The 72,089-nt window shown below is 44.7% G+C and overlaps 1 protein-coding gene across 7 annotated transcripts; it reads left to right on the forward strand.

Moving 5' to 3' along the window:
- The first annotated feature begins 8,786 nt into the window (after nucleotides 1–8,786).
- Nucleotides 8,787–54,044, forward strand: CBFA2T2 (CBFA2/RUNX1 partner transcriptional co-repressor 2). 7 transcript variants are annotated; one of them, XM_077251941.1, is made up of 11 exons: nucleotides 8,787–9,008; nucleotides 38,130–38,273; nucleotides 45,287–45,528; nucleotides 46,146–46,235; nucleotides 46,327–46,508; nucleotides 46,585–46,847; nucleotides 46,951–47,048; nucleotides 48,158–48,350; nucleotides 48,579–48,647; nucleotides 48,804–48,994; nucleotides 53,199–54,044. In XM_077251941.1, the coding sequence occupies exons 1-11, from the start codon at nucleotides 8,981–8,983 to the stop codon at nucleotides 53,472–53,474; spliced, it is 1,776 nt and encodes a 591-aa protein (XP_077108056.1). In that variant the 5' UTR covers nucleotides 8,787–8,980; the 3' UTR covers nucleotides 53,475–54,044. The 7 variants fall into 7 exon arrangements, with proteins under 7 accessions (XP_077108056.1, XP_077108060.1, XP_077108061.1 ...); XM_077251940.1 differs by having other exon boundaries at nucleotides 8,856–9,008; nucleotides 48,762–48,994; XM_077251944.1 differs by lacking the exon at nucleotides 8,787–9,008 and adding an exon at nucleotides 31,667–31,847.
- Nucleotides 54,045–72,089: the final 18,045 nt, after the last annotated feature.

The raw sequence follows: 72,089 nt of genomic DNA on the forward strand, positions 1-72,089 counted from the left end.
AAGAACCAGAGATGGATCAGAAGAAAAGGGAGAGGTGGTGTCACAGAGGCAAACAGATAAGAAGAGTCACAGGACGAGCAAAGTATGTAGGGAAAAAGTACTGACTGGTATGAAGGAGACACACGGTAGATGGGGAACGTCAGAAACACAGGGCTGGCAAGGATGGCTGGAACACGGGACTGGCAAGACGGCAGGAACACGGGACTGGCGAGACGGCAGGAACACAGGACTGGCACGGAGGCAGGAACACTGGACTGGTACGGAGGCAGGAACACAGGGCTGGCACGGAGACAGGAACACAGGACTGGCACGGAGGCAGGAACACTGGAGTGGTACGGAGGCAGGAACACGGCTGGCACGGAGACAGGAACACAGGACTGGCACGGAGGCAGGAACACTGGAGTGGTACGGAGGCAGGAACACAGGGCTGGCATGGAGGCAGGAACACAGGGCTGGCACGGAGACAGGAACACAGGACTGGCACGGAGGCAGGAACACTGGAGTGGTAAGGAAGGCAACAATGAGACAAGGACCAAAACAGACTAAACGCTGGTGGAGCCAAGGAAACTAAAGGGATGCCGGCTAGGAGCCGACAAACACGATAGACGCAAAGGCGTCTAACCAGAGCAACTGCAGGAGTGAAATACCCGATGGGCGCCGCCATATTGGGGGCGGAGCCAACGGGTCACAAACTCCCAGAAGCCCCGGCGGTACGAGAAGCCCGTCTGCGCATGCGCGGACCAGCAAAGGGACGAGCACCCCGGAAAGCAGAGACAGAGGAGCGAGGAGGAGCGTCGGGAGCGCGCCGGCCGGAAAGGTAAGTATAGGATGGCGTAACAGTACCCCCTCTCTTACCCCCCCTCTCTTTAGAGCTGGAAAGGAATCTCTTCAAAACCAAAGGAGCATTGATATTCTCAAGAGGCTCCCAAGACCTTTCCTCGGGTCCAAACCCTTTCCAATCAATTAGAAAAAATGTTTTGCCCTTGACGGTTTTCTTGGCGAGAATATTCTTAACCTCAAAAAAAGCATCAGAGGAAATAGGTTGGTGAGAACATGAAGGAACAGAATGAAAATGATTGAAAATTGCGGGTTTGAGGAGAGATACATGAAAAACATTAGGAATGCCTAGGGAGGCGGGTAATTTCAACTTGTATGCTACGTCATTAACTCGGCAAGAAACCTCAAAGGGACCAATGTAACGCGGACCCAGCTTCTGAGAGGGAATTTTAAGTCTGATATAGCGAGAGGAAAGCCAGACCTTATCGCCAGGTTGATAAGGAGGAACATCCAAACGCCTTTTGTCGGCAAACCTTTGCATTCTGCTACTAGCCTTTACTAGCGCCTCCTTAGTCTCCTGCCAAATCTTGGAAAACTCCTGGGACAAGGAGTCCGCCGCCGGTACGCCTGAGGTGGGGAGAACAGGAAGAGGGATGCCGGGATGTTGCCCAAAAACAATAAAAAAGAGAGACTTGGATGTAGATTCGCTAGTGTGGCTATTGTAGGCGAATTCCGCCCAGGGAAGAAGAGACACCCAGTCATCATGGTGCGCATTAGTAAAATGACGAAGATAAGATATAAGGATTTGATTTACACGCTCCACTTGACCATTGGACTGGGGATGGTACGCGGAAGAAAAATCTAGCGAAACCTTCAAAAGACCACAAAGAGCTCTCCAAAAACGGGAAGTAAACTGAACTCCTCGGTCAGACACGATATGCTGAGGGAATCCGTGGAGCCAAAAAACTTGAAGTAAAAAAATCTTTGCTATGTCAGGAGCAGATGGTAGACCAGGCAGAGGAATGAAGTGAGCCATTTTGGAAAATCTGTCTACCACCACCAAAATTGCTGTGCAACTAGAAGATTTAGGTAAGTCAGTGACAAAGTCCATGGCTATATGACTCCAAGGAGTAGATGGAACAGGAAGTGGAAGCAGAGATCCGGAAGGAAGCTGTCGAGGAACCTTGTTCCGAGCACACGAAGAACAGGAAGCAACGAAATCCAATACATCTTGGCGAAGAGAGGGCCACCAATAATGACGAGAAATCAAAGAAAGAGTCTTCTTACCTCCAACATGTCCAGCGATCCGGGAGGAATGACCCCAACGCAAGATCTTCAGCCTGTCAAGATTAGATACGAAGGTCTTACCCGGAGGAGGAGTGATCAAATCTAGAGGAGCCAAAGAAACAATCCTGGATGGATCAAGAACATGTGTAGGTCTCTCCTCTTCATCCAAGGGTTGAAAAGATCGTGATAAGGCGTCAGCCTTGATGTTTTTGTTTCCAGGTCAGAAGTGTAATTCGAAGTCAAAACGTCCGAAGAACAGGGACCATCTGGCCTGTCGAGGATTCAGCCTTTGGCCTGACTGAAGGTAGGCAAGATTCTTGTGATCCATAAAAATGACGAAGGGATGAACAGCCCCTTCGAGAAGATACCGCCACTCCTCCAAGGCCAATTTGATGGCTAACAATTCTTTGTCACCGATGGAATAATTGCGTTCTGGAGAAGAAAAAGCCTTCGAGAAAAAGCCACAGGAAACTAAGCGTCCAGAGTTAGATCTCTGTAAAAGCACAGCTCCGGCTCCAATAGAAGATGCATCCACTTCAAGAATAAAAGGCCTATTGGTATCAGGACGATGAAGCACCGAGGCAGAAGCAAATTCTTGTTTCAGAGTTTGAAAGGCTATTTCTGCCTCTGGAGGCCAAAGATTAGGATCGACCCCCTTGCGGACTAGAGCAGAGATTGGTTTAGACAAAGAGGAGAAGTGAGGGATAAATTGTCTGCAGTAATTGGCAAAGCCAAGAAATCACTGGATAGCTTTTACTCCCGAAGGACGGGGCCAATTCAAGACGGCAGACACCTTCTCAGGATCCATCCTTAGACCATCCTCAGAAACAATATATCCCAGGAAAGGCACAGACGACTGCTCAAAGACACATTTTTCAAACTTTGCGAAGAGATGATTCTCCCTTAGACTAAGTAAGACTCGGTGAACGTCTCGTCGATGGGTGGAAAGATCAGGAGAGAAGACGAGGATGTCTTCCAAGTAGACTACAACACTGGTATAGAGACAGTCACAAAAGATGTCATTGACGAACTCTTGGAACACCGCAGGAGCATTACAAAGTCCAAAAGGCATTACCAGATACTCGTAGTGACCGTCCCGGGTATTGAATGCGGTCTTCCACTCGTCACCCGCACGGATACGAACCAAGTTGTAAGCTCCCCGAAGATCAAGCTTGGTGAAAATTCGTGCTCCTCTCAGTCGGTCGAAGAGTTCAGAGATAAGTGGTAAAGGGTATTTGTTCTTCACGGTGATGTTGTTTAACCCTCTGTAATCAATACATGGGCGAAGGGAACCATCCTTCTTCTTCACGAAAAAGAAACCTGCCCCAGCTGGAGAAGATTTCCGAATAAAGCCTCTAGCAAGATTCTCTTGAACATAGTCCGACATAGCTTGTGTTTCTGCAGGCGAGAGCGGATAGATTCTTCCCCTAGGAGGCGTGGTACCAGGAACGAGATCAATGGGACAGTCGTAAGGTCGGTGCCGCAGAAGAGACTCAGTCTCCTTCTTGTCAAAAACATCAGAAAAAGAAGAATAAGCAGAGGGCAACCCGGAGGGAATGGGAGAAGGACAAGGAACACCAACAGGACGCACCGGCAGCAGACAACGAGACCGACAGGAATCTCCCCAACGAAGAATATTGCCCCCACACCAGTCCAAGAAAGGTTCGTGGAGACGAAACCACGGAAGACCGAGAAGAACAGGGTGAGAGATGTTGGCCAGAACAAAAAACAAAATTCTTTCTCTATGAAGAGCCCCCACCTGAAGCTCCACCAAGTGCGTGACTTGAGTAATAGTCTCCTGCAGGGGTCCCCCATCTACAGAAGCGAGAAGAAGAGGATTCTCTAAAGGTCTAATGGGAACTGAGAATTTAATTACCTCCTCTAATCTAATAAAATTTCCTGCTGCACCCGAGTCCAAATAAGCCTCAAGAGAGAAACGTTTGTCGTGAATGTGCAATAAAACGGGCAACGTGATGGGTTGAGAGGTTTCACATGTACTTAGGGAGGCCTCTCTTACCTGACCTAGGCAGAGGAGTTTTCCGGACGGTCAGGGCAAGCTCGAAGAAGATGTGAGGGACTTCCACAGTAAAAACAGAGACCCTGGGTACGCCTCTCCTTGCGACGTTGTTCGGAGAGTTTAACACGATCCACTTGCATCGGTTCGGGGGCAGAAACTGAAGCAGCGACCCTGGGACGAGGACTGGGAGGTCTGCGGGAAGTCATGGAAGAACGCAGAAATTTTCTCTCCCGAGCTCGCTCCTGAAAGCGAAGATCTATTCGCGTAGCTAAAGAAATTAAATCCTCCAAAATAGTAGGAGTATCCCGGCCAGCTAATTCATCCTTGATACGACTGGAAAGCCCCCGCCAGAAAGCCCCAACCAACGCCTCATTATTCCAACCTAAATCGGTAGATAAAGTTCGGAACTGAATAGCATATTGCCCAACAGTTAGAGACCCCTGCTGTAAATTAAACAGGGCTTCTGTGGTGGAAGCCAAACGACCTGGTTCGTCGAACACTCGACGAAACGTCTCCAAAAAAGATGTTAATTGGTTAACCACCGCGCTAGAGAGGGTTAACCCATGCTAGCGCATCTCCCTCCAAATGAGAAATAATAAAGGCTATCTTGGCCCGTTCAGAAGGGTATTGCTGGGGAAGGAGCTCAAAATGAAGACAAGACTGATTTAGAAATCCCCGGCAAAATTTGGGATCACCATTAAAACGAGGAGGTTTAGCCAATTGGGGAGGGGGATGAGGAGCAGGAGCAGGCGCAGGAACAGGCGCCGCAGTCTGTAAAGAAAGGAGTCGGGAATCGACAGATGCCATATAACTCAAAATATGGGACTGAGTGTCCCGCTGCTGTACCAGCTCTTGTTGTAAACTGGCTAACTGGGAGGCATTCCCCGAGGTCTGAAGAGCAGAAAGTCGGGAGTCCATGGATTTCATGAAGGACATCATCCGACTTTGATTCTCCCGAAGGAAAACTAGTTCCTTCTGAGCGGCCGCAGCTCCAGCGGGATCCATGGCCTTTGCGTACTATTACGACCCGAGTAGTGGACCCTCTGGGTCACGGCTACAGAGCCCCCGAAGGCGAGCGGACCAGATGGAGCCACCCCCTATACAGGGAGTGTTTGGGGCAGGCCCACGGAGGATGAAGCCGCGACTGCCGGAGCCAAAGGGACGACTGATATAAGAACCAGAGATGGATCAGAAGAAAAGGGAGAGGTGGTGTCACAGAGGCAAACAGATAAGAAGAGTCACAGGACGAGCAAAGTATGTAGGGAAAAAGTACTGACCGGTATGAAGGAGACACACGGTAGATGGGGAACGTCAGAAACACAGGGCTGGCAAGAACAGCTGGAACACGGGACTGGCAAGACGGCAGGAACACGGGACTGGCGAGACGGCAGGAACACAGGACTGGCACGGAGGCAGGAACACTGGACTGGTACGGAGGCAGGAACACAGGGCTGGCACGGAGACAGGAACACAGGACTGGCACGGAGGCAGGAACACTGGAGTGGTACGGAGGCAGGAACACAGGGCTGGCACGGAGACAGGAACACAGGACTGGCACGGAGGCAGGAACACTGGAGTGGTACGGAGGCAGGAACACAGGGCTGGCACGGAGGCAGGAACACAGGGCTGGCACAGAGACAGGAACACAGGACTGGCACGGAGGCAGGAACACTGGAGTGGTAAGGAAGGCAACAATGAGACAAGGACCAAAACAGAGTAAACGCTGGTGGAGCCAAGGAAACTAAAGGGATAGCCGACAAACACGATAGACGCAAAGGCGTCTAACCAGAACAACTGCAGGAGTGAAATACCCGATGGGCGCCGCCATATTGGGGGCGGAGCCAATGGGTCACGAACTCCCAGAAGCCCCGGCGGTATGAGAAGCCCGTCTGCGCATGCGCGGACCGGCAAAGGGACGAGCACCCCGGAAAGCAGAGACAGAGGAGCGAGGAGGAGCGTCCTGAGCGCGCCGGCCGGAAAGGTAAGTATAGGATGGCATAACAATATGTCACTGCTACAGGGCAGTGGAAAGAGATTGGTTAAGCGCCACAATTTCTTGGGCGGCTGTCTGCTGGTGTCTGTAGCCGGGGGGCGGCCAATATCCATAGCCCCTTGCTCGGCTATGAATATCAGCCCGCAGCTGACTGCATAGCCTTTTCTGGCAATTAATTTATTAATTTTAATAGCCAGTAAAGGTGCCTCAAAAGTAGTTTTCAACCACATATGGGGTATCGGTGTACTCAGGAGAAATTGCACAACAATTTGTATTAACCCTCCCGAAAATTGAAAACTTGGGGTCAAAACAATATCTTAGTGGAAAAAAATTGTAATTTTCCATTGATTCAGCCCAATGTCATACAATTTTGTTAATCGCCTGAGGGTTAAAAATACTCACTACACCCCTAGATTAATTGCTTGAGAGGTATAGATTGCAAAATGGTTGTCCCTTGTGGGGATTTCTGCTGTTTTGGCATGCCGGGGGCTCTTCAAATGTGACATGGTATCCACAAGCTATTCCATTAAAAATTGTGTTCCAGAAGTCATTTGGTGCTCCTTTCCTACCGAGCCCTGACGTGTGCCCAAGCAGAAGATTTCCACCACATCTGGGGTATCGGCGTACTCAGGAGAAAGTAAACATATTTAGCTGTCCATTTTCTCCTGTTAACCTTGTGAAAATGTGGGAATTTTTTATTTTTATTCACGGCTTGTTATAAAATTCTGTGTAGCATCCGCAGGTTCAATGTGCTCACCACACCTTCTAGATAAATTCATTGAGGGGTGAAGTTTCTAAAATGGAGTCTCTTGTGGGGGATATCCACTATTTACGCAGGGTGCGGATTACATGTGTTTTCGATAAGTTTCTGCCACTGAAATGCACTAAAATTTCATGTTTCTGCAAAGTTTATCCTGCCAAGAGATGCAGAAAATGTGCAAAGATTTCCACGCATAGTGGACACGGGATTTAAAAAAATCCCCTCCACTATGCTGGAACATCTGGACGCTGCGTGTTTGACGCTGCAGCGTCAAACACGCAGCGTTTACTGACCGTGGACACATACCCTAAGACGCTGCATTTCTTACACCACTAAAATACGCATGTGTAAGATAGCAGGAACGTGGGATGCAGTGACGAGCAGGAGGCAGAACAAGAGTTAACGGGTTTATTACAGTGATTACTCCACGAAGGCAGAGACAAGATTAAGGGGGGAATAAACTTGGGCTTGATGTCAGGGTAGGAACAAAGGGTTAGGAAACTGGTAAACTTATCAGTCTGATGGTTTCCGGGCGGTGGAAGCTTGGAATCCCACGGTGGCGCCGTAGGTGACATGTGAAGTCTCTGGCCTGTCCCTGGAGGAAGGTGAAGCACTGTCTCCCGATGGAAATGGCGTATCGTGGCCGTCTCAGACGAGGTAACGAGTTGCCGGGGCAAAGTACACTAAGGCTACTTTCACACTTGCGTCAGTACAGGTCCATCGCTATGCGTCGGGCCGATGTACTGATGCACAGTGTGAAATTTGTGCACGACGTGGGCAGCGGACGCAGTTTTTCAACGCATCCGCTGCCCATTCTGAAGTCCGGGGAGGAGTTTCGGCCGTGCATGCGCGGTAGAAAATGGCGGACGCGACGGACAAAAAAACGTTACATTGAACTTTTTTTTAGGATGACGGTCCGTCAAAACACGACGGCTCCGTCGCACTAATACAAGTCTATGGGCAAATAACACATTCTGCGAGCACATTTGCAGGATCCGTTTTTTGCCCAAAACGACGGATTGTGACAGATTGCAAAAAACGCAAGTTTGAAAGTAGCTAAGTGTCTGCCTCCGCTGGAAGATATCGCTGAACAGCGCTGATGCCGGGGGTGTAGGTACCAGGTCCTCGACTGTCCACCTGGTCAGTTCCGGCCACACACTCACGGCCGGTAGCGGAGCGGGTGAGAGCTCCAGTAGTAAGGATGGACGGACACACCACCTCAAGTCTCCCATGGTCAGTGTGCACAGGGTCTGAGGTACAGCAGCGCGGGCCTGAATTGTTGTGCAGTTCTGCAGAGAGGGAGTCAACCTTCTCTTGCTGCGTGCTCTGTCTTCCCGCCAAGTGTCCCGCTTTGCAGCGCACCGCCCCTTTTATACCCAACAAGCCCCCCTGCAGTCAAGTGCAAAGGTCTGTCCGGGTTGGAAAGCTTTTCCCCCTGCAACAATGGTGACAGCCCCGATAGTTCCAGAATCAGGATAAGAGAAGCATCCCTGGCCGGGTCCATCTTCCTACACGTTTAAAAGCTCACCAAAAACTCATAGCGAGAACTTAGTTTGTATATTTCTTGATATCTCATTCATGAAGCAGTTGCTATAATACGCAGATTTCTCACACAAAACTGCGGGAGACAATTTGATGCATATTCACTATGTGGAACATACCCATACAGCATTAAGTATGCCACATAATAAAAAAATGCTCTAAAAAAGAAAATCATGACTGTAAAGAAATGAGATCTTCATATGTGTGAAATAATTCTGTAAAGTGAGAATTTCCAGGATGCTATCCTATAGACACAGTATGAATATAGCTTTATATCAGTGCAGATGGATGTGTGATCTGCTTACTATGTGATGACCTTCTTTCATTTTTCCTTGTTTTATCCCATAATGCCGAAATAGAACAGCTCAGCTATGTGGACATGTAATGCTATGTACTATAGGAGGGAGGTGTTTCCTGTAGGAGTGTGAGGTCCACCCTAGAAACTGGGAAGGAGGACTGTTTCCCTGCCCCCTTTTCCTTGTCCTCCTCCCAGCCCCCTATCCTCCAGGCTCCTCCAGCAGAGGCCCTGTAACCTCTTGTGTGGTAAGGAGCAATTGCAGGAGGGCACAGACAGTAGATTGTCTTCCTATAGAGGATATATAAGATGGTGGGAATCCCAGGATCATTCCAGTGTAAGTATCTTATTCTTTATTCTTTCATTCTCACTTGTTGGTTGGAGTTACTGTGTCCTCTAAGCCGTGTGCTTTGGGAATTATAGTGTAAAAATTATCCCAGATGATGGTGAGAGCACTTATTCAGGGTGAACTCCTTATTATTATCTTCTTTCCTTCTATCAAGAAAAGCTAACAGTGATAATTCATAAACCTGTACGTCATTGCTCTTCGATGCCTTCAGGAGATCAGTTCTGATTGTAGATGGGTTATCATCACCGTTATAGTTGCATGATGTCCTAGTTTATAGCATGTCCTTGGTGATGTCATCATAATGCTATGTGTGATGTGGGTTGTTTAGATGAGCCAGGTCTTGGCTGGTAAGTGGTGAAAGTGCTAATGCCCACATTGCATATACGTGTGTGATGTTGTGGTGCTGTACCAGTGGTGGAGGATGAGGGATAATCTTGGATTCTTGATTGTGTCATGATCGAATTGTTAAGACTACAATGCGAGACACTTAAAAAGTCTGGTCCGGCATGGTCTATGGCCATTTGTGAGGATCCCACCACATCAATGTAACATAATTGGACCAGCAATCCTATAGCGGTTCTACATCTAGGACAACATGTTGTCTGATGTTATCTGTTGCTGAATGGACAGATGTTCTTGCAGGACGATGATCCGATGGCACGTGGTGGCTGCGTATATCGTGTGTATATATTGGATGTTAGTACTAGTTCGTTCTCAGTTCTATAAATATTATGTCTCTTCTTGGTGTTCTGTTTATCTCACCATAAAATGTACGCAGCATATACAGTCTAGCAGGAGGTCTGTCTTCTATATACAGTAGCGCAGGTCGATCCTTTTTTGGCTGTTGTCTATGGGCCAGAATATGCCATCCATACTTCATAGTATTTACATTCCATTGGCGACAGTTCCCAAAATGGTAGGTAGGACTCCTTCAAACTCAAATCCAAGTTATTATAGTTATGTTATAGACTTTACTTTCCGTTTATGGGGATCATATATGCAGTTTTTGATGCTGGTACTAAATCCAATAAGGCTTTGCTGGGCTGAATAATCCATTGCAGATAGCACTATTTTCCCAATAAATTGACAAACACCATCACTGAGATCTGTGGTGTGCCGTTGGGAATCAGTTTTCGTGCTCCTGTGATAAAAAAAAAAATTATTGCACAGATGTAAACCTTGCCTCAAGCCATGTTCTCATGTGGTGTAAATGCTGTGCTTTTTTTTTCGTGGGGAAAATCTAAGTTAACAGTTCAAGCAAATTGGATGGGATTTCATGTAAAGTCATCCCCACCGTGCGTTTAAGGATGCTATATGCTTCTATAAAGGAACTGAATAAATTAATGTAAAGAAATGCAATTGCATTTTTAAATGCAGAATCCCAATGTTTCTCCATTCAAAAAGTGCCCAAAAAGTGTCAAGCTTGCACCAACAGGAAAGAAATGATAAAAATGCAGTTAAAAAACCCAAAAGTTTTCCCTTGTGGGAACTTGGGCTAAGCCTAGGGTATATTCCCATAGGATATATCAGCAGAACAAGCCTTAGGCAGTATAAGCAAACTTTGTAAGGGAGCTGTTCTAGAATTGCAGATCTTGCAGACAGCTGCTACAGGTTGGAGTTTAGATACGGTAACTGTTGGCCAAGAGGTTGGTTGGCTGATATCTTAACTGACTTCCCCTTTTCTCTATGGGAGCTCTCGGGGGAGAGTCGGGAGGCCCCCACACAAATTAGGCTGTCGGGCAATACCACTGATGTTTCTTAGTCTTTAGTCCATATATGAACATTGATTTGTATGTTCACATTTCATCCACACTTAGGCCTATTTGTAGTGGGTGTGTATATATAATAAATATATACAAACTGTTCTGCAGCAGCCATCTTTGTGGCCCACAATAATTGGACCAGTTATTTTCTTGTAAGTGGGTTTTGCAAGATTTTACTCTTTATTTTGCACTTTTTTGGACTCCATATTGAATGACCTACTTGTTTTTTGCTGCTGCAGCTCGACCTTGGCTGCACGATAGGAACTGATGTATTTGCCTCTTGTGCATTCAAAAATGCAATTGTATCAGCAAAGATATTGAGACATAGGCTACATGCAACAATGAAATCACAGTGTTGCGTTGCAACATTGCATGGAATGACTTCCTGTGGTGTCGTATTGCAACCTGCTGCAACAGTCGTAATTTTTTCCAAATGTGTTGGATTTTCTGTCCCTTGTTGCAAGTCACATGTGACTCATTTGCCAAAGACTTCAATCCAAATCACATGTGGCTTGAGTCCAATTTGGCTGTTTTATTAACAGCAAAATTGGAGCTCTAAAGTAGTCGCGTGGCACACAGGTTGCAAAGATGTTTTTGGTTGTGTGACACAGGTCGCCATGTAGTCCCTACCCTTTTGAGGTCCTTCACTGGAAATAACCTATCACCTATCCTCAGTGGCGTAACTTGAAACTCAGGAGCCCAATGCAAAAGTTCCAACAGGACCCCCAATAATTGCAAGTCTTTATTAGTATGAACCAAAGGGACTTTTTCGACCCCTTAGGCTTCGGGGCCTGGGTGCGATGGCAACTCCTGCATCTATTAATTACTCCCCTGCCTATGTTAAGAACAAGAAATGTCATCACTAAGCTTCATGATGTTGATGTGGTTAGTTATTTAGATTCACAGAATGCCCATATAACAAGACCAATGTCAGGCCACAAAGTAATGCCATAATATGGTGGCTTTGGGCCTGCAACTTCAATGATATATTCAAGCATGTCAGGCTTTCATTTATGTATTATGGCATTTTGGAATGGCTTCCTAAGGATGAATCCCATGTACCGATTTATATAAATAGATAAATCTTGTATAGAGTTTCAATCATTAATTGCAACCATATGTTTCCATGTCTCCAGTGTACACAGTGAAGTAGATAAGATTGAACTCCATTGTGCATGTGGCTTATTAATAGACGTTAGAAGTCATTATATTGGTCAGTCACATTTTCTATTTAGTTTGTAGCCTAAATTTTATTTTTTAGGATTAGAAACGAAGCCAAAACCAAGTAGTACTAATATGTTTTGTGACTGAAAGCAAAATTCATCTTAGAGAAATAAACTTGACAAAAAGCCAAGGGAATGAGAAGTTGAATTCTGGTTGCTCTGTGGACATTATCAGGGTCCAGGCCTGGCTTGTGTTATGGTGTGTGAGGTTTCACAGAGCCAGCCCGTCTCTGAGAGCAGCTGCTATAGATTAACGTCCAGAGACTCCATTGATTACACAGACACAGCTCGCCTGCATATAAATAGAATTTTGCTTGAAGTAACTTTTTTTTCTTAAAGGGAAATCAAACTGTTTAGTGTGTGAGCGTCCGTACATGTGGTTGTAGTTATACACATATGTAAGGCACATGTGTGCAGGTACAGGAGATTCATGCTAGCAATACATCTCTGGAGCCAGACAGTCTAGCTGCCAGATTCTACCTCGGGCTCCAGGCTTTCTAGAGAATGATTTGTATAAATATCTCGTTAATTAGTTCCTTCACTTTTTACCTGTACACATTCGTTTTGTCTCTCAGGACTGTGATTACTCTGGGCCTACTTTACACCGTATGATATTGCTATTAGGCTTCCCACAAATGACAACTGTTTGTATACAGAGGTGTATGGCAATATGGAGCTCACACTATTGGTGTCACCATGTGGTCCCTTCATCTTGCTACATATTCCTATTCTCTATGCAAACAACTCTAATCACAGCAAATTAAAAATGGTGATTCTGGTTTTAGAAATCTGCTGTCCATCACCTGCAGTTTGTTTTAAAAAAACAAACTGTAATTTCCTCACCCTCCCAGGGTCCTGCGATGGGTCTCTACCGCTGCCCCTGTGTCTGTTATAGTCTGCATTGCTGACTTCACGTCAATAGTATGAGGTCACTTTATTGGCTGCAGCACTGTCAACTTGTCGCCAGCACTGCAGACAATAACAGACACTGGGAGCAGTGGTGGAGAATTAGCGCCGGACGCGGGGAGGGTGGGTAAAACCAGCTTTTTCTTTTTCTGTTTTTTTTTTTTTTTTTAAATCTGCCGTCAAGACAGGGGTTTCATGAAACTTAAAAACACCCTTTTAAAAGCTTGCAATGACATTCTTTTTGGGAGCCAATACATATTAGACTGTTCATTAATCAGCTGGATCAGTGAATTGAACGATCATTGATTCTGACAGACCGACAAACATTTGTAATTGTTCAAAACACTAGTTGAGCGTGTTGGATTTTTTCAGCCGAAGATCAGCATTGATTGCATTATTGGCCAAAAAAAATTCAATATTAGCATATGTAGTCTGTGATCTGTTTGGGGCTATGATCATCTGTTTGAACAGTTTTCACTAAATTTGTATGGGGTTCCTTTAGGTCACAATATATACATGAGAGAAAAGTTATTGGGTTCAGCCGATTACATGATGAAACAGATGATTGTCAGAGAAGTTAAGGATCCGGTATGTACGATTTCGGACTGGCAATCTTTTTTTTTCCTGAGATAAGCTGCCACCACACGTCTAGCAGCTTCTTTCATAGAGAACACAGGAGTGCTCGAACGAGTGAGCATTCCTGTGTATCGGTGAGACAGCAGAGATAGCTGCCAACTGAGCAATTGGTCAACAGACATCTAATGTGTGTGGGATGCTTTAGAATGTATTTACGCAATCAGTAGTGCTGAGTCCAACAAATAGACCATGGGCAACACCATTTTGGGATATATTGACAAGTGGCAAATGTTTTGCAGTAATTTCGTCAACTAAATACTGGTTTCATTCAAGTGGAAGGGCTTGTTCTTGTAGCAAGCTCCTGGATTTCTGCAAGCCTCATTCAGATGACTAGAAATTTCTGTAGGAAATCTGCAATGCCTGAATTCACTCTTACACCCCACACACACTAGACTGTCAGTCGAATCCACCAATAGCAAGGGGTTTGGCCTACAGTCGAATGTGTATCAGTACCCTAGACGATTGTTGGGGGAGTTAAGGATCCTGCATGTCAAGAGACTACTGACCCTTTTGTTCTCGAAGGGAAGAGTCACGACGGCTATATAACTTGGACGAAGAACGCAACACAATGCTTGGACTGACCTAAGGCTCTCCTGACCCTAGCGTGACGGCATGTATTTCAATGCAGTTGTCAAGCTCGTGTCACCATCGTGTGTGAGTATCGCGTTGCGTTCCTTGTCCGAGGCAGCACTCATATAAAACAGGAGTGCTCGGCTGAGTGAGCACTCCTGTGTATGGGATAGATGGCGAAGATAGATGCCAGCAAAAACATTGTTTGTCTGACAGCCGACTAAGTCTACGTTCACATTTGCGGTCTGCGCCGCAGCGTCGCCGCATGCGTCATGCGCCCCTATATTTAGCATGGGGGCGCATGGACATGCGTTGCACTTGCGTTTTGCGACGCATGCGTCACTGCGGCGCACGCGTCCGGGCGCAGAGGACGCAGCAAGTTGCATTTTTGCTGCGTCCAAAATCAACCAAAAAAAGGACGCATGCGTCGCAAAACGCAGCGTTGTGCATGCGTTTTGCTGCGTTTTTGTTTGCGTTGTGCGTTGTGTCGCCGACGCTGCGGCGCACAACGCAAATGTGAACGTAGCCTAAGGCTACTTTCACACTAGCGTCGTACGACGAATTGCGTTGTTGCGACGTACCGACGCAAGCAGTGAAAGCGCCTCACAACGGGGGCAGCGGATGCTGTTTTTCAACGCATCCACTGCCCCATTGTGATGTGCGGGGAGGCGGGGGCCGGAAAAGACAATCTCGACGCACCAAAAAACGTTACATGCAACGTTTTTTGGTGGCGACGGACCGACGCAACCGTCGCACGACGGTTGCAACGTGTGGCAATGAGTCGCTAATGCAAGTCTATGGAGAAAAAACGCATCCTGCAAGCACTTTTGCAGGATGCGTTTTTTCTACAAAACGACGCATAGCGACGTTCAGTGCACGACGCTAGTGTGAAAGTAGCCTAATGAGTATACTGTGTTCTTATTCTGTACAGTATATTATTTTTTTCCATTGAAGTCTAAAGGGAAACTGCAAGTGAACGCAGCGTGCACTCAAAGCCATGTGGTTTTCAGACCCTTTGCATGAATGGGATTTAGTTCACTTAAAGGTAACATCTCGGTGCAATATTAATGTTCGTGGGTATATATTCGCGGGCAGGGTCCTCTCTCCTCCTGTACCAGTTCTGACTTGTATTGTTTAAGATTATTGTACTTGTTTTTATTATGTATACCCCTCCTTACATGTAAAGCGCCATGGAATAAATGGCGCTATAACAATAAATAATAATAATAATAATAATAATAATATAGTAAAGGTATTGGCTGCATGCTTACTCGGCCAACTGTTATCTTGACTGAGATCCCCATGTGTGCTATGTGCATTGTGCCTAATAAGTTAGTTTAATGAGGAATAAGCCAATCGCACAACTGATCCCATTTTTGGTATCCAACAGCAGGCGACGCATACAGTTTAACTGGCACCAAGATCACCAGAATATCATCAGTTACTGCAGAAATTGTTAGGATATACCAAATTTGGTGAACATTCCCCACATAAATGATCCAAACGTGTTTTTGTATGCAGTTTTCTAAAAGTCAGAAACCGTAATCAAATGTGTAATCATATATTATCAGCTGGTTATAGACATAATATATCTGTGAACAGGTGTAGACCATTTTGGTGGGCGCTGTGGGCATGTCTAGCTTCGCCATTAGATATTTGGTAAGCAGATCTAGCCTAAAACGATGTGTTCTCCCGAGTTGGACTGTTTTTGAAGTTTTTTTTTTAGGCTCCCTTCACACGTCTGTATAAAACTGGTACTGGAAAAGAACAGTACCCGTGTCTTTAGTGTTTTGGATCAGTGTGTCATCCGTGTTTTTCTGGTATGGATAAAGAAAGACTGAAATTAAAAAGCTTCTCCTATGCTTTGCAACGTTAAACACGGGATGGCACACGGATGGCTGTACATGTTCTTCACGGACCCGTAAATTGGTATTGGCCCTTGTCATCCGTGCTGCCGGAAATAAACTGAGGTGTCTCCGTGTTGTTCACACAGACACACGGTCTGTGTAAAAACATGGAAATGTAAAGATCACCAGATTATAATAGGTACATGTGGTATCAGTGGAAAAAAACGGATTCTGGTTATGTCTGGAAAGCGCTGTGGAATTAATGGCGCTATATAAGTGAGTAAAATAAATATAATGCCACACGTACATGTGAAGGGGGCCTTAAGCAGTACTGGGGAGTAGGTTCATAGGTGTTTCTTTTTTTACATGGATTTTCCTTTCCTAAAAAGCCACATCTCTAAACTGCTTATAAAACAAAGATATGCATATTTTTTTGCTGCGGGTGTTGACACTGAGTTTTCGACTATAATATTGGATAGATCAGTATGGTGTGGTTTTTTTTTACGTGGTTATGCTGTAAAAACACAATTTTCGCTCCAAAAATTGATATATGCTTTTTTTTGTACACGTATTTAGTCAGTATTTTACCTCTGTATTTATAATCCAAAACCAGGAGGAGAACAGAGGAAAAGTAAAAGAGAAACACGTCACCACTTCTGCATTTATTACCCACTCCTGGTTTTGGCTTACAAATACTGCAGTAAAAACTGAACGTGTGAATGTGGCCTAATACACATGAAAAATCATCATAGGCATGTTTTCTCATTCAAATAAATAAATCTTGTGACCAGATTTTTTTTGGTCAATTTTAGTACAGAATCCATGCCTAAAACAAAGTAGAAAAAAATTTGTGAGAGTGAACATACCCTTGAAGTGTTTTTTGCAGCCTTTTGACTTGATCTGTCAAGTTTGGAGCTGATTCCAAGAGGAATTTGCCTCAGGCTATGTGCACACGTAGGAAAAGAATTTTCTGCACAAAATCCGCAGCTCCTGACAGAATCCGCAGCCGCAGATCTGCTGCGGATTTTGTGCGGTTGTTATGCGGAATTGTTGCGGATTCTGTGCGGATTTTCTGCGTTTTTTGCCACTGCGGATTTTTAAGGCTACTTTCACACTAGCGTCGTGCACTGCGTCGCTATGCGTCGTTTTGTAGAAAAAACGCATCCTGCAAAAGTGCCTGCAGGATGCGTTTTTTCTCCATAGCCTTGCATTAGCGACGCAGTGCGACACGTCGCAACCGTCATGCGACGGTTGCGTCGTGTTGCGTCAGTCCTGTCGCCACCAAAAAACTTTGCATGTAACGTTTTTTGGTGCGTCGAGACCGTCTTTTCCGACTGCGCATGCGCGGCCGGAACTCCGCCCCCGCCTCCCCGCACATCACAATGGGGCAGCGGATGCATTGAAAAACAGCATCCGCTGCCCCCGTTGTGCGGCGCTTTCACTGCTTGCGTCGGTACGTCGCAATGACGCAATTCGTCGTGCGTCGTACGACGCTAGTGTGAAAGTAGCCTAACATGGAGGGGTGCAGAAACGCTGCAGATCCGCACAAAAGAAGTGACATGCACTTCTTTGAAATCCGCAGCAATTCCACACTGATTTTTCTGCACCATCTGCACAGCTTTTTATTTTTATCCCATTGAATAACATTGTACTGTACATCACAGTGCGGATCTGCAGCTTTTCTGCGTGGAAAAATCCTCTGCGGATCCGCAGCAAATCCGCATCGTGTGCACGTAGCCTCAAAGTTGTGACATGTCAATTTTTTTTTTTTTTGCTACCAGCCATTTTTCAAAACTTTTTCAGGAAAAAAAATACTGAAAAACATTCATCAAACAGCAAAGTGGAATTCACCTAAAAATGAATAGTAACAGTTATTCTAAGTAGTTTTTTAAGTGGATCCATTCCATAAACTGTTTGTGAACCCAGCCAAAACAGAAGGATAACATCCATATGGATGAGCACTGTTCCCAGTCATGGCTATTATGGATGAGAGCGCTATTCCTGGGCTTATGCATCTTTCTCTATGTACACATGAGCCTTTTCATGATCTGGATGTTTGTGTAGTCATTAATATATGTACTAGGTGGAGACCATACATGTCGCCTGTGGGTGTGGGAGCAGCCAGGTGTGTAGGGCCACCTGGCAGGTGTGTGACTTGTCTGGCACCTGGGACTAACTTCAGCACTTCCCACCAGGTGTCCAGGTCTCCGAGTTTACCTCAGGCCTGGACTGTGGGGGATGTGTATTAAGTATTTAACTTCTTGTATGCTATCACACAAAATGATCTGGACCATAGGACTATCATGTGCATCTCCAGCAGAATCTTAACCCTGCCTGCTCCCATGTTTTTTTTTCCCTTGGAAATGGAACTTTGAGGCAGATGCAGATTTTCCTGAATAGTCCCAACCCTGTATTTATATGTTAACAGCCCACTCAGCTGGGTGACAAAACATTTCCTTCATGCAATGAGCAGCCTTTGTGCAGCTAATGACCCCTCCCAGAGGCCTTTGCAGAAAGCTACCTATTAGCTGACTTACTGATGTGGTGGCGACACACAAAGAAATCTCCCTATGTCCTCAGCTCACTTCCAAGCAATTCTGCTCATTCTAATCTCTGGCTTATTTACCACACAATTTCTACTCCGATGGGTAAAAATAGGAAAATACAGATTTCTATTTCCTAAAATTGCTTAACCTGCAGGAAGCATGGGATTTTCACAGGAGGAAGCCATCTTTGTCTTTCACCAAGTTAATCAAGCTAGACCAATATGCATGTACTTCACAATGTACGTTCAGCAGAGTAGATGCTGCGGGGCAAGTGCCAGGGAATCATCAGTGTCAGTATTCTGTCAGTTATTAGTAGATGCCCCTGCAGATATAAGGAGTGATTCCTATAAATGGGTGTGTAAATGCATAAAATACAGTTATTTGTGGAGAAATGGTCTCCCAATGTGAAAGAGGGGCAACAATTTCACCCAAGGTTGACCATAGAATTTCTGTAGCAGTTTTGCATGCGAATTGTGTGGAAAGCACTGGCTCCATTCACACACTGCAGTCCTGCTGCAGCTCTTTCTGCTGTTTGACCTGCCAAACCAAGCTGCTAATTGTAATGGTTGTGTAGTTTTGCTAAGGGTCTAAGGCCACATGCACACATTGAGTATTTGGTGAGTTTTTTTTTACAAGTGATGAACAAACGTGCTGGGATAAGGTGTTACCAGAGTATGCTCGTGTGCTAAATTGAGTGTCTTTGTGGCACTTGAAAATTGTTTGATTTCCCGCCGCTGCATGTGTCACAGTTGTTCGACAGCCGCAACACAGGCAGTGATTGCCTAATAGCCGCGGGGATTCGAACATATTTTTCAAGCACGCTGAAGACACTCAGCACACGAGCGTGCTCAGATAACATGTTCTCTCATCACTATTTTTTACCTCAGCATTTGTAAGCCAAAACCAGGAATAGGACAGTCACAGGAAAAGTATAATAGAAACACGTCACCACTTCTGCATTTACAAATACTGAGTTACAAACCTCACCAAACGCTCAACGTGTTCACGTGGCCTCATCACAGCGGCTTCCCTGCAACAGTGATTGTGCAAAAAGACCGCAGCAGCACAGGACTGTTGCCGGTAAGCCACAGTATGGCTGCTTTATGTGAACACAACCTAATGAGTGACATGTCCCTTTATTGAAGTGATTTCAGAAATATCTGCAGCATTGTGAGCGGTAACAATTTTCCCACAAAAACCAATAGGAAACGGTTTATGGACTGTTGGCATTCAGGGTTCAAGTACAGACTGCTGTGACCTAACCGGCCATAGGTCTCCTGACCCGAACTCAAAAACGTGTTATGATACTTGCACCGTGAATGGCGGACATCTTAAACCGCCTAAGGCCTCATTCAGGCGTGATTTTTCTCGAACACAGAACACCGGTCCAAGTTCCGTCAGTGTTTGGTCAATCTTTACCATCAGAGTTTCATCATTGATTTTCAATATATGAAAACATAAATGACAAAGCTTCTCTTATATGTTATAAGTAAGGAACTGTTCATCTCCTCTTCAATCCTCCCCATCCATCTCACCTCCTCCTCAGAACTGTTCCTTAACATACAATCCTCTGTCTCAAAGCACAGGCAGCCCCCTCACGCCCTCTCCTGCTCCCACCTGCTAACACTTTCTCTGCTACTTCTCACTGCTGGTGATATCTCTCCAAATCCTGGTCCTCCTCACCATATTCCCACAGTCATTTCTACCTCCCACCCACGCTCCTTCACAAACTTCCGTAACCTCTCTAACCTTATACCCATTCGCTCAGCCATCGCTTCCCCAGTCCCACTAACAGGAGCTCTGTGGAATGCTCGCTCTGTCTGTAACAAGCTTCCCTACATCCATGATCTTTTTGTTACTACCAAACTTTCCTTCCTCGCCATCACCGAAACCTGGCTCACCCCTTCTGACACAGCCTCCCCTGCTGCACTCTCTTACGGTGGCTTCCACCTTTCTCACACACCCCACCCCAGCAGCAAGCATAGTAAATATAGAAAAACTGACTGAACAGCCATCTAGTCTGAACTGGTGCATAACCAAAAAGTCTTACATAGCAAATAGATAATGGCTGCACTCAAGTTTATTGTGCTAAAGCAAGGAAATGTGCAATACATGAAATGTGAACAGCATAATGGCTTGTGAAATTTATGAAAAAACACATGAGATTTTTAGCACAAAATTTGGCCAAATGTTGTGAGCCCATTCACCAAATGTCAAGGTAATCTCAGATCGAATGGGTAACTAACCTGTAGCAAGCATGGCGGAGGAGTTGGTTTTCTCCTGTCAGATAACTGCTCCTTCACCCCAATCCCACTGCCACCCTCTGTTACCCTCCCTTCCTTTGAGGTGCACTCTGTGCGCATCTACTCCCCCTCCAACCTCCAACTGGCTGTCATTTACCACCCCCCAGGGCCAGCCACCATCTTCTTTGACCACTTCACCACCTGGCTACTTCATTTCCTTTCTGCAGACATCCCCACTATCATCATGGGCGATTTCAACATCCCCTTTGACACTTCCCTCTCAGCTGCCACTAAACTTCTATCTCTCACTTCCTCCTTCGGCCTCACTCAATGGTCTTCTGCAGCCACTCACAAAGATGGTCACACACTGGACCTCATCTTCACCCGCCTCTGCTCCCTATCTAACCTCTCTAACTCACCTCTTTCTCTCTCTGACCACAACCTTCTCACATTCTCATCTCTCTCCACTCCATGTCTACAATCCCCACCCCACAAACTTTCACACCCCTGCAGAAATCTTAAACATCTTGACCTACATTCATTCTCTGAATCCCTCCTCCCTCTCACAGACATAAGTTCCATACACAATGCGGATGACGCTGCCACTCTATATAACACCACAATAGCTGTAGCTTTGGAATCTGCTGCCCCACTTACACATACCAAAGCTCGCAAAATCAACAGACAGCCCTGGCACACCAGCCTGACCAAAGAACTGAGGCGAGCTTCCAGGGCTGCTGAGCGCAGATGGAAAAGATCCCACTCCAACGACCACTTCATCGCATTCAAACAGTCCCTCACTACTTTCAAGACCACACTCGCCGCAGCAAAACAAACCTACTTCTCATCTCTCATATCATCCCTGTCTCACAACCCTAAACAGTTATTCAACACCTTCAATTCTCTCCTCCGTCCCCCAGCACCTCTTCCCTCCCCACTTATCTCCGCTGAAGACTTTGCCTCAATCTTCAAGCAGAAGATTGATAACATCAGAGACAGTTTTGGTCAACAAGCCCCAGAGCCCTTCCTCCCAACTTCCCTACCCTCCACCTCCAAAACCAACTTCTCCACCATTACAGAAGATCAACTCGCCACTCTACTCTCAAGATCGCATCTCACCACCTGTGCACTTGACCCGCTCCCATCCCACCTCATCCCAAACCTCACCACAATCTTCATCCCAACCCTAACCCATCTATTCAACCTATCACTAACAACTGGTGTTTTCCCCTCAAGCTTTAAACATGCCTCCATCACACCTATCCTCAAAAAGCCCTCTCTTGACCCATCCTCTGTATCTAGCTATCGCCCTATATCACTTCTCCCCTATGCCTCCAAACTACTGGAACAACACGTCTACCTTGAACTGTCCTCCCATCTCTCTTCTTGCTCCCTCTTTGACCGCTTACAATCTGGCTTCCGGTTACACCATTCCACTGAAACTGCCCTAACTAAGGTCACCAATGACCTCTTAACCGCCAAGAGCAAGCGACACTACTCCGTTCTCCTCCTCCTCAACCTGTCGGCTGCCTTTGACACAGTGGACCATTCCCTATTATTACAGACGCTCTCATCCCTTGGCATCACAGACTTGGCCCTATCCTGGATCTCATCATACCTAACAGACCGGACATTCAGCGTCTCCCACTCACACACCACCTCCTCACCTCGCCCCCTATCTGTCGGAGTCCCACAAGGTTCAGTCCTTGGGCCCCTGCTCTTCTCCATTTACACCTTTGGCCTGGGACAGCTCATAGAATCTCATGGCTTTCAGTATCACCTCTATGCTGATGACACACAGATCTACATCTCTGGACCAGATATCACCTCCTTACTAACCAGAATCCCTCAATGTCTGTCCACTATTTCATCCTTCTTCTCCGCTAGATTTCTCAAACTTAACATGGACAAAACAGAATTCATCATCTTTCCCCCATCTCACGCGACCCCCCCAACGAACCTATCCATTACAGTAAATGGCTGCCCACTCTCCCCAGTCCCACAAGCTCGCTGCCTCGGGGTAATCCTTGACGCTGATCTCTCCTTCAAACCACATATCCAAGCCCTTTCCACTTCCTGCCGACTTCAACTCAAAAATATTTCACGAATCCGTTCATTCCTCAACCAAGAATCTGCAAAAACCCTAGTCCATGCCCTCATCATCTCTCGCCTCGACTACTGCAACCTCCTGCTCTGTGGCCTCCCCTCGAACACTCTCGCACCCCTCCAATCTATTCTAAACTCTGCTGCCCGACTAATCCACCTGTCCCCCCGCTATTCTCCGGCCTCTCCCCTCTGTCAATCCCTTCACTGGCTCCCCATTGCCCAGAGACTCCAGTACAAAACCCTAACGATGACATACAAAGCCATCCACAACCTGTCTCCTCCATACATCTGTGACCTCGTCTCCCGGTACTTACCTACGCGCAACCTCCGATCCTCACAAGATCTCCTTCTCTACTCCCCTCTTATCTCCTCTTCCCACAATCGTATACAAGATTTCTCTCGCATATCACCCCTACTCTGGAACCTTCTACCACAACACATCAGACTCTCGCCTACCATCAGAATCTTCAAAAAGAATCTGAAGACCCACCTCTTCCGACAAGCCTACAACCTGCAGTAACCACCGATCAACCAACCGCTGCACGATCAGCTCTTTCCTCACCTACTGTATCCTCACCCATCCCTTGTACATTGTGAGCCTTCGCGGGCAGGGTCCTCACTCCTCCTGTACCAGTTATGACTTGTATTGTTTAAGATTATTGTACTTGTTTTTATTATGTATACCCCTCCTCACTTGTAAAGCGCCATGGAATAAATGGCGCTATAACAATAAATAATAATAATAATAATGTTACAATGATAATCACGGACAGCACATGGATTGTACACTGATGTCATCCATGTGCTGTCTGTTAATTTCACGGATCATTAGACTTGTATGGATAATTTTCACTTGTGATGCTGAAATCACCCCCCAGACATGTCTCTCCTTTACTTTTTGTAGTTACGTGGTCTGTAAAAGAACACAGCCATGTGCACAGCCCTGTAGACTATAACACGTATGCTTGCTATACATGGAAATGGAAACCCCAAATGGAACACATGTAAAAAATGGGATGTTTGAATAAGAGCTAATGGAAAGATTCACACTTATTCTTTGTTTGGAGCCACTCCTGGTTTTGGCTTACAAATGCTGACCAGAAATAATGATGTGTGAACAAGGCCTGGGAGCATTTTTATATGTAAGGGCCATGGAAGGTTTCTTGCTGCATGTCTACGCATTGCACAACAAAAAAGCAGTTTACTTCTGTTTGGTTTTCATGCGCTCCATCGATGATTGCTGTGTAACCACATGCACCGCGGGACGGCCTGTGTGTGAATATATGTGTTACTGCATCGCTGTAGCTGGAACTTGGACTGTAATTCTCCTTATAAAATATTTATCAGTTCAGCACTGACAATGCTTCTCACCAGAATTTGGACTTACTTTTTTTTCTGATTTAAAATGACATTTGATTTCTTTTAAAGTTTCTAAACAAGTAGTAAGTCCTGCTGACCCCATATAGGGTGCACACATGGTATGGTCCACCTCTTCTCCTGGGGCTATGTAGTAATGACATGCTGTGTAATGGAGGTGGGCGGCTGACTTCCTTGTGAAATGAATAGCTGGGAGCAGCTCACTCCATCAGACATCCTGGAGCCGCAGGCTGGCCCTCTGGAATGCAAGCAAAACCTCACTCTGCTTCGCTCTGAGGGGGGAACAATTAATGGTTGTAGGATCTGTGGTCATGAGAACCTTTTTAACAGGATATCACAGAAATCAAATGCTGGATATCTTCATTCCATCTGCGCTTTATCTATAGTGAAAGTGAAATGACAGATGATTATAGATGCACAAATATTATTATTTTGCAATTAAGTGTAAAGTGCCAATAAAATCTGCATTGTAGTGGTTCTTGCTAGTAGGGCAGGGTTCACATGTTGCAGCTCCAAGAAATGATACCGGAATATAAATTGCTTTGTTGTGAAATCTGCTTACAGCTAAGGCTGTTTTCACATTGGGTTCTGTGTCCCTGATGAGACATAGGTGCAAACCGGGGTCCGGACAGGGCCAATAGTCTGTAATGGTGATAGTAGAGCGAACGTGAGCTCTGCCGTACACTTTTTCGGGAGTGTTCGCCTACACGAGGCAGACGTGCAGCCGCAAAAATGATGCGTAGCGGAGCACTTTTGCTCTGCCATCACGATTAGTCTATGGCTCAGTCGGAGACACAGAACGCAATATGAACGCTTCCTAAGGGTTATGTGTCTACTACGTTTTTTATTGGATCAGGAATCTTCATGTCGGTTAGCGCAGACCAAAACCGTGAATTGTCTTTTCCATTGAACATTCTGTTGAAGTTCATCCTTCCCCCCGCCACGAATCTGCAACAACCGTTATTGCGCTTTCACAGGAGTCGTGCCTACACAACTCGCTCAAGTGAGCACGATACCTGGATCCATCCTGTCTTCTTATAAAAGTATCCCCCTATGGTCTGCTGTGCTGTTTCCCTACACTGTTTATCTAATGTAAAAAAAATTATGTCTAAATGGTGAATTAGGAATGTGAGAGGGGGAGGTGAGGTCAGTGTGTGTTTATTGGCTCTCCTTCATGGACATGCGATACATCCATGGGGATTTCTCTGTATATCCAGAGAGAAGTATTCTCTCTTATTTAAACATTGTTTAAATATTCCCGGAAGAATCCAACTGTGAGAAATAATAACTCATATGTGGTTACTGAATGACAAAACCAGGACCACCAGCTACTTTCCCGAAACTTCAGGAGAAATAATGTCCACCATCATTCCTTTAGCTGCATATTATGTTGATGTGAGCAGGGAGGCAGATCAAGGATTAACAGGTTTTAATAAACAAGGTCTTACTCCACGTGGGGAGATAGGGAAAACGTGAGGTAAAATATGGGCAGAATAGGGAATAAAGGGGTTTGGTTGGGGAAAAATCAACGCAGGTAAAACAAAGAAAGTCATTCTTAATAAAGTCACTTATCCATCAGGCGTTTTCCTGACCGGTATGGTTCCGGAGTAGATAATGGCGCCAACAGCCGTCAACGCAATGTGGATCCGGTGTGGTCCTGAAGAAGGTCATGATTAGTGATGAGCGAATATACTCGTTACTCGAGATTTCCCGAGCACGCTCGGGTGACCTCCGAGTATTTTTTAGTGCTCGGAGATTTAGTTTTCCTCACCACAGCTGAATGATTTACAGCTACTAGCCAGCTTGATTACATGTGGGGATTACCTAGCAACCAGGCAGCCCCCACATGTATTTATGCTGGCTAACAGATGTAAATCATTCAGCTGCGGCGAAGAAAACTATATCTCCGAGCACTAAAAAATACTCGGAGGTCACCCGAGCGTGCTCGGGAAATCTCGAGTAACGAGTATATTCGCTCGTCATCACTAGTCATGCTACATTCCCGGCTGCCAACATTAAGTCTTTGAAACATCCCGTGGAGTCCGCAGTAAGGAGACTCCGGTGGCCAGCAATGTATATGCAACAGTCCTGCCAGAGTTAGGCTTCTTGTCAGAGTCTCTGTGGTCCGTCTCTCTGACGGCCAGGTGCGGGCCTCAGCTCCTAACTGCCCGAAGCAGGAGCTCTCACTCTCCTCAGCCGTGCACTGCACCTTCCCGCCCACTCTGTTCCTCTGTGCTGCACTCACCCTGGTAATGCTTAGCCATGCTCCCTGTCAGCCCAAAGATCGTTCCGGTTCCCTAAACTTTCCCCCGAACAGCAGAGGACGCAGCCTCATCAGTTCCGGCCCCGACACGCAGGCACCCGCGGTGCAGTCGTCCCCCTTACATCTACTATATAATTGTCTAAGGGTCACTTCCGTCTGTCTGTCACGGATATTCATTGGTCGCGGTCTCTGTCATGTAAATCCAAGTCGCTGATTGGTCACGGCAAAACAGCCGCAACCATGGCTGCGTATGCACCATCAATAGTAAAAAGATCTAATGTTACAAATAATAATAATAAACAAAAAAAAAGGTTATTCTCACCTTCCGACGTCAGGTTCCGGTGCAAAAGGATGCTAGACGTCGCGCGCTGTCTTCAGCAGTGCAAGCGGCAGGTTCCGGTGCCAAGGATGCTGTGCGCGAAGGACCTGCCATGATGTCACGGTCATGTGACCGTGACGTCATCACAGGTCCTGCGCTCATACCAACCCTGGGACCGGAAGCTGCCGCATGCACCGCACACAGGCGCCAGGACTTCAAGGAGCCTTCGGAAGGTGAGTATATGTTTATTTTTTATTTTAAGTCTTTTTTAACCACGCATATAGTGCCCACATTGTTATATACTACGTGGGCAATGTTATATACTGCGTGGGCTGCGTTATATCCTACATGGCTGCTATATACTACGTGGGCAGTGTTATATACTATGTGGGCTGTGTTATATACTGTTTGGGCTGTGTTATATACTGTTTGGGCTGTGTTATATACTGTTTGGGCTGTGTTATATACTGTTTGGGCTGCGTTATATACTGCGTGGCCACTGTTATATACTGCGTGGCCTGTATTAACACATCGGGTATTCAAGAAATTGTCGTGGCCTGTGCTATATACTATGTGGCTGCTATATACATACATATTCTAGAATACCCGATGCGTTAGAATCGGGCCACCATCTAGTTGAATATAAAAGTAAGAATAGACTGAGGCTGCCATCACACTAGCAGTATTTGGTCAGTATTTTACATCAGTATTTGTAAGCCAAACCAGGAGTGGAACAATTAGAGGAAAAGTATAATAGAAACATATGCAAAACTTCTGCATTTATCACCCACTCCTGGTTTTGGCTTACAAATACTGATGTAAAATACTGACCGAATACTGCTAGTGTGACGGCAGCCTGAGGCTCTGGTCATGTTGCTTTTTTTGCTATACAGTAAAATGGATTTATACGCATACAAGTTGTTTTTTTACAGACTCTAAACGAAATGTAAGGCTCCCCATACACCTTATATAACCTTCCTCCTACAATAGTAACGACTTGTCTTTCTCAGGTTAGGTTCAGACGACCGCATTGAAAATTGGGCTAGTTGATACTGCAAAATTCATAGCTGGCTCCACGTACCTGTCTCTATTGCAGATGGGTGCAGGAGCTGCCTTTACATTATATGCACTATTCTGGTCCATAAAACTGGCCACAGTAGTGCATGCAGTGATTATTTTTCAGTCTATCGGACTGCATGGGATATTGGCCTTGTACACGGCACACTGACTATAAGGCTGTGTGCACACGTTCAGGAATCTCTGCAGAATTTTCCTGAACAAAACCGGACTTTTTCTGCAAGAAATCCATTCGCAGTTTTTATTGCGTTTTTTTCACGTTTTTGCCTCATTTTTTTCCGGAGCTTCCCCAATGCAATGATATAGTGACAAAAATGTGAAAAAGCCACAAAATTAATGAACATGCTGCGTTTTTTACCGTGATGCGTTTTTTTGCGGAAAAAAAGCATAATGTGCACAAAAATTGCGGAATGCATTAAAAATGATGGGATGCTTATGTAAGCTTTTTTTAGCGTTTTTTCTGCGGAAAACGGCCAAAAAACAGCGAAAAATCCTGAACGTGTGCACATAGCCTGATAGGTCTGTGTGCGGTCTATGGAGTACATGAGTTGATCATCCGCTTATCTGAATAAGCCCTAGGACATGCCCACCTTCTAATCCCCTGTTGACAATAGTGAACTACATACTGGCTAAACAGTTGCCCATCCAGCCAAAATCAATGGATTCTGCCAACATATACCAAATGTATATGGACACCTTAGATTGGAATTTCTTTGCATCTAATAGATGCAAAATCTTTATTTTGGCCTGTTGGTATCCTTTTTTTTAAACTGTATTCAAAGGGGCTTAGAAGACTCTTTCCTAGACAAAGGGTCACCGCAACAAAAAATGCACAGTGTGTGATCACAAGTGCTAGGTACAAAGAGCCTTTAGGCTTTCTTTAAAGGGAACCTGTCACCCCCAAAATCGAAGATGAGCTGCTGCCATCGGCATCAGGGGCTCATCTACAGCATTCTGTAATGCTGTAGATAGTCCCCCGATGTATCCTGAAAGATGAGAAAAGAGGTTAGATTATACTCACCCAGGGTCCGGTCCGATGGGTGTCGTGGTCCCGTACAGCGCCTCCCATCTTCTTACGATGACGTCCTCTTCTTGTCTTCCTGCTGCGGCTCCGGCACAGGCGTACTTTGCCCTGTTGAGGGCAGAGCAAAGTGTTGCAGTGCACAGGCCTCTCTGATCTTTTCCGGCACCTGCGCACTTCAGTTCTTTGCTCTGCCCTCAACAGGGCAAAGTACGCCTGCGCCGGAGCCGCAGCAGGAAGACAAGAAGAGGACGTCATTTGATGAAGATAGGAGGCCCCGGACCGGACCGCGACGCCCATCGGATCGGACCGCCCGCCCAGGTGAGTATAATCTAACCTCTTTTTCTCATCTTTCAGGATACATCGGGGGCTTATCTACAGCATTCCAGAATGCTGTAGATAAGCCCCTGATGCCGGTGGGCTTAGCTCACCTTTGATTTTGGGGGTGACAGGTTCCCTTTAAAGCGTTCATCCACTTTTACAAGAAAACGATGGTATTGCAGTATAATTGTATTTCTAAATCATTCTACAAGTGTTTTTTTATGGTAATCTGCAGCATAATCTGTCTAAAGTCAGTGCTGTGAACTACAGTAAACTTTGTAATCAGAGATGGGCGAACCTGAACAGAAATGTTCGACGTTCATACCTGTCAGACATTGTTCAGGCCTGAATGCCGAACATGGACTTTCTGCAGAAATCCGGTACAGTGTTCAGGGTAAGTCTGTGGTGGCAGAGAAATAATCAAATTTTTCTTTTCTTGGCAGCTTATGTAGCCATTATTTTCAATGGGGTTTGGGTGTGGTTGGGAGTTCGGTTACTTTTCTGGTACCAGAACCATGCTTATAATGTTTTGCTCGTCACTCTTGGCTTTCGTCTCCATTGAAGGAGCGAACGCTGTAAAATTCTATGGTGCTCACTCCCGCATTGAAGATGGTAGCAGATTTAGAAAAGTGATTATAATGTAACATCCTGCATCATTCTTCTGAAAGTGGAGTAAAAAGTGTTACTTTAAAAAAACAAGCAAACAAAAAAAAACATGTTACACCCTATCCATGAGATAGACAATATCTTGTGGGTTGCTTTGGGTCCTACATCTGGGACCTCCAGTAATCACTCTGTAGCCCAATCTTGAATGGAGCAGAGGAGAACATGCTTGACCTCTTCTCCATTCATGGTTTACGGGACTGCCAGAGAAAACTGAGTACTGAACTTTTTTACAGTTCCATCGATCAGATAGTTTTAGAATGACATGTAATTATCCCATACTTCACTAAATAATTATCCACACCTCGTAGCCAGAAAAATATATTTCAACAGTCCTCATTATGGGATATGAAGGTCATTAGAATGATGCTGTTAATTGGTGTATCCAAACACAAAGATGGCTTGGGGAAATTCCAGCCTGTCTAGGCATTGTATTGGCATTTTTTGTTTTCTCAGCTACCTGTATGGTCCTCTGACTGTAGTGATAGTTGGATGTTTGGGCATGACGTTCACCAAAAGAGGAGCTCGTTTAGAGCCCTTCCCTGATAGAATAATCATGGCTGTATTGGGGCCTTCACGTTCCAAGTGGCTTTTATTTCTATTATTGGTGGAGTCTTAACAGCTGAGATGTGAGCGACATCTTCACTCCACTTGGTGGCAACGTACAAGGTTTTGGCCAACATTAGCCACTGGTAAATGGGTCCACATTAAACCCCTCATACAACTTTCACATGTTTTTGTAAGTACTTGTGTTTTCAACTAAGGGTATGAGCACACGTAGATGGAACCTCTGTGGATTTTTCCTGTTTTGAGAAATCCGCAGGTAAAAAGCACTGCGTTTTACCTGCGGATTTACCGCAGATTTGATGTGGTTTTTGTGCGGATTCCACCTGTGGTTTTACACCTGCGGATTCCTATTATGGAGCAGGTGTAAACCGCTGCGTAATCCGTACAAAGAATTGACATGCTGCGGAATAAACAACGCAGCGTTTCCACTCGTTTTTTCCGCAGCATGTGCACTGCGGATTTTGTTTTCCATAGGTTTACATGGTAAACTCATGGAAAACAGCTGCAAATCCGCAGTGTCAAAACCGCTGCGTATCCGCAGCAAAATCCGCAACGTGTGCACATACGTACACTAAAAGTTTTAGCTCTTCTTTTGGAGCTCATCTGTTACTGATCCTACGTATTATGAATACATTGGCAACTGGGTGTTACCAGTTAGAGAGGTAACCCTACCCAGGGAGACACTGGCAGCCCCTCCCTCCCAACTGGTAACACCAAGTTGGTAATTTATTTGTAAATATTCTGGAGAAAAAACAGAGGAACAGTACTAAGCAGTTATAAGAAAAGATGCTCCGAAATTATTGCATGTGGACTTGAAATATTATTTATTGGCGCAGACATGTCAGGAAGGGTAACTGGTCCTCTTTATTTTATTTTTTTTCCCTTTCCTCTTCAATGTATTACTGAGTTTAGTGACAGGAAAAATATGTTTGTGCCATGTTAGCCAGTGGATAGAAAACATTACAATTCAAGTTTTGTGGTCTTCTCTGTACCACTTCGGTGTACAATGCTCTTGGCCAAGAAATGTCTCCTCTGGTGCACCCAGCCATAAACAAGCCTTCCAGTCCCATTGGCTCTGAGCCAGCGGTAGGTGTATATCTAGTGACACAGAAATGCAGAAAGCCCTAGTAACAGCTAGAGAGTGAGAGCGCCAGGCAGATATAGACAGGAGGGGTGTCTCTCTCTCCCTGGCAGAAAGGGGGGGGTAATTCAGTTTGACAACACATCTGCAGTCCATCTGCGCCAGAACAGTCCTGCTTCTCCCAACACACTGAGGAATCGCAGATGTGTTAAACACAGGCAGGGGCGGAGGGGTATCCCACTCAACTCAACCCAAGAAAAAATCCTATTAAAAATTCCACGCCCGCAGACCCCAGACGGTAAGTCGCCCGCATTTCAGCGCACTCCCTTCTACCTCCCTATGTCCTTGAATATGGATCAATAATTTTATCCTTACTGCAGATATTTTTTAGATGCTGCCAAAAGGGTTAACGGCGAGCCTTAAGACATCCATGATAATAAAAAGCGTTGCGTATTTAAGAGCACGTCTTGTTAACAGCTTTGGTTATCATGGAGAAATCCGGCGTATTAAGCAGAGATTTTAGTAATTGGTTTTCTGTTTGCTCAGATCAATGATAATCCGTTCTGCCCGGCTCTTGGCTGGATACATAATAGTGCCCTTTCTTGGTTTATGTTCCTTTATAGATATGTTCTTGGTAGTGATATATATGGTATATGGCTTATTTCATATCTTATGTATCATTACAGTGACACTCTGCTCAAACCTGAACACTCAGGACTGTGACGACTGTTAATGGTCGCACTAAATCCCAACCACAACCCAAATCTGAAGATGTTCATCGCGGTCCACACTGGAGGGCTGGGGGTCACCATGGATTTTCTTTCCCTGACCAAGCGTTCTTAACAAAAAATAAATAAGATATAGCAATCCTAATTTTATAGGGCAGAGTCAGGGGAATAAAATGATCTGGGACCACAAACTGTTTGAAGTGTGAAGACCCCCGCAAACCTCCTCCTAAATCTCAGCTTGTGGAGAATATTGCCATTTGTTTGGGATTCCACCTTTTATATAAAATAAGAGATTTTGGCTGAGGAGTAAGGTGCATTGCTGCACACCTTCTATTTAAGGTTCAGGTGGGTCTTTGAAAAATTTTCTACCTTGGAGAAATTTTTTATTAAATTGCTTAAATTAAAAAATATAAGTATTGTAGTGATGTTACTATTATATCCTGTACACACAATGGTGCAGTGCCTGATGCCTGCGCCTGGCTCCCAGGGTCATTCTGTGTGGCCCCCAACAATATATATATATATATATATATATATATATATATATATATATATATATATATATATATATAAACTCCTTTCTGTTTAGTTCTCCAGAGTGTAAAGCCCACCATACACCTGAGGGGCCCGAATAATATTTGGTTCTATCATCTGAGCCGTTTCTGCCATATACAGGAGTGCTCCTGTGTTTTCTTGTGGGAGGGTATAATAGAACCCAAAAAAAGTTGTACACCCCTGCTGTACAATGTAAAGCGTAGTAAATGTCCCCTTCCGCCAGCTCATGGCCATTATACATATATTAGCATGATGTGTCCCAGAGTTCTATAGCATGTAGTACATCTCTGGGCATCACTTTCTAACACTAGTATTACATCATGAAACTGAGCTGCATAGAGGATTTTTGGCTTGAAATAAGTTAAAAAAATGTTCCAGAGCATAGCTGACCTCTTTTTAATAAAATAAAAAAAATCCACCCTGTTGCCTGTGTGGACCCCGTGAGTCCCCCGTCCCTACAGGGCAGAATATGTTGCATTTGTATGGTGCAGTGACAGATGTATATCGGGCTCCCCGCACGTGTCCCTACCCCCCTGCAACTGACACCAGGTGCAGCCTGTGTTACCCACAATCCCAGTCACTACTGTTCATCTGTTTCCATTGTTTCAGATGGAGATTAGCATGGCTGCAGGTAACTGTCATACAGTAGTATCAGCTGCTGGCCTTGATTCCTGTGTATGACAGACACATGGGGGAGGGGAGGCCTGCTGATGTGTCAATTAGGCCTTCCCCAGGAAACAGTGCAATTAATGCATTATTCCAGGCTCCACAATACATGCCATAGTGATTATTTCTTATCAGCCAGTCCAGAAAACATGGAGATGATACATTGCTATTTATTTCTTATCTGCAGGTCTGAGATATTCCAAAATGACTATTCACGACTAAATTAGCCACTTTTCTTTAGCTCAAACCATTCTCTACAGTAGGGAATTGCTTGACTGGCAATCTCCTCTTCTCCGAATTTCTCCTCCGTGGATCATATTGCTGATTAGAGTCGCCAAGCTCACTAATTCTACCAATCTTTTCTGCTTTAACACTCGGCTGTCTTCTGTTTGGCGTTATAGAGGTTAATATCAGAGGAAAACCTCAGCCTGGCAGAAACGGGAAACAGATGGAAAGTGGTTTTACCACTGCGCTCAGGGAAAAACACAGAGAGGATTCTGGGAAAGTCGGAGCTGGAGAATTTTATTTTGTGTGTTTTAATTCGGTGTTTTATTGTGTAGGCGACCATCAATTTATTATCTACATTTCCATCTATTTCGGTCTGTTTTTACTGATGTAGTAGAGCTGAGTGTTTTTGCTGCTGTGTGGTTGGTGAACCATTATACCCACTGCCATACAGTGTGTGACCAGCTGTCCTATAGAAAACTGCAGATTATACTGTATACACTTTGATATACTGGTCCATCCATTTATACTAAATCGTGTTATTTGCCTTGGGTGCAGTCAGACGGCCGTATAAAGCAGACCGGGATCGGAACGCAGTGCATGGACTGGCCGGCGGCTCTCCCGACCCAAGTGTCACAGCTTCATGTGTTTCTATGCAGCTGTCATGTTTAGGTCAGGATTGCCGCCAGCCAGTCCATGCACTGCGTTCCAATCTCAGTCTGATTCAATATGCCCATCTGACTGAGCCCTTAGACCCCCTGTCACCAAATTTGTTATCCTGCTTTCCATTAATGATGAGGTGCAAACACCGCAAATGGAGTGTCTGATTTGACTTCTTAGGGCTTGTTTCCACTTGCGAGAATCACGTCCATGACTCGCATGTGGCGCCGGCAGTCCAGAGCGGAGCGTGCGGCCACATAGGAACACATGGAGCTGCACGCTCCGCTCCAAAGTGCCGGCGCCACAGCTTGGTTTCCACATGCAAGACATGGACGTGTTTCTCGCAAGTGGAAACAAGCCCTTATCCGGAGTCTTGTTGTGGCAAGGTCCTTTGAGTATTTGCACACGTTGAGCATTTGCAGCAGATTTTTCTGATTCAAAACATAGCGTTTTGACAGGAAAAACATTTTGTAAAATATGTGTTTTTGAAACCTTTTTTTTTTTTTATGTGTTTTTATTTCCCATTCATTTGAGTAGGCGAAAAATGCTGCAAAAAACACTGAAATAATTTACATGCTTCAGATTGGGAAAAAATGCTTTTGGTTTAAATTTGCAAGCAAAGAAATGAGCAGCATGTGCATGAGATTTTAATAATCTCAATCATGTTGCTGGCGCTGTAAAGTGCAGCTTTTTTTATCCTTGAAAAAAACGCAGCTTGTGAACGAGCCCTTTCAAAGAGTGGATATTGATTTTTAGGATTGCTACCTCTAATAGGTGGCACTAGAGTTCCTCTCCTCTTCCTTCCAGAAGAAGCGGTTTGCATATTAAGTCTGTAAACTGTGACCTAACATTTTCGGCCATGCCTGTGTAACTTTTTTAGTACACATAACTACACTGCTGAAAAAATAAAGGAAACGCTAAAATACCACATCCTAGATATCACTGAAATATTCCAGTTGCAAATCTTTATACATTACATAGTGGAATTCGTTGAGAACTATAAGACACAAAAACGATCAATTTAAATCAAAATTAATGTCCCATGGAGGTCTGGATTTGGAATGATGCTCAAAATCAAATTACAGGCTGATCCAACTTCAGTGGAAATGCCTCAAGACAAGGAAATGATGCTCAGTAGTGTGTGGCCTCCACTTGCCTGTATGACCTCCCTACCACACCTCGGCTTGCTCCTGATGAGACAGCTGGTGTTCTCCCGAGGGATCGCCTCCCAGACCTGGATTAAAGCATCAGTCAACTCCTGGACAGTCTGTGGTGCTGGTGGATGGAATGAGACATGACGTCCCAGATGTGCTTGATTGGATTCAGGTCTGGGTTATGGGCAGGCCAGTTCATAGCATCAATGTCTTCATGCAAGAACTGCTGACACACTTCAGCCTCATGAGGCCTAGCATTGTCATGCATCAGAAGCAACCCAGGTTCCACTGCACCCTCATATTGTCTCACAATGGGTCTGAGGATCTCATCCCAATACCCAATGGCAGTCAGGGTACCTCTGGCTAGCACATGTAGGGCTGTGTGGCCCTCCAAAGAAATGCCTTCCCACACCATTACTGACCCACTGCCAAACCGGTTATTCTGGAGGATGTTGCAGGCAGCAGAACATTCTCCACGGCGTCTCTAAACTCTGTCATGTGTGTCACATGAGCTCAGAGGGAACCTGCTCTCATCCATGAAGAGCACAGTGCACCAATGTTGAATTTGCCACTCTTGGATGTTCTCTGGCAAATGCCAATCGCCCTGCACTGTGTTGGGCGGTAAGCACAACACGCACTTGTGGACGTCGTGCCCTCATACCACTTGCAGACAGAAGGATATTAGTGGCCTGCTGGAGGTCATTTTTCAGGGATCTGGCACTGCTCATCCTGTTCCTCTTTGCACAAAGGAGGAGATTTCTGTCCTGCTGCTGAGTTGTTGCCCTCCTACGGACCCCTCCATGTCTCCTGGTGTACTGGCCTGTATCATGGTATCTGGTCCATGCTTTGGATACTGTGCTGACAGACACAGCTACGCTTCTTGCCACAGTTCGTATTGATGTGGCATCCTGAATGATCTGCACTGCCTCAGCAAATTCTGTAGGTTGTAGACAGTGCCTCAAACTACAGTACATTATCTCTAAAGGTACCGTTACACTAAACGACTTACCAACGATCACGACCAGCGATACGACCTGGCTGTGATCGTTGGTAAGTCGTTGTGTGGTCGCTGGGGAGCTGTCACACAGACAGCTCTCTCCAGCGACCAACGATCAGGGGAACGACTTCGGCATCGTTGAAACTGTCTTCAACGATGCCGAAGTCCCACTGCAGCACCCGGGTAACCAGGGTAAACATCGGGTTACTAAGTGCAGGGCCGTGCTTAGTAACCCGATATTTACCCTGGTTACCATTGTAAAATTAAAAAAAAAACACTACATACTCACATTCTGATGTCTGACACGTCCCCCGCCGGCATCCACAGGGTTAAAACTGCTTTTGTCAAGAGCGTTGCTAATGCACGCGCTGCTGCCGAGAGCTTCCCTGCACTGAATGTGTCAGCGCCGGCAGTAACAGCGGTGACGTCACCGCTGTGCTCTGCTTTACGACCGGCGCTTTACGGCCGGCTTTGACAGTCAGTGCAGGGAAGCTCTCGGCCGGAGCGCCTGCATATTAGCAGCGCTCCTGCCGAAAGCAGTTTTAACACTGTGGAAGCCGGGGGATGTGACAGACATCAGAATGTGAGTATGTACTGTTTTGTTTTTTTTTAACTTTTACAATGGTAACCAGGGTAAATATCGGGTTACTAAGCGCGGCCATGCGCTTAGTAACCCTATATTTACCCTGGTTACAAGTGAACACATCGCTGGATCGGCGTCACACACGCCGATCCAGCGATGACAGCGGGTCTTCAGCGACGAAATAAGGTTCTGGACCTCTAGCTCCGACCAGCGATATCACAGCGGGATCCAGATCGCTGCTGCGTGTCAAACACAACGAGATCGCTATCCAGGACGCTGCAACGTCACGGATCGTTGTCGTTCTCGTTGTAAAGTTGCTGAGTGTGAAGGTACCTTAATTAAGGGGTGAGAGCAATGACAAAACGCAAAAGAAACCAAAACAAACAGCTAAAAAGGATGAGAACAGATAAATAGTCTGTGGTCACCCCCTGCATAACCACTCCACTCCTTTTATAGGGATTGTCTTGCTAATTGCCTATCATTTCTACCTGTTGTCTGTTCCACTTGCACAACAGCAGGAGAAATTGATTCACAATCTGTGTCGCTTCATAACTGGACAGGTTGATTTCACAGAAGTGTGATTGACTTGGAGTTACGTTTATTTTTTGAGCAGTGTAGTTGGGACTTGCAATCTGTATATCAATGGTAATCCTATGAGCAAGGGCAGCTTGTTATGTTTTGTGTTATTTATTGTACATTGTAGAAAAATAATCTGTAGAACCTGCCCACAAGGTAATGTTGACGGACCTTACATTTTCTTGATATATAATGATGTACTGACTGGTAATGGGTCTCTGTGCTTATCAACACACTGACCAACATGGCAGTATGGGTAAGTTATAACTTTACTTTGCGTTCCCCTGTGTTGAATGTAGGTATTACTTAGGGAATTCATATGTGGGGAGTCTTCTGGTGCAACCACAGCTGTATATGATGGTCTAGCCGCGCTTAGGTGCATATAATATTCACAGGATATCTGTATTTATGTTATGCCATCTTTGTTCATTTGTAGTCACTGGAGATAAGAGGCTGCCTTCAATGCCTGGGTCTCCCATGGATGTGAAGATTCATTCACGATCCTCACCTCCTACCATGGCACCTTTGCCACCTGTAAACCCAAGTGGCCCACGGCCTGTGTCCTTCCCACCCTCGTCACGTATGTATTCTGAGAACACAATGCTCTCTATAAAATATATAGTTTTTGCTTTATATACAGCCAAGTGATCATTTATGAAAGGTGAATTTTTCTACTTCTATGTACTCCATTTCTTTTGGGAAGGCAGGGTGACAACCAATATGGCTGATTGTAAACTACTTAACTTGTTTTTATACTTTTCCAGTCTCCTGGCAGGCAAATTTGCTTTATTAAGGAGCAATCACACCAGCTGAATTTACGGTGTTAGATGACCATGAATTTACCTATTTTAAATCTTTTCCGATCATTGAATAGCCTATTTACACAGGTAGAATGCGCTTTTGATGTGCATTGAAGGGTCTGTAATAGACCGCTCAGTGCAGGTGCTGTTTACACAGGATGATGTACTGCCAAGAGCAATGATCATTTCACCCGACGAAGGAACACTTTGCTTGGTCGTCCAGTGATAGACTGCACGATTATTGGGAATTGAGCATTCCTATGATCGTGAAGTGTAAATGTACCTTTACACAACAAGCTGTGTCTAAAGCCCATATCTCTACAAAACAGGAAAAGCTTTCTGTGGAAATAGCCATATTGATTGTCGCCCATCTTTCCCACAAACTGGTACAATTAAGAAATGGCTAAATAGATTTTTTTTTGTATTCTGGTCTAAATAAATACTGTAATGGCCTAGGTGATAATTGTTTGAACAGTGGAGTTCCACTACTGAAACCATAGTCAATAAGTTCTTCCTTGGTCGCAAAACCACGACAAGGAGGCGTTGAAATGCAAGTATGGCACTGACACAGACGTCCGAGCCCAGATGTCTTCATATGTTCAGTGCCATAGATTTAAAATGAAGCAGCATTCTTATCTTAGCTGTAGTCTTTTAGCCAGGGGAGAGCCAATAGTGAATGAGGCCTTTGTGCCTGGCAATTATAGGGGGGTCCCCATGACTGAAGCCACACCAATCTTAAGTATCACCAGTCGATAGGCTTTTTAACAAAGGAGGGCAATGCAATTACATAGTGTTCAATATATATATTTTTTTATTTGAGGGAAATGCTTTTTTTTTTTACCAGTATGACTTCAAGTACAGTGGGTACGAAAAGTATTCAGACCCCTTTAAATTTTTCACTCTTTGTTTCATTGCAGCCACTTGGTAAATTCAAAAAAGTTAATTTTTTCCTCATTAATGTTCACTCTGCACCCCGTTTTGACTGAACCCCCCCCCACCCCTGAAATGTAGATGTGTAGAGAAATTTATTTTTGCATATTTATTAAATAAGAAAAACTGAAATATCACATGGTCATAAGTATTCAGACCCTTTGCTCAGTATTGAGTAGAAGCACCCTTTTGAGCTAGTACAGCCGCGAGTCTTCTTGGGAATGATGCAACAAGTTTTTCACACCTGAATTTGGGGATCCTCTGCCATTCTTCCTTGAAGATCCTCTCCAGTTCCATCAGGTTGGATGGTGAACGTTGGTGAACAGCCATTTTCAGGTCTCTCCAGAGATGCTCAATTGGGTTTAGGTCAGGGCTCTGGCTGGGCCAGTCAAGAATGGTCACAGAGCTGTTCTGAAGCCACTTCTTTGTTATTTTAGCTGTGTGCTTAGGGTCATTGTCTTGTTGGAAGGTGAACCTTCAGCCAAGTCTGAGGTCCAGAGCACTCTGGAAGAGGTTTTCATCCAGCATATCTCTGTATTGGCCGCATTCATGTTTCCTACAGTGGCAACCAGTCGTCCTGTCCCTGCAGCTGAAAAACACCCCCCACCATGTTTCACTGTTGGGATTGTATTGGGCAGGTGATGAGCAGTGCCTGGTTTTCTCCACACATACCGCTTAGAATTATCACCAAAAAGTTCTATCTTCGTTTCATCAGTCTAGAGAATCTTATTTCTCATAGTCTGGGAGTCCTTCATGTGATTTTTAGCAAACACTATGCGGGATTTCATATGTCTTGCACTGAGGAGAGATTTCCGTTGGGCCACACTACCATAAAGGCCTGACTTTTGGAGGGCTGCAGTGATAGCTGACTTTGTGGGACTTTCTCCCATCTCCCTACTGTATCTGTGGAGCTCAGCCACAGTGATCTTGGGGTTCTTCTTTACCTCTCCCACCAAGGCTCATCTCCCACGATTGCTCAGTTTGGCTAGACGGTCAGGTCTAGGAAGACTTCTGGTGGTCCCAAACTTCTTCCATTTAAGGATAATGGAGGCCACTGTGCTCTTAGGAACCTTGAGTACTGCAGAAATTATTTTGTAACCTTGGCCGGATGTGTGCCTTGCCACAATTCTTTCCCTGAGCTCCTTGGCCAGTTCCTTTGACCTCATGATTCTCATTTGGTCTGACATGCACTGTGAGCTGTGAGGTCTTATATAGACAGGTGTGTGCCTTTCCAAATCAAGTCCTATCAGTTTAATTAAACACAGCTGGACTCCAATGAAGGAGTAGAACCATCTCAAGGAGGATCACAAGGAAATGGACAGCATGTGACTTAAATATGAGTGTCTGAGCAAAGGGTCTGCATACTTATGACTATCTTGTCACAAAAAAATGCGGCAGCATTCACCGATCCTGGAGTGGTAAAAGTCCTTTATTCAAGCATGTGAGGAGACATCTTCACAGCTCGGGGGTGTGCAGTAATGACAGGAGTGTGCAGGGATCGACGACGGCCGTTTCGTGTTATGTGGACCCGTAGAAGCGCTACACATAGCACGAAATGGCAGTCGTCGATCCCTGCACACTCCTGTCATTACTGCACACCCCCGAGCCGTGAAGATGTCTCCTCACATGCTTGAATAAAGGACTTTTACCACTCCAGGATCGGTGAGTGCTGCCGCATTTTTCTGTGACAAGATTGCTACATATTCTATGTTTCATGCGAGCACCCGTGATCAGCAGTCAGGAATTCAGCTGTTGAAGTATGTATTCAGTTTTTTACCCTTGTACCCAAGCTGTGCTGCTCTACGTTCCCTCTTTTTGATTCCCTGGATACTTATGACTATGTGATAGTTCAGTTTTTCTTTTTTAATAAATTTGCAAAAATATCTACATTTCTGGTTTTTTTCAGTCAAGATGGGGTGCAGCGTGTACATTAATAAGAAAAAAACAGAACTTATTTGAATTTACCAAATGGCTTCAATGAAGCAGAGTGAAAAATTTGACGGAGTCAATACTTTCCGTTCCCACTGTATGTTGCTCATGTGGGCAACCGCACCATAAAATCCTATGTGACTAGATTTATTTCAAGGAGGACGTGTCTCAATGGGCGTGTCTCAATCAGTTCCTGAACATGCGCAGTCAGAAGTATGCAAGCTCATCGACAGCATGCGTATGCAAGGACATGCGTACGCATGCTTTCCCATAGACAGTAATGCGTTTTTTTTTTAACGCACTCATCCGCATGCGCACGCCTGCGCATATTTGATGGCTTTTTGACGCTTTCAAAAATGCAACATGTTGCGTTCACCGGACCCCGCCGCACCCCGAGAAACGACGCATGCGTACGCAGACGCATGCAAACTGATGCAAACGCATGTCCCTGCGTACTCCATGTTAAAGATGGGTACACATGACGCATGCGGATCTGTGCGGATGATACGCTGCGCACAGAGACGCAAATGTGAAACCACCCTAATCCTTCTGACCCCTCACACCATACATGGGCACACTTGTATTGACATGTATTTTTTTAAATTTAAGTAGTGAGAAGGACGTAAACTGTTTCCAGATGGCTTTGGCGGCTGCTTATCCTCCCTTTGTTCTATGGACTTGTGCATTGAAATTAAACATGCCCTATCAGATATCGTGCACAATCAGGAGGCCCACCATAATCATAAAACAGCTGGTTTCGGCCAACTTTCCTCTAATTTCTCTATTTGTTTTATGGAGCACCAGCACACATGCCCCACCACTGCACTATGCAGGTTCCTCACCGTGGCTATGCTGGTAAGAAAAGAATAAAATGTCCTATCCTATTGATCACTATAGGACTGAGTGGATACAACGATGAGTGGACCTTTATCTATAGCTGCAATCATGCCTTAGTCATGTATACTCTTCAGCCCTGTCTATATGCAATCAGACATGGCGTATTTTTATTATGTTTCTGGATACTTGTCTATGACCCCCGAAGAACTATATTCCCAAATTAAGGCCTCCTGCACACGTCAGTGTCTCCGGTATGTGTGATGACAGTTTTCACATGTACTGGAGACACTTACACACTTGGACACATTTAATTTTTTGCGGGGCTGCACACATGTCCGTGTGTTCACATGGACCATGTGCTCATGTGACCCACATGTGAATGTGTCCGTTTTCCCAGGCAGCACGGACATCAATATATCCCACATACGTGCACATGGATGACGGAAAGTATCATCCCTGTGCCGTCCGTGTGATACGGACTGCAATAAAATGCAAAACAACAATGACAGATGTTTAGATGTGCAAAGATATAGATAGATAATAGAAATATGTCAGTGAGATATCTAATCAGTGCTTTGCATCTGTAGTTTTTTGGACTTGTCCCCCATTTTTAATAGCCAGCTAAGGAAAATCAGACATCTGTGAGCTGGTCTTATTCGTCTGGGAAGGAGACAATAACCATGGACATTTCCAGCCTATTTATATCAGCTCACAGCTGTCTGATTAGCCTGGTTATTAAAAAGGGAGGACCCTAAAATAAAATGATGTGGGGTCCCCCTTATTTTTTAATAACCAGCAACAGCTAAGCAGACAGCTGCGGACTGATATTAGTAGGCTGGGAAGGTCCATGGATATTGCCTCCTTCCCAACCTTATAAGACCAGCCCTTAGCTGTCCCAGAAACAGCGCATCCATTAGACGCGCCAATTCTGGCGCTTGACCACGGCTCTTCCCGATTGCCCTGGTGTCGTTGCAATTGGGGTAATGGTTTTTGGGGTGATGTCAGCTTTGTAATGTTAGCTAACATGAAGCCAAGGCGTTAGTAATGGAGAGGTGTCTGTCAGACACCTCCATTACTAACCCTGTAGTCATAAGAAATAAACACACAGAAAAGTCTTTTATTTGTAAAAATCACTCCTCGACAATTTTCCTCTTTAACCCGTTTATTGAAAGAATTAATCCACACCAATCTGCCGTAGTCCAAATGGAGGTCCCACGACGATCCCTGTCTTCTCCGTCCAGCATATGAAGCCCAGTTCAGAGAACGGAGCTCCATAGACTGGAGCAGCAGCCACTGACGGTTCTCACGCTGTACTCCATGAGAACCCAACTGCAGTGACATCAGTAAGGTTACGGCAGTACTCACGAGGGCAGTGCAAGAGCCAGAATGATGAGCGGTCACGCCTCTCCATTATAAATCACAGGGCTTAATGTCAGCCATCATCCATCCCATAAACCATTACCCCGATTTCCTCTGCACTAGAGCAATCGGGAAGAGTCAAGGACAGCACGGTGGCGCAGTGGTTAGCACTGCAGCCTTGCAGCGCTGGAGTCCTGGGTTCTAATCCCACCCAGGACAACATCTGCAAAGAGTTTGTATGTTCTCTCCGTGTTTGCGTGGGTTTCCTCCGGGTACTCCGGTTTCCTCCCACATTCCAAAGACATACTGATAGGGAATTTAGATTGTGAGCCCCATCGGGGACAGCGATGGTAATGTGTGCAAACTGTAAAGCGCTGCAGAATATGTTAGCGCTATAGAAAAATAAAGATTATTATTAAGGTCCAGAATTGGCGCATCTAATCGAGGCGCCGTTTCTAGGATGGCTGAGGGCTTGACTTATTACTCAGGGAATGAGCCAATATCCATGGAACTTCTCATCCTATTAATGTCAGCGCGTAGCTGTCTGCTTAACCTTTGCTGGTTATTAAAAATAGGGAGGACCCCACTCCATTTTTTTTTTAATTAGCTAAATACAAGCACAAAAAACTACACATGCAAAGTACTGATTATATATCTCGCTGACCTATTTCTCTCTGTATCTTTGCACATATAACACCTAAACATCTGTAATTCCTACTCTAGTATGTGTCACATTAATTGGTGCAGATGGATGGCACACGGATGCCATAATACAGACTACAGACACACTGATGGCACACGGTTGTACACATGAATACAGATGGCAGTGGTACTGTTTTTTCCAGTACCGGAAATATAAGGACTTATGAAGTGATATATACTAATAGTAGCCTCATTCTCCTTAGTATTCATGCTTAGACATTTTTACATTTTCTTTATAGTAAAAAGAATCCATTCTGTATTTTTAGGGAACCGTGCAGATGAAGTCTTTCTAGTAATTAGGGTGTCAACATGGGTAACACGAAGTACAATGCAGTAACACCCTACTGGTAAATATAGCTAGCAAACTACCAGGGCTCTGGAGTCGGTAAACCAAACCTCCGACTCCGACTCCTCAATTTCCGTGACACAGACACCGACTCCACCAACCTGGCCTCCGACTCCACAGCACTGCCATGGCTGTGGAGTTGGTAAGCCAAACCTCCGACTCCTCAATTTCCATGACACCAACTCCGACTCCACCAGAATGGGCTTTGACTCCACTCTTCGACTCCGACTCCACAGCCATGCAAACTACAAATCTGAGGATAACAAAAAAGCTCATAAAAGCTAATATAGCTATACCTGGGTGTAAACATATAAGTTTTGGGGTTATATTCAGTTACACAGCATGGCGGTAGGACAGTGCCTCAATATATTTCTATTATGTTACTTAACCCTTTGATCCTATAGCCTGGCATCTAAATGCACAATGTATATAGTACAAGAATTATCAAGGATACAACAGAATCCTTTTTGATCTTCTCTATAGTTTTTTTCTTTAATGACCTAATTGGCATTTTCCCTTTATGTCCGATTTTTGCTTTTGATGTATATTTGTTTTTTTGTCTGGCATTTTCTGCTCTCTGTACTCTTATACCTTGTTCTTCACTTACAGTCCAGAAACTATTTTATATGCGCACCTACATAATATGTATCCCATATTACCCTGAATAACAATCACTTCTATATTCTGCAGTTTCTAATGGAATGAACCATTCTCCTCCATCCCTGAACGGAGCTCCATCTCCACCACAGCGCTCCAGCAATGGTCCTTCATCATCCTCATCCTCCTCTCTAGCCAATCAGCAGCTCCCTGCCACGTGTGGAGTAAGGCAGCTCAGCAAGCTGAAGAGGTTCCTCACCACATTACAGCAGTTTGGCAACGATATCTCTCCAGAGATTGGGGAAAAGGTCCGAACCCTTGTTCTTGCTCTGGTGGTAAGTTGATGCTCGGAACAACTGAAGATTAAAGTAGATTCAGTGACTCAAAGGATTGCTGTAGGACAGTGGTCTTCTTCTTGTGTTTCTCCTGCTGTTGAAAAGCAACTCTTAGCATTCCCCGACAACCCTTGGCTCTCAGGCAATTGCTGTTAGTTGAAGTTTCTCTACAGCAGGATAGCTACAAGTTGAAGACCACCTCTGTAGACAAAATTATATATTAACTGTGTAAGGAACCATATAGTGCATCAAATCCATACTTGCCAACAGTCCCTAGAACTGGACCGCGAAAGAGGTTTGGCTTGGCAAAGACGCAGTCATAAATGGTGGTTTTTGGACATTCTGGTGTTTTTTGGAGCATTCTGTACAGGGTTTTAATATAAATTTAGCATTTTTAATGGTAGTAATTAATATGCAAATCCAGTAATGTTAAGCATATTGTAATTGTCAGTCTGTTAGAAATAATGTAGAAACTAAGAAATAAGCATGAAAACTGCTGTGCGGGAATAGCTAATGGGAATCCATTGAAATCCATTACAGGCCTGAGGACTGACCTGAAATCTATTCCAGTAGCCTCATTGCCCTGGGTGGTAATTTTAACCTCTTATGTTCTACAGAATTCCACTATAACCATAGAAGAATTTCACTGCAAACTCCAGGAGGCCACCAACTTCCCTCTACGACCCTTTGTCATCCCTTTCCTCAAGGTGAAAATTCTAGCTGCATCCACTGATCTATACTGGTTGGCAATTTACTTACGGGGTTAAATGTAATCTGGATGCTGATTTTTACTTTCAGGCCAACTTGCCGCTTCTCCAGAGGGAGCTGCTGCACTGCGCTCGTGCTGCCAAGCAAACTCCCTCACAGTACTTGGCGCAACATGAACACATCCTCCTCAATACTAACACTTCTTCTCCATCTGACTCCTCCGAGCTGCTTATGGAAGTCAATGGGAACGGAAAGAGACATAGCCCAGAGAGGTACGGGATTAGTGCACGACATGTGTGAGGCTTTAACTCATAAATATTACAAATCAAACCATTTTCTCATTTGCAGGAGAGAAGATAATTGCTTTGAAAGAGAGCCTTTACCCCCAGAGCCAACAATTAAGAGGGTGTGCACCATCAGCCCAGCCCCCCGACACAGCCCAGCTCTATCTTTGCCCCTCTTGAACAATTCCAGCCAGTTTCACCCCACCCCTCCACCCCTGCAGCACTACACGCTGGATGATATACCTGGATCACAGTTGTACAGGGAACCTCTGGGCAAGATTGTGGAGTGCAGAGATGGAAGGGAGCGCCACCACGCTGTGACAGGAGGTAAGCGCAATGCTTCTTTCATAAGTATGTGTTCTTCATAACATGGTCTGATTGCTGCACCTATTTAAATTGCAACCATTCAACCTTATTTCTCGATCTGTAGGAATCAATGGTGGCTTAAACAATGGTTACCAAGAAGAACTTGTAGATCACCGGCTGACGGAGAGAGAATGGGCAGAGGAATGGAAACATTTGGATCACGTAAGGCTACTGAGAACAATTTGGGAAGGCAATCTTGCATTTTTTTTTGTTAAATATGTGCTTCAGCTAGTAAGAGTGAAATTGATTAGCATTAGGAAATTGCTATTTATGCAATTATCTGACTTAAGTTCCCTTTGCCTCATTTGGTAACTTCATAAGGTGAAAATGTATATACCTGACCTCCATACCTTGGAGCAACTGGAGAGGGCAAATCTTCACTGTCCTAGACCCCATCACTATTTTGTATTTGCACACTGAATAGTATGGTGTGGGCATAATTGGGTCTATGTGGGCACTAGTAGTATTTGAATACACGACTGCAGTATTATTTGTGCATTGAGTAGCAGAATGAATTATGCATGTAGTAAAGGGAGTCTGCCTAAACCACAGGCAGCATGAATAAGATTGCAGCCAGGTATGTTCTTCACTGAAACACTTTGGCCGGCTTCTCCCAGCGCCTCTCAATGTTAATCGCCTGCAGCGGCGCTGGGAAAAGCCGGCCAAGAGTGGAGCAGGACTGTTCTAGTCTCCAGCGATGGCCCCCATTTGGATCTTCTGAGTATACCTTCTTTAAAACGCTCTGGCATTTCAGCTGAAAATATACCTGACTGCAATTGTGCAGATAGGATGTGTGTGATTCAAACTGCCTATGGTTTGCGCAGCATGAATCTCATGACAGGTTCCCTTTAACTAGATGTAAATTTGTTTCAAGTAATTTGTGATTAGGATACACTTGGTTTAACCATGTAATTAAAATTTGCACCATTGTCTATAGTTCTGCATCAGTGCTTTTTATGTTTTAATTCGGAGTTCAAATCCCACCAATGACAACATCTGCAAGAAGTTTGTATGTTCTCCCCGTAAGTGGGTTTCCTATGGGTACTTCGGTTTCCTCACATAGACATACTGATAGGGAATTTAGATTGTGAGCCCCAGTGGGGACAGTGATAATGATGTCTGTAAAGAGCTCAGAATATGATGGTGCTGTATAAGCAACTAACCTAATAATACATGCACTGCTACGTTCATTGACAATATAGAATACATATGTCGCCATCTTGTGTTTTAGAAGGCAAATTACAAGTTGTACTTGTGTGATTTTTGAATAGGCCTTGAATTGCATCATGGAGATGGTGGAAAAGACGAAACGCTCTATGGCAGTGCTGCGCAGGTGTCAGGAGGTGGATAGGGATGAGCTGAATTACTGGAAGAGGCGTTACAGCGAGTCCTCTGAGCTTAGGAAAGGAAGTGAACACTTAAGCAGACAGTTCAGTCCAACATCAACTGACTCGGGCACCAGTGGTAAGAAAATATGTCCGAACCAACTTTTCTGGGGTGTAGAGTTTTGTTAGTAATATACTATATTACCTTCCAATAGCAAAGGCAACCATCCACATGTTGGGTACATGTTAGGAGGCAGCCATTCCGATGTTCATGGGAACGCAACCTACTACTTTATAAAGCTTTGCCAAACATCAGGGACATCCTGGTGGGATTCCCCAAAAACCTATCATGTATTCTTTCTTGCAGACTCTCAGAGGGACTTTGGAAGCCGAATTGGAGGGAATTATGTCACTGAAGAAATCTGGAGGAAAGCAGGTATTTCACATGGCCTTATATACTGTGTTTTAAAAAAATATATTTTTTTATTTTAGGATGAAATATTATATTTTTTATTTTTATTAATTTTTACCATTTAAAATGTTAATACAGTAAATTCGACCATCAACATTAACCTCCCTCCTCCCTACACAGAAGAAGCGGTTAATGAGGTGAAGCGACAGGCCATGTCTGAGGTTCAAAAGGCGGTAACTGAGGCCGAAAAGAAAGCGTGTGAGACAATCGCTTTGGAGAGGGCCAGGATGGATCAGACTATTGCCGATGCCAAGAGGAGGGCAGCTGAAGACGCATTCCTCGTAGTAAATGAGCAGGAGGAGTCAACCGAGGTATGAAATGGAGTCCATCAGCTGCCGAGATCCTCAGGGTCTCAGCATGCCTGTACTCTCCGATTCATCAGCCTTTTTCTAGCATCATATGTAAGATTCATGCTTGGGAAAAGTCAAAAAAGTCTGTTGGGGGTCTGTTAGTATTGTCGCCTATTAGACATTTATAACACATGCTCTTTTTTGCTATTTTTTTAATTTAGATTCCATTGTATTATTCAGCTTTTGCTGCAGATTTGAGTACTATTTCTGCATAAACATGGCCAAGTGCTAGCTATGTAGCTTGTCCAAAAAAATTAAAAAATCGTCACCTATTAAACAATGATTTGGCATCACATTCATATAACGGAGCGCTACTTGGTGTGGCGGGCCACTGAGGAGGCGCCAGATGTTGCAGAAGGGCCAGCTGGGGCATGTAGTGCCACTGGCAGCAGATAATGATGCCATAGTATCTGAAGTGGGTTGCTGGAAAATGCTTTAAGACATGAAAGAGGCTGATATCCAAACAAAAAAAGGTGTTAAACCGCACCCTTAATCGTCCAAGTCTTTCAAGACCAAGAGGCGCACGTCAAAACCAGGGAGTCCATCCCAGAGTGTGTTCCATATCCAGATAAATAAAAACAGCGCCTCAAACTGTAGTGAAGATTAAATCTTACATTTTATTCTCCCTCCTGTGGCCCAAATTTATCTGGGTATGAAAGAGGCTGATGTCATACGTGAAAGTCAAAGCCCTTGGGGTGCCCCGCTGGTCCTTGTGAAAAAAAAATGGGTCCATCCGTTTCTGTGTGGATTACCACAAATTGAACAACATGCACAAAAATGTCTACCCCTTGCCATGAATTGAAGAGTCCCTGACTGCTCTAGGATCGGCACTGGGCCTTGGTGTGTCCATATCTGTGGCAGTGCTGACAGAAAGGTCTCTAAGGCTGGTTTCACATTAGCGTTTGTGTAAGAGCCGCATAGATCCGCGTGCATATTGAGTACCTATATTTAACATTGGGTACGCAGGGACATGCTTTGTCCCCGTGCGTCATTTTGACGTACCCGCTGAACGCAACATTTTGCCAATGTGAAACCACCGTTACAGCGAGCAGCTTTGGAGGTAGACTTCTGGGTGGAGGCTCCTGGGAGACAGTACTGTCCTGGGTTTGCTCCCTGGAGTGTGAAGTTGGAATAATCAGATTTTTGTTCTGCTGGGAGACTTGCGAGTCCTCTGGCAATGTCATCTACATGGAATTCAAGGGATGCCTTGGAGTGCACAGCGGGAGTCTGTGCAGCTTGTGTAGCTTGCATGGTACCTGGCGGGGTAGCAGGAACAGACCCAGCTAGAGATGCATGTGTGACAGAGTTTCCCTGTGTATATTCATTGCCATGGACACGGATGGCTAGGGCCTTGAAGTCTGCAAAGGTGAAGCTGAGATGTTGTCCAGCAAGCATGCGGAGTTGGCTCTGCGACCGTTCAGTACCCGCCCCCTCTATGAAGTGGTCTATCAGGATTTTGTCAGAGTCCACACTTTCACAGGGGGTCAACCTGTAGAACAGCAGAGAAAGCCTCTTGGAGGGATAGAACATAGTACCGTAGGGTCTCACCTGTTGTCATCTTGCAAAGAATTTCATCTTGACCTCAGAGAAGGATGCAACTTCAAAGTTATCCTTTAGTTTTCCAAGGATATGCTCAGGTGTTCTTTTCTCTGATGGGGCCAAGATCAAACTTCCCTGGAAGGAGCACCCTCAAGATGACCCAGCAGGATCTGCTCTTGCTGGACTGGAGAGAGGGGGTAAAACAGAAAGAGAGCCAGCAAATTGTCACAGAAGTTCCTGAAGGTGCGTGGCTCCCCCTTGTAGCGTGGCAACCAGGGTGTCCTAGGATAAAATGGGACAGAGAACGGTATGTTGCACACGATCGGCACGGAAAGGAAAGGCTGTTAGCACCAGCTTGGCTGTTGTCGCTGGGTTCACTCATGATGTAGATGCTGAGGTGACTGCTCACAATCGGACAGAGTCTCTGATATAGGCACACAGATGAATCCTGTTTGTGACGCCAAAAATTATGGTGGGGCACTGGGGAGGTGCCAGATGTGGTAGAAGGGTCAGCTGGGGCATGTAGTCCCGCTGGCTGCAGATAATGATGTCACGGTAGCTGAAGTGGTTCGCTGGACCTCTCAACACTTCCCTCGTGTCCACGACAATTGTCAATAGCAGGAGGTGGCACTTGTGGATGGTATAGGCCCCCCTGGGGGCACTCCTGTAGCAGTAGTGTCTGGGTGCAGGTTTTGGAGCGCCCGTGGTGTTTGTGCAATCTCAAGCAGCCAGAAACGCAAGTAAACATAACAATTTTACTGAAAGAGGTAACAGGGTACAGTCTCTCTCTTAAAGGCAAAGTTCACAGTATATTGTGCATACGAAAGTAATGGTTCTCTCCTCATGAGAAAAGCAAGGTTATGGCCTCTCAGGGCGGCTGGAGCAGGGTTCTCTTCACTTGCTATTATAGGAAGTGTTATGCACAGTCCAAGCAATATTACACTGATGGAGGGACCTTCACAGATCGACTCTCCATGGAAACACACTAAAGTGTGGAAGTACCCACAGTTTTGAGCCTACCATCCCCTTTCGCATGGGGTTGGTGAAGCAAAGTTGGTGGCGTGGCAGCCATGTGGATCTGGTCCTGGCTAGAAGCAAACAGGATAACCAGCATAAAGGAGAGCACATGTGCAGCATTATCTCTCCTGACTGGATGAGGCTTCACTCTTTTGTAGAGGAGATTATGTGCAGAAAGATGTTCTCCCAGCGTGGACTGGCATGGAAACTATGCTGGGAGCAGTAGTGTCTGATTCCTCAGGCAGCTTGAACCGCCCAGAACTGGAAGTTACCTCAGGAAGTGTATGAGCCGTGAGGTGTGAGGCTCCTTCCAGCCGTTTCTATGGCATCTTGTGAGAATAATCACTATGCTTTCATATACACACATTGGCCAGTAGATGGCAGCCACGCACATTTATGAATCGTCGGTATACAATGCAATGTATTACATCTCCTAACTCACAGTGCCCAAACTAATTCTGACACACTGGAACAAATCTACTGCCACAGGACAACTGCCTCATTCAGCAGCAGTAGAACGGGTATCAGGATACCACATTGCGCTATACAGTACAGTGTTGTAATGTGGTGCATCTGTAGTAGTGGGTGAAAGCTGAAATGCTTCCATATTTCCTATGCAAATTGCCTCTTCTGAGAAAAAGAGGACTTAACTCTATAGCGCCACCTGTTGGAAGTAGCGATCCTACAAGTCACAATCAACCCTCTAACGAGTCGTGCAATATGACTTAGGATAAAAGCCAAATCAGTATCTCAATTCGCAGACACAGTGTTTCGGGCTGTTGGCCCTTGTCAGTGCGAAGCATGAGAACTGATTTGGCTAGGTGAGAGGCTCTGGACTGGGGTCTAAGGGGTATCGTTTCTCCTTATGGAGAGTGACATACCATCTCTGGCTTGTCAAGGTAAGGAGGCTTATTTGTCGTACAATGCTCCTCTGGGAAATTAAAGATGCAAATTGCCTCTTCTGAGAAAAAGAGGACTTATCTCTATAGCGCCACCTGTTGGAAGTAGCGATCCTACAAGTCACAATCAACCCTCTAACGAGTCGTGCAATATGACTTAGGATAAAAGCCAAATCAGTATCTCAATTCGCAGACACGGTGTTTCGGGCTGTTGGCCCTCGTCAGTGCGAAGCATGAGAACTGATTTGGCTAGGTGAGAGGCTCTGGACTGGGGTCTAAGGAGTATCGTTTCTCCTTATGGAGAGTGACATACCAACTCTGGTATGTCACTCTCCATATTTCCTGACAGAGATGTACTCATATTAACTTACCTTGTTCTCGCCTATAGACTTGATCATCTATGATTATAGGAAGGGGAGGGGAAATTATGAAAAAGATCGGATTTTAATGTGTCAATATGAGGAATAAAATCTAACAGTTTTTTCTCTGCGATTGTTGGACATACTGTCCCAAAGACCAATCTCTCGATTGCTCGCACTGCAATAATGATCCCTCCTTTATATAAACTGATTATATGATTGTTCTACTTGATGTATGATACAGCTGAATAATGTGGAGAATGGATTAATACCCAAGTTCAGTCCCCTCCTATTTATCCTAATCTTTGTAATTTGATAATCTTACAGTCATTTTTTTTTTCTTTTATGCAGAGCTGTTGGAACTGTGGACGTAAGGCTAGCGAGACATGCAGCGGGTGTAACATTGCTCGCTACTGCGGATCATTCTGCCAGCACAAAGACTGGGAAAAGCATCATCGTATCTGTGGGCAGACACTACATGGTCCTTCCAAGCCACTAACTCCTATCCGCTCCTTAGTACCCAAACCCTCAGACCCCATTTTGCTTAGTCCCGCTGTGGAACGGTCATCCAATGCCACCTCACGCTCCTCCACTCCTGCGTCTGTCACCGCTGTCGAAAGCTTGTGAATGAGGAACTTGGTCTACATTGTCTTGTCTTTTGTTATATGTGACACCTACAAGGACTTTGGATTACACTATAAGAATATATCTATGTATGAACCCTTTAGATGTGGACTTGATATGTGGTGGACCAAACGGATTGCAAAAGAGTTGCACAAGACCTAAAAAAAAACTTGGAAAATTTGCTGTCTAAACCAAGTATCAATCCATATTGTTCTCTACCCAACCACAGAATGCATCAAGGCGTACGTGACTGTGGACCATGTACCATCATATAATGGGCCAGTTTTGGTTCTAAAGATGGAGCCCCTTTAGGCATGAACTTTTAGGCATGGCTGACACTCAAAGACTAATAGTCTGATCTCCACCAAAATGGCAACACAAGATATCACGTTGTTACTTCGCATGATATTTTTTTAAATTGTCCTTTCCCCTTGTACATTTGTCTTCGTTTTTGTAATTGACTTTAAGAGTGTACTTGTGTAACTTGGCTGCTAAGCCCCTCCACTTAAGAGTATATCGGAGAATATTAGGTCAGAAATAAAGGAAGAGCATCCGCTCAGGTAGAAAGTGTTACTTACAGTGGGCAAAAGCTGGTGCTTGTTACTGGGAAGCTAGAGATAGAAGTAGGCAGTACCAGAAGAATATGGAGAGGAAGTATGGAAATTTGGAGGTAAGGGGAAAATTACGTGCTGCACACTTACTATGCAAATGGTTCATATGCATTCTTCAAATGACGCTTTCCTGTTTCTCTAAATGTGCCCATAGTCACGTACAAGATTTTCAAGTATGTAACTCATCGAATGACTGGTCTTCAAAGCCAACCACAGGGTGTTTTAAGACTTTTTATTGCTCCAGTGCATTAAAAAGAATAGCAAATTAGTCTTGATTTAAAAAAAAAAAAATTCTCCTTACTGTATACAGCTCCCATGCGACAGAAGTGTCTCAACAGTTCTGCATCACAAGCAAGAACTGTGTTGTCTGATCCTGTGGTCATGTGTTAAGCTGTCCATATATACTCATATGTATGGACAGCTTCACATATGAAAAAAAATATATATATATTATATTAAAGGTCAATGGGGAATTATGCGAATGATTAACAATGACCGACATCAGACAATCTTCCAGAGAAGTGATTTATTGGGTTTGACTCTTTTTAGCCATCTTTGGTAATGGCCCCAATGCAAAATCTCCACCCTTAATTGTCGGATTTGTTTGTTTTCGAATATGATTTGTGCCCCTATAGGCTGCAGGACTGGTGCTACTACAACTCCAGCTCTCACCCTATAGTTAAGCCCCTGGTCATTGTTTGAAAAAAATAAGTGTATGGCTAAATGTAGCTGATCATTTGCCTCTATGCCCAAACCTGTGCAAGCCTTTCACCTGTAACTGGTTATTGGCATTTTGGCCAATGCTTATCCTGTAGGTAGGGACAGGTGTACTTATCCATCTGACCCCTGCCCTAAAAGAACACATAACTATTTTATCTGCCAGCCTAAAATGGAAGAGCCCAACAGAGTTCTACAAATTATTCAGATCAAACTACCCCCTCAGGTTTTAGTCTGAAATTGTGGAGACAGGAGCTGTAGACACAAAACAGGAGATTTCTCTTGAAGACTATTTGCAAAGTGGCTTCATCTTTATATTTTAGATGCATGGAAACAATAATAAAAAATGGCTAAAGTGGCACATATTGGGGGAAGGTATAAACCTTGTTGTGTTACTTTTGTGGCACAAACCAGGCGCAGGTTAAGAAGCATAGCATATTTCTGCAATAATTTGTGATTTTCTCCACTTCTTTCCCCTTTTTGAAAAATAACAGCAAAGCAACGTAAGCTTAGCGGGCGCGATTCCCAGCACCCTAACAATTTATTAAGTCAGAAATACCACAGAAAGTGATGCAAATCTTCACCCTGTTTAGTCTGGTAAAGATCTCGCTTTCTGGCTACAAATCAGCCTATTAAAAAAAGTACATATATATTTTACTCTAATATAAATCTTTTTTAGACATTTTTAAATAATTTAGTTTTCGTAAATCTCCTCCTTTTTGTTTCAAAATCATGTACATAGCTAAAGGAAGCAGGGTTTGGGGTCCAGGAGTTGGGAACTTCACCAATCAAGGGTTCAAGCACACTGAGCATGCACGTGCCGATACACCAAAGAAATCAATGTCGTCTTTCTTGTGATTTCTGAAAATGCAGAGCTGGAGAGATCCAAGCACTTATACCTCAGGTCATTGGTGGGGGTCCCTTGTTCTAGACCTTCAACTCTTACTTTTTATACCTTAAGAGAGTCATAGTTACTCCCGCTGTTTACCAGCACTTCATTGAATTTCTTCACTTTGACATTCAGAGCACTGGGCAGAAATCATATCGCGTCAACACCCATCTCGGGCCTTCGCGATTCTTACTTTTTATAATCGGAGGAGCCTTTTAATTGAAAATAAGTGATGCCCCTAGACATTTGACACAATCTTTTTTTCCTGACTGATAAAGTAGAGGGTTGGCAGGGTCTTTTTCCAGGGTGATGTCTTGTGTGGTACTAATAAGCGCTTCCCTTGTCCAGGGTATTTAGATACAGGAGTAGGGCAGCAAAATGTATCTGCGCTGTGTGAAGGCAAACTTAGCTATGACCCTGCATGTTGCTCACTATGAACATCGTTAATGTAGCAGAGCTGATTTTGCCATGTAATGCACTGTGTAGTTGCAATGAGGTAAGATAATACAGTAAATTACCCATAGCCACCGATAACACGTACGTAGCTGAGACAAATGCTAAAATCAGTTCTGCTCCATCCGTTAAAGACCAGCCATCAGCAATGCAGCTTACAGCTAGTGCAAGGGGTGCATGTTCAGTAGCCATTTAAAATGTATACTGCCCCCCCTCACCTCATCCATTAGTCTGTAAGTTCGTCCTCGCGTTCAAAGACAATGCACCACCAAATGAAAACCTCATCGTGTCTGTCTCGGAGTTATCTATTTTTTCTACACACGTGTCCTATTTAAATGAGTTTATTGGTTTGCTTCACGGCTGCATCTTTAACAGAAGCCCACAGTTTCTGTATTATAAGATATTTCATAAATAAGCTATGTAATTGTGTATCCTGTATGGAGAAGCAGGGTGTTTATTACCAAGTTTATTCAATAAATCCTGTATGGGAAGATGACTGGTCATACAATTTTTTGTGTAATTTAAAGGAAAAGTCATGAACATCCTTGAACACCAATGGGCCCAAAGCTCACCTATGCACAGTGTAATGCCCCTACAGCTCCTCTATACAGAGTGTGATGCACCCACAGTTCCCCTAAGCACAGTGTGATGGGCCCACATCTACCCTATGCACAGTGTGTGCCACATCTCCCCTATGGACAGTGCGATGCTCCCCTGTGTATAGTGTGATGGGCACAAAGCTCCCCTATGCACACTAGTGCCTTCACCTCTCCCCGATGCAAAGTATGATGGGCCCACAGATTCCCTACAGTGTGATGCCCCTACTGCTCCTGCTTCCCAATACACAGTATGATTGCGCCACGGATACATGTATGATGTATCCCCACAGTAGCACCCATGCTCATAGCTCCCAACCGTCCCTCATTGTGCGGGACTGTCCCGGTTTTGAGCCTTTGCCCCGCTGTCCAACACGGGACGCTCTGCTTCCCGCAGACAGCAGGGCCCTTACCCTTCCGTATGGCTGCCTGCTTTCTGCGCACAGGACCTGTGATGAGGTCACAGGAGGGGAGGAGTCAGGGGTCACATGATCGGGACCTCCGTGTATTGCAGGACTTGGCTGTGCTGGTTGCCAACTTGCGGTGCTGCAGGATGAGGTAAGTAATGCCTTGTGTGGGGTCAGTCAGGAGGTGTACAATGTGGATGTAGCAGAGCCATGTGTGTACGAGGTGTATGGAGCGGAGCCGTGTGTGTACGAGGTGTATGGAGCATGCCGTGTGTATGAGGTGTATGAAGCGGAGCCGTGTGTGTGCGAGGTGTATGGAGCGGAGCCGTGTGTGTACGAGATGTATGGAGCGGAGCCGTGTGTGTACGAGGTGTATGGAGCGGAGCCGTAGGTGTATGGAGCAGAGCCGTGTGTGTATGAGGTGTATGGAGCAGAGCCGTGTGTGTACGAGGTGTATGGAGCGGAGCTGAATGTGTACGAGGTGTATGGAGCGGAGCTGAATGTGTACGAGGTGTATGGAGCGGAGCTGAATGTGTACGAGGTGTATGGAGCGGAGCTGAATGTGTACGAGGTGTATGGAGCGGAGCCGTGTGTGTATGAGGTGTATGGAGCGGAGCCGTGTGTGTATGAGGTGTACGGAGCGAAGCTAAATGTGTATGAGGTGTATGGAGCGGAGCGCGTGTGTACGAAGCGGAGCCGTGTGTGCAAAGTGTATGGAGCGCAGCCGCGTGTGTAGGAGTAGCTATGTGTGGCCATTATATGGTACGAAGTATCATGTGCGGCCAATATACAGTATGGAGCATCATGTGTGGTCATTATACAGAATGGAGCATCATGTGGGGCCATTATACAGTATGGAGCATCATGTGGGGCCATTATACAGTATGGAGCATCATGTGCGGTCATTACAGTATGGAGCATCATGTGGGGCCATTATACAGTATGGAGCATCATGTGTGGTCATTAAACAGAATGGGTAAGTATAAACACCGTGTGCACAGCTAGAGAGTGGTGCTAACGACTAGGTTCCCAAACCATCAAATCTATGTCAAAAAGAAGTCTAGCACTCAACTTAAGCATCCATTAGTGCGTTTATTTGTAGCACTTGAAACGTTTCAGTCCATGTGGACTTTCATCAGTCACTACTGTGAAATACCAAAGGCAAAACAAAACAACGACATATCAAAAAGTCGAGTATAACAAGATACAAAATAACGAAAGTATATACATGAAGCCAAATAATGTAAAACAGGTCAATATGCATAGTTGTTACATAGTACAATACTGTATATAGCAAGGAAATATCGACAAACAACCCCGCTCAGTAAAAGTGTGTGGTGAAAAGGAAGGGGTGCAAGTCTGCATCTAAGAAGAAGCATAACGTACCGTGCTATTTCTAGCATATGTAGCAGAGCTTAATACGAAAAGTACTACACGGATTGTGCCTGGTGAAATGCAGGAAAGAACCAGGGTTAATGGACTGGAGAACAGAAAGGAGGGATAAGGGCCATAATGTTATACTTACAGAAAAAGGGGAGGGGGAGGAAGCCGCCACACTGTCCCGCAGTGTAAGGAAGTATCCACTTTAGCTGTGAAACAGTAACAACAGGGAAAATGACCCCCTGTAGGACGCAACTACACAGGGGCAGGTGAAAGCATATATAAGGGCCATAATGCATGAATAAATACCTGTAACCTGTAACTACCTCACAAATTCTAACCCAATTACTCCAGTCTTTTATACATTACCTAAGATTCATAAGAACCTTGAGAATCCACCTGGGAGGCCTATCGTAGCCTCCACAGACTCACTCTATCTCCCATTTCCAAATATCTGGAGAAAATAATCACTCCCTTGATACAACAATCCAAATTGTTTCTGTTGGACACCAGCTCATTCTTACAACTTATACATGACACCAATCATATACCTGTTGATGCCCTTTTAGTGACCTTGACGTTAGGGACTTATACACCTCTATTCCCCATGTCGAGGGCATCAACTCTGTGCGCCGCTTATTAACAAACACAGAAATAGACGGTGACCAGAATTCTCTTTGCACAGATCTCTTGAAATTGATACTCACATCCAACTTTCTTTTTCAAGACACTTTTTATTTACAGGTACGGGGGACTGTGATGGGCTCGCACGCAGCACCTCCGTACGCTAATGCTTACATGATCGATTTTGAGGAGAGTGTGATTTACAAGCACCATCTCTTTAAGGACAACGTCATCATGTGGAAAAGATACATAGATGACATATTCTGTGTATGGCGTGGCTCTATTGAGCCCCTACATATGTTCCTGGAGGTCCTCAACTCTTCATGGCCAGGTATCAGTTTCACAATTAGTCATGACCCCTGGAGTATGAATTTCCTAGACACACTGGTCCTCAAGGACCCTGACGGCCTTCTGAGTACAGATCTCTACTCTAGAAGTACAGATCGGAATAGTCTTTTACACTTCCAGAGCCTCCACCCCCCTCCACCAAGAGATCTATTCCAAAGGCACAATACCGTAGAGTCCACCGGATTGTATCAGATACCCGGACCAGAGATTTACGTACCCGCGAAATGACAGACAAATTTCAAGCAAGGGGATACCCCCTTTCCCTTTTAGAGGATGCTAAGTCATCACCTAACAGACCCAGAACAGACACCAGGGAACGAATTCCTTTTGTACATTAATTTCACCCTTTCATGTATAAAATACACAAATCCATACGCAAGAACTGGCCAATACTTTCCACCGCCTACCCTGATATTCCTGAATTCAAACAACCATTTTTACCCTGTTTTAAAAGGGCCCCCAGCTTGAGGGACACTTTTGTGAGAGCAGACATAGGCCCCAACATGGTAACCAAACAGCATTTCCTCCATAAACCGAGGGGGGGAACCTTCCCTTGTCTGCACTGTGCTCAGTGCAGCAATGTCCTGAAAGGGGACAAGATAACACACCCGTACTCGGGCAAGGAATTTAAAATACAGGGCTATTTCACATGCAGGTCTGCCCGTGTGGCCTTATGTATGTAGGAGAGACATCTCAACCTATCCGCGATAGAATATCTAAACATAAATCGACAATGCGTTGTAAAAATCTCCTCCTACCTATACCACATCACTTCCACACAAAGAGACATAACATCTCCCAGTTGCGGTTTCAAGTCCTTGAACAAATACCTGTACCACGCAGAGGGGGTAATAGGATTTTTACCCTAAAAAAACGAGAAGCATTCTGGATACATACGCTTGATACGATGTCACTCAGAGGCTTGAATAGAATATGAGTTATCTGCTTTTATCTAGTGTCTCTATAATATTGTATCTATACAACAAATAGTTCTGTATATGATGTGACTGTGATATATTTTACTAATACAGTTTTCTGGGGATGTTATGATCAGGGTCCTCAACTTGTCCTAAGGATCGGGGTATTGTATGGATGTTCTTTTAAAGCCTCCCCCGGGATTCACGGATATTCTTGAGCCCCATGAATGCTTCTTGAGAGAAAGAAAAAAAACAGCAACGCTTGGGGAGATCGTTCTGTTATTCATTAAGTTTATGAAAGAGTTTTTTCGTGGCCTGCTGGCTACAGGGTGTTGACCTAGCCTTTGGCTTTTTGTGGTGGAGCACAATCTTTATGGTATTGTGACATACATCTACCGGTCCCCTCCTGTTTCTGGAAAGGAGGGTCTTTGTGTGGAATTTTAAATGGTGTGATCCCTGTTTTTGGTGTGTTTTTTCATTTGTTTTTTTCTTTAGACCGACTGGATATTTATACCCATCATACAGTATGGAGCATCATGTGCGGTCATTATACAGTATGGAGCACTGTGTGGCCATATTTTTTTGTTTATAATTATTGTACATGAAACAGTGTGATCAGCATTGCTAAATGGGTGTGGTTGGGACGTGGATATGGGTGTGACTAATTATGAATGGGTGTGGTCAGAGGCGTGGCCTAAAATTTGCCGCAAACTTTGTCCCTCTTTCCCATCTTCAAAAGTTGGGAGGTATGCCCATGCTGTATAATGGCCTCCCACAAGCATTACAAAAATAAAAACATCACTTGCAGGGGCGTGGCCTGGCTGCTCTGAGGAGAACAACCCAGAATAATCTAGATGAAAAGTGGACCTTTTTCTACAATCTGACCCCCAGAGTGAAGCTGAACTCCTCTGTGTTCTCTGGGCGAGACAGTGGCGGACCGTCGGGAGCAAAAAACGTTGCTTGCAACGTTTTTTGCTCCGTCGTAAACGTGTTTTCCAACCGCGCATGCGCGGCTGGAACTCCGCCCCCACCTCCCCGCACCTCACAATGGGGCAGCGGATGCGCTGGAAAAATGCATCCGCTGCCCCCGTTGTGCAGCAGAGACAACGCTAGCGTCGGGAACCTCGGCCCGACGCTAGTGTGAAAGTAGCCTAAGGAGAAACCTCTTCCGTCCCTGCAGATCTGAGGGACTGAACAGGCAGATCCAGCAGGGAGAAGGACGCCATCTTCCCGCCTTAAATCCTTGTTGCTGACGGCGGTCTGGAGGTAGTGGTGACTGACTACCACTGAGGTACTGAGGATGCGGTCACCCCTCGTCTCCCCTCCTGATTCGGCTCTTATCCTGCAGCGCGGAGATTCCCCTGCGCCCCTCCATCACCCCTCGCCTTGCTGAGCGGGCGGAGGAGCGCTCTTCATTGGGTGACACGCCGGACCTACTGGCCGCTGTGGAGCTTCCTCTATTGATCCATGAGGGCTTGAAATTCCCTCAAACAACATATAATTTCATCACTAGTGTAGAACAAGGGGGAAAAGAAGAGGATAGACCTCTGCTGCCATCTACTGACTGCTTTTTGTACTACAAGTCCAACTATACTTGATATTCCTGGGACAATTGGTGACCACCCACAGAAGCACACAGGACTGCTCATTTAATACACCTTACTAAGCTCGTGTCCAGCATATATATCATTCAAGGCGGATTACAATAGACCATAATTGTCTCTTATAATAATTAACACCCACCTGACATGCACACGAGACTCGAGCATGAGGGAAAAAATATAAAACAAATTTGGTGGAGTTCCAGGAGAAGCACAACCAGCGTGACCACCTTTTAAACCAGCTCCTGCCTATACAGCCCAGTCTGCTAGATACAACCACTGTCAGCAAAGAATTTGACTAACTATGTATGGGATTTGCCCCCTGGCACTGCTGACTTTCAGGGACTGTAGCCTTTTTTCTTCTTTCCGGAAGCCCTGTGTGTAGATCATACGACATTAAAAAGGAGAAGCCTGTGGACTGCGCTAAAGTACTGGTGTGGTTCTCCCGACTACCATTTCTGCCGGCCATAAAAACACTTTAAAGAAGTTGTCCACTACTACAACTTTTTTTTTCCATAAATCTTGCTATTATGTGTCCCGGAAAACATTTTAGCAACATTACCTTTTATCATGCTGTAGCAGCACATCTTCAGTGCTGGATCCAGCTCTCATGGGGTTAATCGACAACTTCCTTTCTCCTGAGTTATTGTGCTCTAATACTACAAGTTCCATGATGCTTTGCACTGGCCTCTAAGCACGAACCTAGCACACCCACTCCAAAACACACCCAAACCCCTCCCTCCTCAGATTTGTGATGTCATTTCTGTCCAACCTCCTCTTTTACTGGATGGATGGATAGATAGATGGATAGGGAACAGCACAGTTTCTACTTATCTTCGGGTGCAAGGCCCGCAGGATAACAGTCCATATATCCAGGCTGGTCAATATTTCGAAAAAACGAGGCAGCACTCCTTCATTGCAGTGTTTAGAAGTGCAGGATTTTAATCAACCCACTTGTCTGGGCGACGTTTCGGCTCTGAATGAGCCTTTCTCAAGCCTTGAGAAAGGCTCATTCAGAGCCGAAACGTCACCCAGACAAGTGGGTTGATTAAAATCCTGCACGTCTAAACACTGCAATGAAGGAGTGCTGCCTCGTTTTTTCTAAATAGATAGATAGATATGGGATGGATAGATAGATATGGGATAGATAGATGGATGGATGATAGATATGGGATGGATAGATAGATATGGGATAGATAGATGGATGGATGATAGATATGGGATGGATAGATAGATATGGGATAGATAGATGGATGGATGATAGATATGGGATGGATAGATAGATATGGGATGGATGATAGATAGATATGGGATGGATAGATAGATACATACAGATATATCTATACTAGATGGTAGTATTCTAACGCATCGGGTATTCTAGAATATGTTTGTAGTTTATTTATTAAGATTTTAGAATAATACATTGAATACACAGGATTCGGCCGGCCGTGACCAATTAGCGAAACGTGGTTCAAATTCGGCGCCAATTCGCGGCCGGACTGCGCCTATCGCTGATTGTTCACGGCCAGCCACGTAGTATATAACAGCTCACGTAGTAAATAGCAGCCACGTAGTATATAGCACAGCCACGTAGTATATAGCACAGCCACGTAGTATATAGCACAGCCACGTAGTATATATCACAGCCCACGGAGTATATAACAGCCCACGGAGTATATAGCACAGCCCACGGAGTATATAGCACAGCCCACGTAGTATATAACACAGCCCACGGAGTATATAGCACAGACACGTAGTATATAGCACAGCCCACGGTGGTTCAAATTCGGCGCCAATTCGCGGCTGGACTGCGCCTATCGCTGATTGTTCACGGCCAGCCACGTAGTATATAACAGCTCACGTAGTAAATAGCAGCCACGTAGTATATAGCACAGCCACGTAGTATATAGCACAGCCACGTAGTATATAGCACAGCGACGTAGTATATAGCACAGCCACGTAGTATATATCACAGCCCACGGAGTATATAACAGCCCACGGAGTATATAGCACAGCCCACGGAGTATATAGCACAGCCCACGGAGTATATAGCACAGCCACGTAGTATATAGCACAGCCCACGGAGTGTATAACCCACATAGCATATAACACAGCCACGTAGTATATAACAGCCCACGCACGCAGTATATAACACAGGCCACGTAGTGTATAACACAGCCCACGTAGTGTATAACACAGCCCACGTGGTATATTGCACAGCCCACGTAGTATATTCCACAGCCCATGTAGTATATTGCACAGGCCACGTAGTATATTGCACAGGCCACATAGTATATTACACAGCCCACACAGTATATTGCACAGCCCACGTAGTACATTGCACAGCCCACGTAGTACATTGCACAGCCCATGCAGCATATTGCACAGCCCACGCAGTATATTGCACAGCCCACGTAGTATATTGCCCAGCCCACGTAGTATATTGCACAACCACATAGTATATTGCACAGCCCAAGTAGTATATTGCACAGCCCACGTAGTATATTGCACAACCACGTAGTATATTGCACAGCCACGTAGTATATTGCACAGCCCATGTAGTATATAGCACAGCCCACGCAGTATATAGCAATGTGGGCATCATATCCCTGTTAAAAAAAAGAATGAAAATAAAAAATAGTTATATACTCACCTTCCGTTGGCCCCCGGATCCAGGTGAAGCGTTTACCGACGCTCCTCGCGCGCTCCGGTCTCAAGAGTGCATTGCGGTCTCGCGAGATGATGACGTAACGGTCTCACGAGACCGCTATGTCATCATCTCGCGAGATCGCAATGCATGGAGTGGTCACCGGAGCATCGCGAGGAGCGGGAAAGGCCTGTTTTGGATGCGGGGGCCGACGGACGGTGAGTATATAGCGATTTTTTTTTTTTTAAATTATTTTTAACATTAGATCTTTTTACTATTGATGCCGCATAGGCAGCATCAATAGTAAAAAGTTGGTCACACAGGGTTAATAGCAGCGGTAACGGAGTGCATTACACCGCAGCATAACGTGGTCCATTACCGCTGCCATTAACCCTGTGTGAGCACTGACTGGAGGGGATTATGGAGCGGGCACTGACTGCGGGGATGTCCTCATATGAACTCGAGCGTGGGAACTTCTGCTTCCCCGAAATAAGGTACGGGATGGTAAGGCAAGGCTTATTACCAATTACAACAATAATTGGTCACAAATTAGGGGCATTCTTTGCAGGCATTGGGGCATCCTTACCACCGATTTATGTACGTCCTTGGTGGTGGGTGATCGGCCATTGCTTACAGCAAGAAGAGCCCCTAACTTTAGGGATCTTCTAACCAGGAGCCACTACAAGCGTCCAACTGTCAAACTGCATCGGGGCGTTAAACACTGTGGGTCCTTTGCCTGTGGCAATTGCAGTATCTGCCCGTATATGTCCCCAGTTGGGGAATTCTTTGTGAACCCGGGGGATGGCAATAAACATAGACTACGATCCTATGTCAACTGCAAAACGGCCTGTGTGATATATGCCCTTATATGCCCATGTCAACGTGTTTACGTTGGCCAGACATCTCAGGAGCTGCGGCGAAGAATACAAAAACACCTTTCTACCATCAATCTTGCGCGCTCGGATGTTCTTAAGGGCAGGGCTCTTCTTCCGGTGGCTTCTCATTTTTTGACACAGCATGGTGGTCGGGCCTCCGGAATTAAGATTGTAGGCTTGGATAGGGTCCAAATGTCCAATAGGGGTGGGGAATACAAGCAGTTGCTCTTACATATGGAAGCAAAATGGATTTTTAATCTTGGTTCCATTACCCCTACAGGTCTTAATGAGGAATTATTATTCACCGGATTTCTGGGATAACCATCTTACTTCTCACATGGACATGTAGAACAACATTTGGACCCCCGAACCATCCCTTTCTGTAACCCTAACCCTCTCTTGGACCTGATGGATAGCTTATTTTGATTGGATTTGTTGCCTTCCATCGTCTGGCCCCGTAGGGATGGGTGCCTCTAATTTGTTGGATGCCCGGCGGGGCTCCTTTGGACTTCATTCATCTATGCCCTGGTACCACCTGATATATGGTGGGCTTTAAATCTTGTTTATATATGTCATTATCCCTCCTTTGCTTGTGGGTTGGCCTCTGTCCCATGTTATGGTGTACTTATTGGTGAGTTATGGCTCATTGGGGTTATATCTATTACTGGCTCATGGGGTGTACTTTGTACCTTCGGTTTCTGGCCTAGGTTTTTCCTGCTCCCGTCATCCTGCTGCTATTCCTTGGGGTCGCATCCGCCCTCTGTCCTTTTGCACTACTACCTACTATTTATTGTCGGGGGAAATCTGCACATTCTTATAATTATCTATAGATTATAGGCGTTATAACTACTTCATAATAATAATAATAAAAACTTTTTGATAAAATTTGTACACAAAGTGCATATTCCCCAGTGTCTTTTGTAGGTTTTATATGTGCATGTATGGTTAGATTGATTGGTTGAATGACAAGTGCCCCCGGGGGTGTGTGGTGGATGTTTCATGGGATGTGTCTTGAGGTGGTGGCATACCTACTTATTACCTCTTGTGCCTTTATTCTTTGATCTGTAACAGTGCATTTTACCAGCTGCGCATAGGCTTCTTGTACATGCTCCATGTCTTTGTGGAACTCTCTGGTCTGCGCATTGCGGCGGTATTATATTATTTAATGTAGTATTGGGTTTTGCACAACTTATCCTTTTTTCTTGCCCTATGCGCGTGCGCACTTCGTATTCATGCGCTTCACTTGGCGCAGCCGCTGTTGCGGTATGAGTTATCTTCTGAGACACAGCCCTCTGCGCATGCGCGTTACGTCGGTCCTGTGGGTACTAGGAACGTTGTGTTGGACCAACTGTCCTGCTCTTGGTTGCTTCCCCTATTTCCGGCGGATACACGCCCACACACCGGTTCTCTATGAGCTATTTGGCTCATGCTATTTAAAGCTGTCCGGACATTCAAGCGACATCTTCCCTGACGAAGCCTGCTTGTCAGGCGATACGCGTGGGCATCTCCCTACAATATCAGGTTATATTTTGATGGAGGGTCTCCTCCTTGTTTATCTATTGAGATCTAGCTTTATACTTTTTTCCATGGGCTACTATTAACCCTTTCTTTCTCCCCCTCTCTTCCCCGCTCTGGCGTGTTTTTCATACATGATCTTTGTGCAGCAACCTCTTATATGCCTCGCATGGTTGTGTGGTCACTAGGTGTACTATATGCTGCCTGATCTTGGTGTATTGTTATTTCCCCATGAGCCATTAGGTTGGAGGTTGGGTTTTTTTTTTGGGGGGGGGGAGTTTCACTCTATTTTGCTTTTTGATCTCTATGGCCTGTATATTTTGGATGGTGTACATTTTTTAACTATGTTTTTATTGTCTGTGATGTGTTTGTATTGTTTAATAAAATCAGCTTTGTATTTTTATATTTCATGTAATATTATTGGTGTGCGAGTTTTGGCAGTTATGCTTTCTCTCTTTGGTTCTCATATGAGGACATCCAGCAGAGGGCGCATCACCGCGACTCAAGGCAACTACAAGACATTCCCCTGCTTTCCATTCATTCCCCAGGGTTTTACATACACGAGCACAACTGCATTAGCAGAGCTCCTGGGTGTAAAATGATTTAACCCCTTCAGATGGATTTACATCGTGGGACTGACTGAACGACGGAAGGTATGGGATATTGGTGATTTTTTATTTTACCTTTTTTACAGAACGAGGGTCTTCAGGTGGATTAAGAGTATAATAAAATATTACAACACCCTGTGTCTTTATTTCATTAAAATACTTGTAAATAATGTGTGTGTGTTTTATTAACCATTTCGTACTATTGGATTAATAATGGATAGGTGTCATAATTGACACCTCTCCATTATTAACCTGGCATAATTGACGCCTCTCCATTATTAACCTGGCTTAATGTCACCTTACAATAGCAAGGTGACATTAACCCTCCATTACCCCATATCCCACCGCTACACGGGAATGGGAAGAGAGAGGCCAAGTGCCAGAGTAGGCGCATCTTCCAGATGTGCCTTTTCTGGGGTGGCTGGGGGCAGATGTTTTTAGCCAGGGGGGCCAATAACCATGGACCCTCTCTAGGCTATTAATATCTGCCCTTTTTTCCGCGATTTAACCCTTTATTTTACCAGCTAGAACGCCCAAATTTGGCACATACACACTACTAACATTAGTAGTGTGGAATATGCAAAAAAAAAGGGATATGAGATGGTTTACTGTATGTAAACCATGTCTCATATCATGTCGGGTTTGTGAAGGAGAAAGAAAAAGCCGGCAATTGAATTAACGGCTTTTATGCTATCTCGCACTGAATTAAATATAAATACAGTGTATATATATATATATATATATATATATATATAAATATATATATGTGTCTCAGTGACATATATATATATATATATATATATATATATATATATATATAAATATATATATATATATATATATATATATACGCTGCATATATGTTTTAATGAACATTTGAGCACATAAATCCATTAGATGTTGGTTTTGCAAGCCTGCGAGAAAATATTGCAGTACGGATGCCATACGGATTACATACGGAGGATGCCATGCGCAAAATACGCTGCCACACCCTGGCTACGGATGACATACGGATCACTATTTTGGGTACATTTCTGCGTATTACGGCCGTAAAAAACGGACCGTATTTTCATACGCTGAGTGTGACGCCGGCCTAATGGAGTGTGGGTTGGACAAATGTAAAAGAGGATGTTGGACAATTATGACATCACAAATTTTTTTTTGTTCAATAATACATCTTTATTTAGCTTTCAAAAACGCATACAAAAAAAGCAGTAAAAAACTCATAAAAACCGCACAAAAAACTGCATCAAAACGCATCAAAACTGCACCAAGAAATTAATTGAAAATGCACAAAAACTGCACCAAAAACTACATCAAAACCGCACCAAAAAAACCGCATCAAAACCGCCAAAAAACTGCATTAAAAAATGCATCAAAACTGCACAAAAAGCTGATTCAAAACCGTGCAAAAACTGCACCAAAAAGCCTACCAAAAACTGCATACAAAATCGCACCAAAACTGCATTAAAAACGAATCTAAACCGCGCAAAAACACATCAAAACTGCACCAAAAGCTGAATCAAAAACGCATGAAAAATGCACCAAAAACGGAATCAAAAGCGCACCAAAAACGGAATCAAAACCGCACCAAAAAACGCATCAAAACTGCACACAAAGCTAAATCAAAAACGCATCAAAACTGCACCAAAAACTGAATCAAAACCGCACCAAAAAACGCATCAAAATCGCAGAAAAACTACATAAAAAAACGCATCAAAACCGTGCAAAAAACACAAAAATGCAGCTGTGTTTTCTGCCAGGAGATGCAAATTTTGTGCAGAAAATTCAGCACCCAAATCTGCAACATGTGCACACAGCCTAAAACTGACCTGCCATTATGATTATCCATGTGATTACGAGTTCATAGACACCAAACATGTCTAGGTTATTTTTTATCTAAGTGGTGAAAAAAAATGCCAAACTTTGCTAAAAAATAAATAAAATAATTGCGCCATTTTCTGATACCCGTAGCGTCTATATTTTCTGAACATGATCGCAGTGTTCCGGCGGTATAGGGAAGCATCGCGCAGGGAGGGGGCTCCCTGCGTGCTTCCCTGAGACCCCCGAAGCAACACGATGTGATTGCGTTGCTCCGAGCGTCTCTTACCTCCTATCCCTGCAGGCCCCGGATCCAAAATGGCCGTGGGGCTGCATCCGGGTCCTGCAAGGAATACTTCCGGGTCCAGTGCAGGCGCTGGTAAGCCTGCAGCGCTGTCAGTCAGATCGCTGATCTGACAGAGTGCTGTGCAAACTGTCAGATCAGCGATCTGTGATGTCCCCCCTTGGGACAAAGAAAAAAAGTTAAAAAAAAAATTCCACATGAATAAAAAAAAAAAAAAATTCCTAAATAAAGAAAAAAAAAATATATTATTCCCATAAATACATTTCTTTAAATAAAAAAAACAATAAAAGTACACATATTTAGTATCGCCGCGTCCGTAACGACCCAACCTATAAAACTGTCCCACTAGTTAACCCCTTCAGTGAACACCGTAAGAAAAAAAAAAACGAGCCAAAAAACAACGCTTTATTATCATACCGCTCAACAAAAAGTGGAATAACACGCGATCAAAAAAATGGATATAAATAACCATGGTACCGCTGAAAACGTCATCTTGTCCTGCAAAAAACAAGCCACCATACAGCATCATAAGCAAAAAAATAAAAAAGTTATAGTCCTCAGAATAAAGCGATGCCAAAATAATTATTTTTTCTATAAAATAGCTTTTATCGTATAAAAGCGCCAAAACATAAAAAAATGATATAAATGAGATATCGCTGTAATCGTACTGACCCGACGAATAAAACTGCTTTATCTATCATCACCCATCCCTTGCAGACTGTGAGCCCTCGCGGGCAGGGTCCTCCCTCCTTATGTACCCGTGTGCCTTGTTTTTGCTCATGTTTAATTTATTTGTCTATATTTGCCCCGTATTTCACATGTAAAGCGCCATGGAATAAATGGCGCTATAAAAATGAATAATAATAATAATAATCAATTTTACCAAACGTGGAACGGTATAAACGCCTCCCCCAAAAGAAATTCATGAATAGTGCTGGTTTTTGGTTATTCTGCCTCACAAAAATCGGAATAAAAAGCGATCAAAAAATGTCATGTGCCCGAAAATGTTACCAATAAAAACGTCAACTCGTCCCGCAAAAAACAAGACCTCACATGACTCTGTGGACCAAAATATGGAAAAATTATAGGTCTCAAAATGTGGAGACGCAAAAACTTTTTTGCTATAAAAAGCGTCTTTTAGTGTGTGACAGCTGCCAATCAAAAAAATCCGATATAAAAAAACGCTATAAAAGTAAATCAAAACCCCCTTCATCACCCCCTTAGTTAGGGAAAAATAATAAAATTAAAAAAATGTATTTATTTCCATTTTCTCATTAGGATTAGGGCTAGGGTTAGGGATAGGGTTGGGGCTAGGGTTGGAGCTAAAGTTAGGGTTAGTGTTGGGGCTAAAGTTAGGGTTTGGATTACATTTACGGTTGGGATTAGGGTTAGGGGTGTGTCAGGGTTAGGGGTGTGGTTAGGGTTACCGTTGGGATTAGGGTTAGGGGTGTGTTTGGATTAGGGTTTCAGGTAGAATTGGGGAGTTTCCACTGTTCAGGCACATCAGGGGCTCTCCAAACGCGACATGGCGTCCGATCTCAATTCCAGACAATTCTGCGTTGAAAAAGTAAAACATTGCTCCTTCCCTTCCGAGCTCTCCCGTGCGCCCTAACAGGGGTTTACCCCAACATATGGGGTATCAGCGTACTCGGGACAAATTGGACAACAACTTTTGGGGTCCAAGTTCTCTTGTTATCCTTGGGAAAATAAAAATTTGGGGGGCTAAAAATCATTTTTGTGGAAAAAAAAGGATTTTTTATTTTCACGGCTCTGCGTTGTAAACTGTAGTGAAACACTTGGGGGTTCAAAGTTCTCACAACATATCTAGATAAGTTCCTTGGGAGGTCTAGTTTCCAATATGGGGTCACTTGTGGGGGGTTTCTACTGTTTGGGTACATCAGGGGCTCTACAAATGCAACGTGATGCCTGCAGACCAATCCATCTAAGTCTGCATTCCAAATGGCGCTCCTCCCCTTCCGAGCTCTGCCATGCGCCCAAACAGTGGTTCTCCCCCACATATGGGGTATCAGTGTACTCAGGACAAATTGGACAACAACTTTTGGGGTCCAATTAATCCTGTTACCCTTGTGAAAATACAAAACTGGGGGCTTAAAAATCATTTTTGCAAAAAAAAATAATTTTTATTTTCACGGCTCTGCGTTATAAACTGTAGTGAAACACTTGGGGGTTCAAAGTTCTCACAACACATCTAGATAAGTTCCTTGGGAGGTCTAGTTTCCAATATGGGGTCACTTGTGGGGGGTTTGTACTGTTTGGGTACATCAGGGGCTCTGCAAATGCAAAG

The sequence above is a fragment of the Ranitomeya variabilis genome, chromosome 4 (genome assembly GCF_051348905.1).
Source record: "Ranitomeya variabilis isolate aRanVar5 chromosome 4, aRanVar5.hap1, whole genome shotgun sequence".
NCBI classification, from domain to species: Eukaryota; Metazoa; Chordata; class Amphibia; order Anura; family Dendrobatidae; genus Ranitomeya; species Ranitomeya variabilis.

Excerpts from the sequence above, each read along its gene's own strand:
- CBFA2T2 (XM_077251940.1), top strand. The coding sequence starts at position 8,981 with ATGGTGGGAATCCCAGGATCATTCCAGT. Across the intron at positions 9,009-38,129 it reads AATCCCAGGATCATTCCAGT|TCACTGGAGATAAGAGGCTG; the intron begins GTAAGTATCTTA and ends GTTCATTTGTAG. Across the intron at positions 48,995-53,198 it reads AGCAGGAGGAGTCAACCGAG|AGCTGTTGGAACTGTGGACG; the intron begins GTATGAAATGGA and ends TCTTTTATGCAG.